General features: G+C 50.0%; 2 protein-coding genes across 2 annotated transcripts; one reads left to right on the forward strand and one right to left on the reverse strand.

Annotated features, from left to right (window-relative positions):
• The first annotated feature begins 9,967 nt into the window (after positions 1-9,967).
• On the forward strand, positions 9,968-20,814 carry TIMM22 (translocase of inner mitochondrial membrane 22). The gene is made up of 4 exons (XM_032238316.1): positions 9,968-10,272; positions 13,296-13,492; positions 19,131-19,203; positions 20,369-20,814. Exons 1-4 carry the CDS (start codon positions 10,026-10,028, stop codon positions 20,443-20,445), a joined length of 594 nt encoding a protein of 197 aa, XP_032094207.1. The 5' UTR covers positions 9,968-10,025; the 3' UTR covers positions 20,446-20,814.
• A 12,136-nt stretch (positions 20,815-32,950) lies between these two features.
• Positions 32,951-54,751, reverse strand: LOC116523230 (active breakpoint cluster region-related protein-like; the record flags this gene model as incomplete). Its single annotated transcript, XM_032238319.1, has 3 exons — positions 32,951-33,651; positions 35,674-35,821; positions 54,646-54,751. Coding segments are annotated over 3 exons (344 nt in total), but the record flags the coding sequence as incomplete, so codon positions are not given.
• Positions 54,752-59,069: the final 4,318 nt, after the last annotated feature.

The following is a 59,069-nucleotide window of genomic DNA, read 5'->3' on the forward strand; positions in this document are numbered from 1 at the left end:
TCTGTAAACCACTTAGAGAGGGCTGAAAGCCCTATGAAGCGGTATATAAGTCTAACTGCTATTGCTATTGCTATATGGAAAAATAACGTGGAAAAGTGATAAATATAAACAAGATTAAACAACTATGCGAATGAGTACCTGTAACTGTACGTGAGAGATTAAAAATTAGAAACTTTTTGACAAAATAAAAGGAAAGGGGATCGGAGGAGGCTGGGCAAGCTGGACATCCCAGTTCCTCTGAGGCTTTAATTGCAGAAAGAAAGAAAGAAAGAAAGAAAGAAAGAAAGAAAGAAGGAAGGAAGGAAGCAACCAACCACGGAACGAAAGAAAGAAAGAAAGAAAGAAAGAAAGAAAGAAAGAAAGAAAGAAAGAAAGCCACAAAGGGAATTTTGGACCGAAGATGGAATCTTAATTATGGTGCATTTTAGAGAAGATGATTCCCTCCTTCCTGTTGTATCTACGGAGCGGCCAAGCCACGTTCCTAGGGCTGAATCCCGGCGTGACCCCTCTCTACACCAAGGCTACACCAAGGCGGGCTTCCCTCGCATGGCATCAAGAGTGGGGTGGAAAGATTTTAGCAACCGGTTCTCTGTTCCGGTTGCTGGGTGGGAGTGGCGTTGGGGGCTTGGCCTAGTCAGCTTCCTGCACCACGGTGAGCAAGGGGGGGCATTTGTGCCCTCCCTGGGCTCCGGAAGCTTTCCTCCAGTCTCCGGGAGGGTGAAAATGGCCTCCCTCCAGATTCCGAGGCCGGAAACGGACCCGTTTCCAGACTTTTGGTACTTCTGGTGGGTGCACTTTTTGCCGTGAGGACCCTGCACTTAACTGGCATCCAAAACGGGCCGCGTGGAGACTCCTGGGATGGGAGGGGCAGGGGTCAGCTGGACTTTGTGACTTCCGGTTTGGGAAAAAAAAAGATTAAAAGTAACATTCGGTTCGCCTGAACCGATCCGAATCAGCTGAATCCCACCCATGCGTGGCATTAGACACATTGCCGTCTCCATCCTACCGTTTTCCCGGTTTTTGATCTTTGGATCTTTCTGATCCCGTGGGAATCCTCCCCCACCCCACCCCCAATGCATTCACCCTTTTTTAAAGCCATTTTTCGCCCTCCCCAGGCTCCAGAGGCTTTATAGGAGCCTGGGGAGGGCGAAAAGAGCCCCCTCGCCCACCGTGGCCCTCTGGAGGTTTCAGTATCTTCGCTGAAGCCTCCGGAGTGCAAAAAACCACCCCTACGGGCAAACCGGAAGTTCAGGAACGGACTTCCTCTTTGTTCAGGGGGCCGTTTTGACTGCTCCGGACGCTTCAGGGAAGCTTCCTGAAGGTCCCTGAAGCCTCCAGAGGGCTTCCGGCGCGACGGGGGGAGGCTGTTTTTGTCCTCCCCACGCTCCTATGAAGCCTCTGGAGCCTGGGGAGGGTGAAAAAAGCATGGAAAAAATGGGAGGGGGGGTGTCGCGCCTATAGTGTGTCTCTGCACCTGACCGGAACTGGAGGGGTGGAACTGCCAGCATGGCAGTGGGAGATGGGACCATGGGATGGGCTTGTGGGCATGGGGGCAAGAAACGCACTGAAACGTAATTTCACTTGTAAATTACAACATAAGAGAAAGCACATGTTATCGGGCCTGCGGCCATCTTTTCTTTTGGATCTCTGGCCTGCCACACTTTCTGTTATTCCACTATGGATTTTCTATGGTGGGAAAATGGGAGGTGGGGATTGTACGGAGTTAGATGATAGGTAGCCATAACAACATTCTTTCTAGAAAGCCAAGGTCATTCATTGTCTCTGAACCTCTGCACCTGACCGGAACTGGATGGGTAGAAGCTGCCAGCATGGCAGTGGCAGATTGGACCACGGGATGGACTTGTGGGTGTGGGGGCAAGATCTTGAACTTTCAACTGGGTGGGAAAATTGGAAAGCCTTCGGATTTGGGTTTTCCCAGATGTGCCAACGTGGCTCTCTTCATCAATTGGGACTTTGAGGAATCCTTTGCCTCGGACTCTGATTTAATTCTGGATGCTATCCGGAATGCTGACACTCTGAAGAGCAAGAATCTTCTAGGCCTCCCATACCGGGAGTCCTTGACTTACGGCCACAATTGAGCTCAAAATTTATGTGGCTAAGCAAGGCAGTTATTAAATGAGTTTTTGCCCCATTTTACGACCTTGCTTGCCACCATTGTTAGTTGGACCCCTGCAGTTGTTAAATTAATGACACCGTCGCTAAGTGAATTTGGCTTCCCTGTTGACTTTGCTTATCAAAAGGTCGCAAAAGGGGATTATGTGACGCCGGGAGACCGCGACCGTCATAATTACGAGTCAGTTGCCAAGCGTTCTGAATTTTGACCCCAGGGATGCTGCAACGGTTGTAAGTGTGGAAAATGGCCCTAAGTCACTCTTTTCAGGGGCGTTGTGACTCTGAAACGGTCACTAAGCGAACTGTTGTAAGTCGAGGAGTACCTGCAATTAAAAGGAGCCTCTGTCTCGTAGAGACTTTGGGAATGTGGGAATTAGCAGTGGAGAGCAAACTGTCCTTTTGGGCTGTTTAAGGTCAGGAGTAAACGCAGCAATGGTGGGTTGCAGGCGGTACGCCCTGGTACGGGCGTACTGGAGCCAGGCCAGAGCACCAGATGCTGTCCCAGTACGGTGCTCTGGAGGGATCACCTGCCCACCGAGCTCCTTACCGTTGTTTTAAGGCTTCTGCACTTCTGCGCATGCGCACGTACAGCACCTGCGCGACGCTCTGCTGAGCAGCTGGAGCGTCATGGAGACTCATGGAGGCGCTAAGGAGACAGTTGGGATCCGGAACCCACCACTGAAACGCACCGAAACGTAATTTCACTTGTAAATTACAACATAAGAGAAAGCACATGTTATTGGGCCTGCGGCCATCTTTTCTTCTGGATCTCTGGCCTGCCACACTTTCTGTTATTCCACTATGCATTTTCTATGGTGGGAAAATGGGAGGTGGGGATTGTACAGAGTTAGATGATTGGTAGCCATAACAACATTCTTTCTAGAAAACCAAGGTCATCCTTTGTCTCTGCACCTCTGCACCTGACCGGAACTGGATGGGTGAAGCTGCCAGCGTGGTAGTGGGAGATGGGACCATGGGATGGGCTGGTGGGTGTGGGGGCAGGATCTTGACCTTTCAACTGGGTGGGGGAAACCGGGAAGCTTTCAGATCCGGGTTTTCCCAGATGTGCCAACTTGGCTCTCTTCATCAATTGGGACTTTGAGGAATCCTTTGCCTCGGACTCTGATTTAATTCTGGATGCTATTTGGAACCCTGAAAGCACGTTTTGGCCTGAGGGCCGAGAGGGCATTTAATTCCACATTTTGCTTTTAAGAGACATGCGACTGGGAAGCGCCTGGTTGCGTTCCTTGGCAGAGCATCGGAAGAGGAGGAGGAAGGCTTCACCTCAAATCACCCACTACCCCTGCGATGTAATTGGAGGGTTGGGAAAGGCAGGGTGTTTTTTTTAAAAAAATAGTTGTCTGAGATGCTGACTGTTTTATGCACGTTGCTGTCGTGCTGAATCAACCCACACTACACTTATAATCTGAGTAAAGGGGGGGGGGAGATATAAGGGGGAGGGGGAGAGGGATAGATGGATTGAAGAGCGGGAGGGAAAAAGAAAGTTGTATTGTTAATCTTGGAAATAAATAAAAATTAATATCGGAGAAGAAAAGGAAAGAAGTAATTTTATTCTTGGAAATTAATAAAATTCATATGAAAGAAAGAGAGAGAGAGAGAGAGAGAGAGAGAGAGAATGAAAGAAAGAAAGAAAGAAAGAAAAAAGAAAACATTGTGTTTTAACCCTGGAAATAAATAAAATTCATATCAGAGAAAGAAAAAGAAAGAAAGAAAAAAAGAAAGAAAAAAGAGACAGAGAGAAAGCAAGAAAGAACATTTTATTTTAATCTTGCAAATAAAACAAAAATTCAGAAAGAAAGAAAGAGAATGAATGAATGAATGAATGAATGAGAGAGGAGAGAGAAAGAAACAGAAAAGGAAAAAAAAAACATTATTTTAATCTTGGAAATAAAATAAAAATCCATAAGAAAGAGAGAGAGAGAGAGAGAGGGAGGGAGGGAGGGAGGGAGGGAGAGAAGAAATAACATTGTGTTTTAACCCTGGATATAAATACATATCAGAGAAAGAGAGAGAGAGGAGAAGAGAAGAGAAAAGAGAAGAGACAGAGAGAAAGCAAGAAATATTTTTTTTTAAATTTTGGAAATAAAAAAAAATTCAGAAAGAAAGAAAGAGAAAGAAAGAAAAATAAAGAAAGCAAGAAGCAAGGAAAGAAGGAAGGAAGGAAAGAAAGAAAAGGAAGGAAGTAAGGAAAAAAGGAAGGAAAGAGAGAGAAAGAAAGAGAGAAAGAGAGAGAAAGAAGGAGAGAAAGAGAAAGAAAGAGAGAGGGAGAGAAAGAAAGAAAGAAAGAAAGCTCTGTTCTGCCAGGACTTGAACTTGTATCACCCAAGAACCTGGGATGCTTCCTAGCGCCTGGTGGCGAAGTGCAGTGCTCTCCCCTCCCTGCAGTATCTGGTCCCGATGGGGATGGCAGGAATAAAGGCGCCTGGGGAGAGACGCCAGCCGACTTCCAGATTGTGGGGGCGATCGCCAAGAGAGGGAGAATCTGCCTTTCGCTTCCTTTAAAAGCATTTGTTCCCTCGCCTCAAATCCTTCTCTGGATCTCCCTGCACCTTCTGGCTTTTCTTTTCTACTCGTAGCTGTTCTGCTTACTGGGCTACCATCCTTCTCAATATTCTAGTCCTCAAGGTCCCCTCCATTAGCTGTCTGTCGTCATCTTTTTAACCACCCTATAATCCCTTGCAAGGGTGGAGTCTGGACAATTGAATGGAGCGGAGTGTTTCCTGGCCGGATGCCGTTCATGTCGCCACTGAGGAGTTTTGTTCGGCAGATATATTCTCATTTTGCCCAGAGAGAGAAATATCTGCCTCTACCTAGGATCGAACTCACAGCCTCCTGATTGTGAGGCGAGAGCGCCACCTCTAGGCCACCGCACCACTCATTAGCTGTCTCTCATCTCTTGCTCCCCCCCCCAAAGACCACCCCGTTAAGACTTCTGCAAGCTTTCCTTGCAAGTTCTCCTGGCAGCATCCCGCTGACTGTGCTTCATCCTGAAAAAAAGCCAGCTGGGTTAGGCTAGGATAGGGAAGTGGATGGGAGACCACTTGGTAATGTAGTAAAGTGGACTACAAATACAATTATTATCATTGTTGTACGGACCCTGGGAGACCTTGCTGCAGAGGGGGGACTGCAGAGCGGAGTCAGGGGGTCAACAGGGCCTGATCTTGAAAAACAAATCAGGGTTGGACCCGATTAGTAATTGGATGGGAGACCAACAGGAAATCCCTGGAGGCAAAATGGAGGGCTGGAAGAAAGCGTTCTCTGCATGCCCAAGTACTGAAGAATTCTGAGGTCCTTGGTGCTGAGCTTAGTAGCTCTCTTGCAGACGTTTCACAACCCAACTAGGTAATGTCATCAGTGCTAGAAGGGAATGGAGATTGTGGAGAGGAGGAGGAGGAGGACTGGGAGGTCCTTGGTGCTCTCTGAAATTGGCTGTATTTTTGCAGACATTTCATGACCCAAGTAGGTAACACCATCAGCGCCATAAGGAAGTAGAGAAAAAAATGTTCCCCCTTCTCTGAGCAACTCTGCTCAGTTTTGTACTGCAAAGCTGTGGTGTGTGTGTGTGTGTGTGTGTGTTTGTGTTGTGTGCCCTCGAACATTTTGCCCCTGCAAAACCTTTTTTCCTTCCTTCCATCCTCTCCATTCCTTCTTTCCTCCCCCCTCCCCCCAATCCTCTCTCCATCCTTCCTTTCTTTCCTTTCTTCCTCCTCTCCATTCTTCTTTCCTTCCTCTCCATTCTTCCTCCCTTCCCCTCTCTCTCCCCCTCTCTCTCCAACCCCTACTTCCTTCCTCCCTCCCCATTCTTCCTTCCTTCTTTCCTTCCTTCCTCCTCTCCATTCTTCCTCCCTTCCTCCCCCCTCACTCTCCAATCCCTACTTCCTTCTTTCCTTCCTTTCTTCATTCCTTCCTCTCCATTCTTCCTCCCTTCCTCCCCCCTCTCGCTCCAATTCCTACTTCCTTCTTTCCTTCCTTTCTTCCTCCCCCCTCACTCTCCAATCCCTACTTCCTTCTTTCCTTCCTTTCTTCATTCCTTCCTCTCCATTCTTCCTCCCCCTCTCTCTCCAATTCCTTCCTTCTTTCCTTCCTTTCTTCCTCCCCCCTCACTCTCCAATCCCTACTTCCTTCTTTCCTTCCTTTCTTCATTCCTTCCTCTCCATTCTTCCTCCCCCCTCTCTCTCCAATTCCTACTTCCTTCTTTCCTTCCTTTCTTCCTCCCCCCTCACTCTCCAATCCCTACTTCCTTCTTTCCTTCCTTTCTTCATTCCTTCCTCTCCATTCTTCCTCCCTTCCTCCCCCCTCTCGCTCCAATTCCTACTTCCTTCTTTCCTTCCTTTCTTCCTCCCCCCTCACTCTCCAATCCCTACTTCCTTCTTTCCTTCCTTTCTTCATTCCTTCCTCTCCATTCTTCCTTCCCCCTCTCTCTCCAATTCCTACTTCCTTCTTTCCTTCCTTTCTTCCTCCCCCCTCTCTCTCCAATCCCTACTTCCTTCTTCCTTGAATGCTCAAACAATGGAAGTATTAAATAAGAGATTGGACAACCATTTGTCTGAAATGGTATAGGGCAGATTTGGTCCCTTGTGCCCAAAAGGTTGGGGGTCGCTGGTATAGGGTTTCCTGCCTGAGCAGGGGCTTGCTCTAGAACAGTGGTCCCCAACCCCCGGTCCGCGGACCGGTGCCGGGCCGTGGAGTACCTGGCACCGGGCCGCGCAGCGACCGGGGGCCATGATCACTTTTCCCTCTAAGATTCTATCTGCCGCGCAGAGTTTTCTGTAAAGCAAACGTGGGGAAGTCCTTTGCAGGCGGCTAGAACTGGCCGCCTGCAAAGGACCTCCCCAGACTTGTTTTGATGAGCCGCCAGTCCTCTTGCTTCTTCTCCGAACGGAGTCAGCTGGGCTCTGGGTTATCCCTGCCGCCGCCTCCACCTCCGCCGCTTTCCTACTAGCTCCTGCAGAGGACTGGCGGCTTTGAAATGCAACCCCCTGGTCCCACCGGCCGCGGATTTGATTCGGCGTAAGTGGGGGCCGAACACATGCTGAGCCGACTTTGCGCAGTGGGGCGGAGTAATTCAACCCCCCCCCCCAGAACGTTTGTGTGTGTGTGTGAGTGAGAGAGAGAGAGAGAGAATTGGATCAAAATTGGTGGCCAAAGGAGTGGAGGGAGGGAGGGAACGGAGGAAGGAAGCCCTGCCCCCTGTGAAAAAAACTGAAGATGGAGCAGTGAATGAATAAAGCATAAAAGCAACAAACAGTTAATGCGTAAGTAAGCTGAGGAGCAAGTTCTCAACTAAGGAAGCAATATAAGAAAGAAATATAAAAAGCTCAATATGCCAAAACACTTATTTTAGTCTTCATTTAATTACTTGTATTGTCGTCTGATGTAACATCTTTTTAAAGTTAACGTTAGTTAGAAAAGATAGGGTACAAAACTTAAATTAAAAAAAAAGTACATTCATTTTGAAAAATAAATGCAATACTTGATTAATTTCATATCTTTATTTAAAATAGCTTTGGCATGGCATATGATTTTATTGACTCAGTTGGAAATGATGTGGATGTTGTATCTGATTCTGAGGTATATATATATATTCTTAAGTAACATAACATATAGCATATTGGCTCCAGGGAAGTTTAATCAAAACAATCTGATATATAAACAATCAATGTGTCGTCGCGAACAACGCCCCCCACCCCTGCGCGCGCTCAGCGGGCCACGGTAAAATTATCAAAGGCTGACTGGTCCGCGGCGATAAAAAGGTTGGGGACCACTGCTCTAGAAAACCCCCAAAGTCCCTTCCAACTCTACTATAGTATATTTTATTCCTCCCTTTCCTTCCTCCCTCCCTCCCTCCCTTCCTTCCTTCTCTTAATTCAACAGAATAGTATATTCTATTCCTTTCTTTCCTTCCTTCCTTCCTTCTCTTAATTCAATTTACACAATGCTGGTGTTCAAATAACACTCTAAAGATGCTTAGCTTGGACAGGAAAACTGGTGGGTATGTGCCCAGGGTCTTCTTGTTAGTTGAGATTTTCGGTGAACTACATCCAGAAAATGAGTAACCAGATGAATGTAGACCCTCTGACCTATTACAGATTAGATAGCAATTTAGGAACAACGTTACAAACTGATATACTTTATTAATATATGGATTAATCCGAATACAATAATTTAAGTTTGCTATTTTGCTTTTTCCGGCTAGGTGGCAGCATCAAGCCAGGCTTGGCTAATTTTGCTGACTTAATTTGGATCAGGTCAGTAGTTGGATGGAGATTATATAGGGAATCCCAGAGCCGAAAGCTAAATTGGGAAACTGAGAAAAAAAACAGCAGCAAGCAATGACTACACACCTCCATATCTGTTGCAAAAAAAAACTACACAAACATTCTCTCTCTAAGCCAGTGGTTCTCAACCTGTGGGTCAGGACCAGAGGTGGGTTCCTACCAGTTCGCACCAGTTCGGTACAACCGGTTCATCGAACTGGTTAGAAGAGGTTCCACCAGTGGACCCGGAAAGCAGGCCACACCTACAGAAGAGGTTCCAAAAATTTTTGAAACCCACCACTGACACAGAGAGAGAGAGAGAGAGAGAGAGAGAGAGGGAGGGAGGGAGGGAGGGAGAGAGAGAGAGAGAGACCCACACAGAGAGAGAAAGAGAAAGAAAGGAAGAAATAAATAAATAAAAAAAGAAAAAAAAAGAAAAAGTAAGAGAAATGAAAGAAAAAAAGGGGAAAAGGACAGAGAGACAAAAGGAAGGAAAGAGAGAGAGAGAGAGAGAGAGAGAGAGAGAGAGAGAGAGAGAAAACACATGGCTGGCAAGCCACTCCCACAAAGGAGGCCACACCCACAGAGTAGGTTCAAAAAAAATTTGAAACCCACCACTGGTCGGGACCCCTTTGGGGGGTCGAACGACCCTTTCACAGGGGTCGCCTAAGACCATCGGAAAAGACATATTTTTGAAAAAATATGGGAAACATAAAATAATTTTATGGTTGGGGGTCACCACAACATGAGGAAGTATATTAAAGGCATTAGGAAGATTGAGACCCACTGCTCTAAGCCAAGGTTGATTTTCCATAACCTGCTTCTGTTAGGCCTCAATGCTCTATTATTCCACCCTATTCTGTCCTCTAAAGAGGTTTTTTATGTTTTTTTTAAAATAAGTCTTTTTTAAAGATTTATGGAAAATCCTTGGGGTTTTTCTTTTTTGCAAAAGGCCATGCATTCAGAAAGTGCGTTGCAAATAGGAAGAAAACATGGAGCCGCGGAGTGATTTTAAGATGTGCAGGCAAATATCATTTCTCAAATAGATTTGCATTAACTACCGTAGACTGAGGCTATAAATAGAAACATTTTTTGCAGAATGCATTATCCACTGCAATTGTTGTCTAAAATTATCATTGAGGCCCTGCCCCAGGGCAAAATCCCCACCCCCACCCCAATCCCACTGCCCCTTTCACCTTCTAGCAGAGACCCCGTCTTACCTGGAGCCTTCTCACCTGTCCTTTTAAAAGATGCTCGGGGCATCTGCAATTCTTCCCTTTGCAACGGGTCCGCTAGGGGGCCACCTCGCGCAGCTCAAAGACTCCCGAGCCCACCAAAACTACACCTCCCATCTTGCCCCTGGAGCGCGAATTTGGCCAGCAACCTTGGAAGGCACGCCGGGAATGGTAGTCCGGCTGAAAGCAAGCAGAGGGATTGGCTAAGAGGCGCGCTTGCGCACTGGAACCCAAACGATTTTTTCCCTCCTCTTTGGTGATTGGACTATATTTCCCATGAAGCTCCACGGTGCTTCCTCCCATTGGGAAAGCCGGGGCGAGCGGCGAACGGCATGATGGGAGCTGTAGGCTTCGCGTTGTGAGGGAGGAGAGAGAAAGAATGGCGGCGGCCTTCCCCAAAGCCCCGAAGAAGCCCGATGAAGCCGGCAAGGCGACGGAGGCGGCCTCGCCGCTGCAGTACAGCCTCCTGCTGGAGTACCTGGTGGGCGAAAAGCGAGGCCCGAGGCCGGATTTCCCGGCGGGCGTCCTCGGGGGCTTCCCGGCGCCCGTCAAGAGCCCCGAACAGAAGATGGTCGAGCGCGCCATGGAGAGCTGCGGCTTCAAGGCGGTGCTGGCCTGTGTCGGCGGTGGGTCTTTCCCGAGGAGGAGCCTTGAAAAGGCCGACTTCACTTCCTCTGCAGTCGCGAGGACTACAACTTCCATCGCCCTCAGCCCTGCGATATTTCGGGCGGCCGCTAAGGGGCGATAGAGAGGCAGTTCTGCGTTCCTCTGCTGCCCCCTGGCGGCCGTGGCGAGAGTTGCAGTTCCAATTGTTCCAGTTCCGCCTCAGGGCTGAGGATGATGGGTGAGGTAACTCCTCCACCCCAGGGAGGAGGCTAGATTAATGCTAGAAAACTGTATTTTGAATTATTTATTATTTACTTTCATTTGTTAATTTATCAAAATTATTTCTATTTCTGTTGAACACATTTATCAAATTTAGCTACAGGCCGCCTTCTGCGTTAAGTCGCCTTTATTGTTATTACGAATAACTCAAGGCGAGGAGAAGACACACAATGCTGCTTCGTCCTCCGGTTTTCCCCACAACAACAACAACAACCCTGTGAGGTGGGCTGGGTTGAAAGAGAGGAATTGGCCCAAAATCACTCAGCCGGCCTTTATGCCTAAGGCGGGGCTAGAACTCACCGTCTCCTGGTGATTGGCTCAAAATATCCAATTAGTTTCCATGCCTAAAGTGGGACTAGAACTCACCGTCTCCTGGTGATTGGCTCAAAATCATCCAATTAGTTTTCATGCCTAAGGCAGGACTAGAACTCACCGTCTCCTAGTGATTGGCTCAAAATCATCCAATTAGTTTCCATGCCTAAAGTGGGACTAGAACTCACCATCTCCTAGTGATTGGCTCAAAATCATTCAATTCGTTTTCATGCCTAATGTGGGACTAGAACTCACCGTCTCCTAGTGATTGGTTCACAATCATCCAATTAGTTTCCATGCCTAAAGTGGGACTAGAACTCACCATCTCCTGGTGATTGGCTGAAAATCATCCAATTAGTTTCCATGCCTAAGGTGGGACTAGAACTCACTGTCTCCTGGTGATTGGCTCAAAATCATCTAATTCGTTTCCATGCCTAAGGTGGGACTAGAACTCACCGTCTCCTGGTGATTGGCTCAAAATCATCCAATTCGTTTCCATGCCTAAGGTGGGACTAGAACTCACCATCTCCTGGTGATTGGCTGAAAATCATCCAATTCGTTTCCATGCCTAAGGTGGGACTAGAACTCACTGTCTCCTGGTGATTGGCTCAAAATCATCTAATTCGTTTCCATGCCTAAGGTGGGACTAGAACTCACTGTCTCCTAGTGATTGGCTCAAAATCATCCAATTCGTTTCCATGCCTAAGGTGGGACTAGAACTCACTGTCTCCTGGTGATTGGCTCAAAATCATCCAATTTGTTTCCATGCCTAAGATGGGACTAGAACTCACTGAATCCTGGTGATTGGCTCAAAATCATCTAATTCGTTTCCATGCCTAAGGTGGGACTAGAACTCACCGTCTCCTGGTGATTGGCTCAAAATCATCCAATTCGTTTCCATGCCTAAGGTGGGACTAGAACTCACTGTCTCCTAGTGATTGGCTCAAAATCATCCAATTCGTTTCCATGCCTAAGGTGGGACTAGAACTCACTGTCTCCTGGTGATTGGCTCAAAATCATCCAATTTGTTTCCATGCCTAAGATGGGACTAGAACTCACCGTCTCCTGGTGATTGGCTCAAAATCATCCAATTCGTTTCCATGCCTAAGGTGGGACTAGAACTCACCGTCTCCTGGTGATTGGCTCAAAATCATCCAATTCGTTTCCATGCCTAAGGTGGGACTAGAACTCACCGTCTCCTAGTGATTGGCTCAAAATCATCCAATTAGTTTCCATGCCTAAGGTGGGACTAGAACTCACCGTCTCCTAGTGATTGGCTCAAAATCATCCAATTCGTTTCCATGCCTAAGGTGGGACTAGAACTCACTGAATCCTGGTGATTGGCTCAAAATCATCTAATTCGTTTCCATGCCTAAGGTGGGACTAGAACTCACCGTCTCCTGGTGATTGGCTCAAAATCATCCAATTCGTTTCCATGCCTAAGGTGGGACTAGAACTCACTGTCTCCTAGTGATTGGCTCAAAATCATCCAATTCGTTTCCATGCCTAAGGTGGGACTAGAACTCACTGTCTCCTGGTGATTGGCTCAAAATCATCCAATTTGTTTCCATGCCTAAGATGGGACTAGAACTCACCGTCTCCTGGTGATTGGCTCAAAATCATCCAATTCGTTTCCATGCCTAAGGTGGGACTAGAACTCACCGTCTCCTAGTGATTGGCTCAAAATCATCCAATTAGTTTCCATGCCTAAGGTGGGACTAGAACTCACCGTCTCCTAGTGATTGGCTCAAAATCATCCAATTCGTTTCCATGCCTAAGGTGGGACTAGAACTCACTGTCTCCTGGTGATTGCTCAAAATCATCCAATTCATTTCCATGCCTAAGGTGGGACTAGAGCTCACCATCTCCTAGTGATTGGCTCAAAATCATCCAATTAGTTTCCATGCCTAAGGTGGGACTAGAACTCACTGTCTCCTGGTGATTGCTCAAAATCATCCAATTTGTTTCCATGCCTAAGGTGGGACTAGAACTCACCATCTCCTAGTGATTGGCTCAAAATCATCCAATTTGTTTCCATGCCTAAGGTGGGACTAGAGCTCACCGTCTGGGTGAGTTCAAAGTCATCCAATTAGTTTTCATGCCTAAAGTGGGACTAGAATTCCCCATCTCCAAGCAAAGTGAATGGGCGAAACCAGATTCACTTAATGACCAAGTTATTCACATTACACCTGCAGTGATTCATTTAACTATGGCAGGAAAGGTCTTAAAAGCGGCAAAACTCACTGAACAACTGTCTTGCTTAGCAACAGAAATGTCGGGCTCGAATTGTGGTCGTAAGTCAAGTGCTACCTGTGTATGGCAACCTTGTACAGCGGGGGGAGATGGCATGAAAATAAGCTGTCTGACACCCCCCCCCCCCATTTTCAGGACTCTCATTTTGATCTTGGGCAAAATGTCCTTGACTGACCTCTTTGCAATCCTGATCTGGCAGGTTTCGTCCTGGGTGGAGCCTTTGGCGTGTTCACCGCTGGCATCGACACCAACGTGGGCTTTGACCCCAAGGATCCCTACCGCACGCCGACAGCCAGAGAGGTCCTGAAAGATATGGGGCAACGGGGAATGTCGTACGCCAAAAACTTTGCCATCGTGGGTGCCATGTTCTCCTGCACTGAATGCCTGGTGGAATCTGTGAGTAACTTCCTTGTTCTGATCTTGATGGAGAAAAGGGTCTGGGGGCTATATATGGCATGATGAGCGGTTGAGGGCGAAGAGAGCTGGGTATGTCTAGGATCCAATCTGAGTCGATCACTGGGACCAGAGGTTTATTCTTCCAAGACTCATACCGGAGCCCCTCCTCCGGGAACTTTTCATTCTCCAAAATGTCTGCGCTGGGCTGTTCTATGCATAGTATTTATGCGGTGTCTGTTTGTGTGTGACTTTTAGTTGTTAATTGGGACCGTGAGGCCGGCTGTTAAGTCATTGTTGTTTCCTTGTGCCGCTGTGCCCTCAACTCCCAAGAAACGTGGTAAGCTGGCGGTGAATCAGCACTCCTTTGACTAACAAGGGGCCCGTTTCCCAGGCTTCAATTGTTCCTCTGGCTATTTTTGTCCCTGCTCAGCCAACAATCGTAGTAGCTGCGAAATGGAATGCATGTTCATTTCAAGAGGCTACTAATGAGTTTGATTTTGAGTTTCCTTGTCTGACTGCTCCCTCATGTTCTTAGAAGAGCATAGAGCAGCCCGGCGCACACTTTCCGGAGAGAGAGAGAAGTTCCCTGAGGATGGGCTCCAGCACGAGTCCATAAACTTAGAAGAATAGACCTCTGGTCCTGGTGACCGGCTCCGATTGAAACCTGCAACATTATCCTGGGGACTATGTATATTTCCCTTCATTTGCTATGTCTAGCCCAGGGGTGTCAAACTCGATTTCATTGAGGGCTGCATCAGGGTTATGTTTAATCTCAGGGGGTGGGGGTGGGCATGGCCAGAGTTGGCGTGGCCAGCCTGACATCAGTCATATCAGGGGCACCTGTGGAGGCCCGAGCCCTCTGCCACCAACAACCGGCTCCGGAGCTCCGTTTTCAGCTGTGATGGCCTCCTAGATCCCACAGATTAGGCCTCCTCCGGATTCCATCAACTAGCCAGTGTCGTTTGTCGACCCCCCGGGGGAGGGCCTTCTTTGTGGCTGCTCCGGCCCTCTGGAACGATCTCCCCGTGGAGATCCGGACCCTCGCCACCCTTCAGGCTTTCCGCAAAGCCCTTAAAACCTGGCTGTTCCGGCAGGCCTGGGGCTGATGAGTTCCCAGCCCCACTCAAATTGTTGCGGCTATTGATGAGTTTTTAATCTGTTTGTATTTGTCTGTCTTTTCGTTTTTTGTATTTCCCCTTTCCCCTATTTATAGAATTGAATTGAATTGAATTTTATTATTTGTATGCCGCCCTTCTCCGGGAGGACTCAGGGCGGCGAACAATTCAAAAGGGGAAAAAGGGGAACATAAAACGAAATACAGATAATTAAAATAAGCAAGAATCACACAACCATACAAGTCGAGAGGGGAGGGAACTCATCACCCCCAGGCCTGCCGGCAAAGCCAGGTTTTGATGGCTTTTTGGAAGGCCTGGAGAGAGGTGAGGGTCCGAATCCCTGAGGGGAGTTCGTTCCAGAGGGCCGGAGCTGCCACAGAGAAGGCCCTCCCCCGGGTAGTAGCCAGATGGCATTTGCTAGTAGATGGCACCCGGAGGAGGCCAACCCTGTGAGATCTAATGGGTCTGTTGGAGGTAATTGGCAGCAGGCGGTCTCTCAAGTACCCAGATCCAATACCATGAAGGGCTTTATAAGTGACGACTAGCACCTTGAAGCTTATCCGGAGACTGATCGGTAACCAGTGCAGCTCGCGGAGGATAGGTGTAACGTGGGTGTACCGAGGTGCACCCACGATCACTCGCGCAGCTGCGTTCTGGACGAGTTGAAGTCTCCGAATACTCTTCAAGGGCTGCCCCATGTAGAGCGCATTTAGTTTGTTAGCCGCCCTGAGTCCCCTCGGGGAATAGGGCGGCATACAAGTTCAATAAAATTAAACTAAACTAAACTCCTGCAAGCTCTGTTTTCTCTGGCAGAGGCACCGCGGGCCAGTCCTTCACTGTTTCCAGGGCATCCCCGCGGGCCAGATCTAAGGACCCCGCAGGCCGCATCCAGTCCCCCGGGCCTTGAGTTTGACACCGCTGGTCTAGCCTATTGAAGAGAAGAATTAGGGTGGGCATGATAGCAGTCTTCCCTGAAACTAAAGCTCAAATACCGTATTAAGAGCCAAGGTGGTGCAGTGGTTAAATGCAGCACTGCAGGCTACTGCTAGATCAGCAGGTCAGCGGTTCAAATCTCACAGGCTCAGGGTTGACTCAGCCTTCCATCCTTCCGAGGTGGGTAAAATGAGGACCCAGATTGTTGGGGGCAATATGCTGACTCTCTGTAAACCGCTTAGAGAGGCCTGAAAGGCCTATGAAGCGGTATATAAGTCTACTGCTATTGCTATTGCTATTTTTTGGAGTATAAGACGCACCTTTTTCCCTCAAAAAAGGGGTTGAAAATCGGGGTGCGTCTTATACACTGAATGCAGCATTTTTGGCCTCCCGAAACCCTGTCTCCACCAAAATGGCCGTTCAGAGCCTTTAGGACAGTGTTTCTCAACCTTGGCAACTTGAAGATGTCTGGACTTCAAGTCCCAGAATTCCCCAGCCAGCGAATGCTGGCTGGGGAATTCTGGGAGTTGAAGTCTAGACATCTTCAAGTTGCCAAGGTTGAGAAACACTGTTCTAAAATTCCCAGCAGTGCCGTCTGATATGTTCAGCTCAACAAGACTCGGTGCGAAACAGCGAGCACAAAACGACAACGACAAGGTTGAGAAACATTGCTTTAGGAGGCTTCCAGAGTGCTCCTGGGGGCTGGGGAGGGCAAAAATGAGTGAAAAATGGGCTGTTTTTTGCTCGTTTTTGTCCCCTTCCCCAGGAGCACTCTATAAGCCTCCTAAAGGCTCTGCATGCCCCCCCCCTTTTTTTGACAAAAAACAGCCCCGTTTTCGTGAAAACCGGGCCGTTTTTGGAAGGTCTGCAGAGTGCAAAGCCTTGTTTTTTTTTAATTTGCCTCTTCAAAACCTTGGTGCGTCTTATACTCCGAAAAATCCGGTACTTGGACCACCAAATGAGAAGAGAGGACTCGCTGGAGGAGACCCTGATGTTGGGAAAGACGGGAGGCAAAAGGGGAAGGGGTACGGCAGAGGACAAGATTAAGACAGTGTCGCCAACACAATGGAGGTGAGTGTGGGCAAATTCTGTGGAAAGACGGTGGGGCTGAACTCCATATAAGGGCATGAGGAGTCAGCCATGAGTTAGTGGCTGAGCAACAGTAGCAAAGATCTTCCAGTGTTTTAAGGGCTGTTGCAGAGAATTATACTCCAGTGTACCCCAGAAAGCAGGACAAGAAGTGACGGATGAACGAACAATCATTAAAGAGAGAATTAAGGAGAAATTTCCAGAGTGTGGGAACTATTAATCGAACAGCTTGCCTCCCAGAGGTGTGGCTGCGCCATTGCTGGAGGTTTTCAACGATAAGACTGGACAACCGTTTGCCCAGGATGGTATAAAGTCTCCTACCTTGAGGAGGGGGGGTTGGACTAGAAGACCTCCAAGGTTCCTTCCAGCCTTACGTTCTATGATCTTGTTTTGCTTCCCTTAAAAAAAACGAGAGGAGGAAGGGTGACAGTCTCCGTCCTTCTGCGTCCTTGTAACCAGAGCTGCCCACATCCTGTTTTTAGAGCTCTTCTCTTAGCACCGTCTGACTTAGAAGATTGGGAGGATCCGTAATGCATTAATGTTCTTTAAAAAAAAAAAACATAAGAAACACTCGTGCGGTTTCTGAGAGGGATTGAAGCAAACGCCGTCATTAAAATATCATATCCTGGGGGGGAGCTGGGGGCTTCAAAGAGCATCTCAGTCGCCAAGCTTTTCAAAGTTCAGGCTCTTGGGTTGCTTCAGCAGAGGCGCGGAGGCAGGCATAGTCGGTGGTGCCCAAGATCCCAGTTCAGTTCATTATTATATTTATATGCCGCCCTTTCCCCCCGAAGGGGACTCAGGGCGGCTCACAACTCAAATCAGGGAAGGGGGGATACAGACAAAAAATAAAAAACGAAACATAACAATGCATAATTTAAAAACACACAACAGTCATACCATTCGAGACGGGGGCAACAGCTCTTTAGCCCCAGGCCTGTCGGAACAGCCAGGTTTTAAGGGCTTTGCGGAAGGCCTGGAGGGTGGTGAGGGTTCGAATCTCCACGGGGAGTTCGTTCCAGAGGGTCGGAGCAGCCACAGAGAAGGCTCTCCTCCGGGTAGTCGCCAGTCGACACTGGCCGGCGGATGGAATTCGGAGGAGGCCTAATCTGTGGGATCTAATCGGTCTGGAGGAGGTAATTGGCAGCAGGCGGTCTCTCAAGTACCCAGGTCCAATACCATCAAGGGCTTTATAAGTGACGACTAGCGCCTTGAAGCGTATCCGGAGACCAATAGGCAGCCAGTGCAGCTCGCGGAGGATAGGTGTTACGTGGGTGAACCGAGGTACACCCACGATCGCTCGCACGGCTGCATTCTGGACAAGCTGAAGTCTCCGAATGCTCATACCTCATTATCATTCCCCCCCCCCCCGATTGTTTTTATATGGTCAGTATAAATTTGTGGTGGACTGCAGTCCGGAGTTGCAGGAGACAGCCAAGCTTGGAAAATAAATAGGAAGAGGGGAAAGGTGGACCCTGGCTAGTTGCCTCAGAGGGCAAGATGCACGCCATATAAATTTAATAAATGAATAAATATAAACTCACAGAGTATATCTAATACTTATGCAGGTATGTCTATGGAGATTCTCTCTCACCCAGGCCACAGTTGTCCCCAAAGGTGCTTTTCTCAAGAGGCAACTGGACTTTCTGGTTTTTTTTTCCTTTTGAAGACGTTTCGCTTCCCATCCAAGAAGCTTCTTCGGCTCCCACTGGATGGTGGGGAATGGAGGGATTACTACTCCTTGCAAACAGCTGGTCATTTGCATCCTTTTAGAGGGTCGTTGAGGCCATTTGGAGGTTTCTCTGTGTCCTCCAGGGTCACCTGAGTGGTGCAAATGGTTCCTGTAGTCTGCAATTCCTTTTAGAGAGATGTTACAATAATAATACAATAGCAGAGTTGGAAGGGACCTTGGAGGTCTTCTAGTCCAACCCCGTCTAGGCAGGAAACCCTATACTGTTCCAGACAAATGGCTATCCAACATCTTCTTAAAGACTTCTAGTGTTGGGGCATCCACAACTTCTGGAGGCAACTTCTGTTCCACTGGTTAATTGTTCTAACTGCCAGGAAGTTTCTGCTCAGTTCTAAGTTGCTTCTCTTGTTGATTAGTTTCCACCCATTGCTTCTTGTTCTGCCCTCAGGTGCCTTGGAGAATAGCTTGACTCCCTCTTCTTTGGGGCAACCTCTCCTAATCAAGGAGAGAAGCAACTTAGAACTGAGGAGGAATTTCCTGACAGTGAGAACAATTAATCAGTGGAACTGCTTGCCTCTAGAAGTTGCAAATTCTCCAACACTGGAAGCTTTAAAGAAGAGATTGGACGACCATTTGCCTGCAATGGCATAGGGTATCCTGCCTGAGCAGGGGGTTGGACTAGAGGACCTCCAGGCTCCCTTCCAACTCTGTTATTCTATTCTATTCTGCAAGTGGAGGAAGAAGCCCAAGGTTTTAGAAAGGATGTTAAACACGGGGGATGACTTCTCGACCGCCTCTTTTCTCGCTTCCCTAGTACCGAGGCAAATCCGATTGGAAGAACAGCGTCACCAGCGGATGCATCACCGGCGGGGCCATCGGCTTCAGAGGTGAGTGCTGCCTTCTAAGCAATTTGGAGAGGCTTCAGGGTGGGATGGGGGCCCAGGCATTCCTGCACGAGGAAGCCGCTGCCCTTGGCACACAGCCGCGGCTGCTGCTGCTGCTGGCAGAAGCCAAGCCATCAGCTTGCCAGAACGTGGGCAGCATGCCACCGTTCCTGGGATACGCAGCTCACGCGTCTCCTGAGGATGCCAAGGTGGAAGAAAGTGTAATATTACGCAGGGTTCAAACGAGGCGAGTGCCTCGTTGGCAGTGGGAGTCTTTAGTTATTTCATTTTTGAAAGGGAGCCGAGCCAGCAGAGAGATTTCCTTTTCCAAATCTCAAGCTCTGATGTGTAGTGAGCAGCATTCAATACACTCTTAAGCTCTTTATGTTGAACCGGATTGATTTCAATTTGTGAGGAGGGGGGATGTCTATGGGGATTCTCAATCCTCTAGGTCAGGGGTCTCCAACCTTGGCAACCTTAAGACCTGGTGGACTTCAACTCCTAGAGTTCCTCAGCCAGGAAGGTCTCCCTTTGGGTCTTTCATGAGGCCTTGAAACTTGGTTTTTTGATCCCTGAGCTTGGGGAACCCAGCTAGTGATAAGAGATCATCTCCGTGCTGTGCGAATGATTGGTTAGATAGTGCTGTGTTTTATTTTCATTTAATATTGCGCGTTTTACTGTGAGTCACGTAAAACTGAAATGGGTGGCTTTATCCAGGTAGTCCTCGAATTAACGACCCTAACTGAGCGCAGAATGACGGTTGTAAGTTCTGCCAGTCATTAAGTAGGTGTGGGTGTAATTGGGTGTGCTCACCACATGAGCCCACCCAATTTTTCTTTTTTGCAAATGCATTAAGTAAATGCTACCATAAAAGAACATGGTGGTGGTGATGTGAACATGGTCACTAAGCGAACCCATTCTTGGTTATACCGCAAACAGCCATAAATGTGGCTGTTGAATTGAATTGAATTAAATTGATTATATTTCTATGTTGCAATGCAATCCCATAGCGCTGGGGAGCGGGAAAGCCACGGGAACTGCTGAACTGGCTGGTCGGTAGCTCTGGGGAGTTCCATCGTAACTTTGAACGGTTGCTAAGCGAGGACTACCTGTGAACCGAACCAATGAATCGTAAATGAATGATCGCGTTCTTCTTATTTCCTTGCAGCTGGCCTCAAAGCCGGGGTGCTTGGCTGCGGAGGTTTTGCCGCTTTCTCCGCAGTGATCGACTACTACTTAAGGTAGCAGCTGGGGCCCACCAGCAAGGACTTTCTGACGGCCGCTGCGAGGGGGACAGCAGGCCCAGTGGGCCTCTCGAGCCCCCTCCGAGGTGGGCTTTCTGAAGGTTAAGCCAGCCGGATGAGAATCCCATCTCTGCCCCAGGTAGGAGAAGAACCACAAAGGAGCCCTTTGTAAGTTCTTGACATCTCCTGCTTGGTTCTGGAAACGGAGGATGTTTGATTGACACTTAACACCCCCAAAAAAAAGAAAATTGGGAGTTTTGCTTTCTACGTGTTTGGACTGGGAAGAACAAAACCACCTGGTTTTTTTTCTCCATTTTCCCCCAAAGTGGGGAATGATCGGCTAATAAAACGGGAAGAGTTTTTCAAAGTCTTCAGAGCTTTCAGGCTTGTAAACTGTTCAGCGGTTCGTGGCTTAAAATCAGACATCAGCTAAGGGACTCTTGACGGGAGCAGCGGATCTGAAAGCCGGCAGCCTCTCCGGGCGGTCCTCCGGCTTACGACCAAATCTTCCATTGCTAAGCAAGGCAGTTGTTCGGGGAGTTTTGTCCCGTCTTAACGGACCTTTCTTGCCACCGTTGTTAAGAGAATCACTGCAGTCGCTAAGCTAGCCACACGGTGTGTTAATGGAATTCAGCTTCCCCTGTGGGCTTGGCTTGTGAGGAGGTTGCGGAGGGGGGAAATCACGTGACCCCGGGAGACACTGCAACCGTCATAAATCTGAGTCAGTCGCCAAGCGGCGGGATGTTGATGGTGTGTCCATGGGGATGCTGCCATGCTCATCAGTGTGAATAACAGTCCTCAGCCACTTTTTTCCAGTGCTGCTGTAACCTCTAACGGCCACTAGATGAGCTCTGGTGAGTCCCGTTTTCAGCTGAATGGAAACAGCAAAAAGCAGATGCTTTAAGACGTCTGTAATAGGAGCTGCTTTTGTGTTTCAATCAGACCATCGGAATAGAGCTGCAAGGGACCTCGGAGGTCTTCAAGTCCAACCCCATGCTCAAGGGGAGACCCTATATTGTTTCGGACAGGTGGCTGTTCAGTTTCTTTACGCAAAGGGTTGGACTAGAAGACCTCCAAGGTCCCTTCCTGTTCCTATTCCTATTCCTTTTTCTATTCTATCTTATTCCTATTCTATTCTATTTTATTCCTATTCCATTCTATTTTATTCCTATTCTATTCTATTTTATTCCTATTTCTTTTTCTATTCCTATTCCATTCTATTTTATTCCTATTCTATTCTATTTTATTCCTATTCCTTTTTCTATTCTATTCTATCTTATTCCTATTCTATTCTATTTTATTCCTATTCTATTCCTATTTCTTTTTCTATTCCTATTCCATTCTATTTTATTCCTATTCTATTCTATTTTATTCCTATTTCTTTTTTTATTCCTATTCCATTCTATTTTATTCCTATTCTATTCTATTTTATTCCTATTCCTTTTTCTATTCTATTCTATCTTATTCCTATTCTATTCTATTTTATTCCTATTTCTTTTTCTATTCCTATTCCTATTCTATTTTATTCCTATTCTATTCTACTTTATTCCTATTCCTTTTTCTATTCCTATTCCATTCTATTTTATTCCTATTCTATTCTATTTTATTCCTATTTCTTTTTTTATTCCTATTCCATTCTATTTTATTCCTATTCTATTCTATTTTATTCCTATTCCTTTTTCTATTCTATTCTATCTTATTCCTATTCTATTCTATTTTATTCCTATTCTATTCCTATTTCTTTTTCTATTCCTATTCCATTCTATTTTATTCCTATTCTATTCTATTTTATTCCTATTTCTTTTTTTATTCCTATTCCATTCTATTTTATTCCTATTCTATTCTATTTTATTCCTATTCCTTTTTCTATTCTATTCTATCTTATTCCTATTCTATTCTATTCTATTTTATTCCTATTTCTTTTTCTATTCCTATTCCTATTCTATTTTATTCCTATTCTGTTATATTCTATTCTATTTTATTCCTATTCCTTTTTCTATTCCTATTCCATTCTATTTTATTCCTATTCTATTCTATTTTATTCCTATTCCTTTTTCTATTCCTATTCCATTCTATTTTATTCCTATTCTATTCTATTTTATTCCTATTCCTTTTTCTATTCCTATTCCATTCTATTTTATTCCTATTCTATTCTATTTTATTCCTATTCCTTTTTCTATTCCTATTCCATTCTATTTTATTCCTATTCTGTTATATTCTATTCTATTTTATTCCTATTCTATTCTATTCTATTCTATTCTATTCTATTCTTATGACCTCCAGTGATGAAGCACCCACAACTTCTGGTGGCAAGTGATTCCACTGGTTAATTGTCCTCACTGTTGGATTAAGTTTCTCCTCAGTTCTAGGTTGCTTCTCTCCTTGGTTAGCTTCCAAGCATTGCCCTCCCTCCCTCCCATAGAACCCTAGAATAACAAGAGTTGGAAGGGATCTTGGAGGTCTTCTAGTCCAACCCCCTGCTCCAACAGGAGGTTCCATTCCAAATAGCCGTCCAGCCTCTTCTTAAAAACCTCCGGTGATGAAGCAGCCGCCACTTCAGCCTTTCTGCTGATTAACTGTCCTCGCCGTGAGGAAGTTTCTCCTTAAGCCCAGATGGTCTCTCTCCTTGAATTTGGGATTCGAAGTCTCTTTTGCTCCCCTCTTGTAGCAGCAACTCCTGCGATCTGCAACGGCTAATGCACTCCTTCAACCTCGGCATCGGAGCAGCCCTGCATGTCGGAATACCTCCTGGAAATGGGGGAGCAATTATTATTTTCCTGCTAAATAAGGCACAACCCAGGGAAGGCGGGGCCGGTTTAAATGAGGGGAATGGCACTCCCGTGAAATCTGTCACACCTCTTATGCAATTGTATTATATAATGCTTTTATATAAGCAACACATGGAGCGCGGGGGGGGGGGGGGGGGAGTTTAGAAATCACAAAACACAACTCTTTCAGGAGAATGGAAAACGGTGCGCCCCTGCCTGCAGAGGGGATGGTGGTGGAGGGGAGTCTTTCTGGCAGTTGCTAGACAGGGGCGCATGGCTTAACACAGAAGCAGAGACAGGGTCACCTTGTTGCTCGTTTCTCCTTCTGTAAGAAGACACGGCCGACCTCGTGATGCGTCCTGTCCCTAAAGGAAGCAGGGAAGGGCATCCAAAGGTGATTTTTTTTCCCAAGAGGCAACTGGACCTCCTTGTTTTTTTCCTTTGGAAGACGTTTCGCTTTTCATCCCAGAAGCTTCTTCGGCTCTGACTGGATGGTGGGGAAGGGAAAGATTTCTACTCCTTGCAGACAGCTGGTCATTTGCATCCTTTTTAGAGGCTCCTTGAAGCATTAGGAGGTTTACCTGGGACCTCAGGGTCACCTGAGTAATGCAAATCGGTGTGGAGCCAATGTCAGGGTCCCAAATAGCATCCAGAATTAAATCAGAGTCCGAGGCAAAGGATTCCTCAAAGTCCCAATTGATGAAGAGAGCCACGTTGGCACATCTGGGGAAACCCGAATCTGAAAGCTTCCCGGTTTCCCCCACCCAGTTGAAAGTTCAAGATCTTGCCCCCCACACCCACAAGTCCATCCCATGGTCCCATCTCCCACTGCCACGTTGGCAGCTTCCACCCCTCCAGTTCCGGTCAGGTGCAGAGAGACAAAGGATGACCTTGGCTTTCTAGAAAGAATGTTGTTATGGCTACATCGCATCTAACTCCATATATTCCCCACCTCCCATTTTCCCACCATAGAAAATGCATGGCAGGATAATAGAAAGTGTGGCAGGCCAAAGACCCACAAAAAAAAGATGGCTGCAGGCCTGACAGCCTTCTTGGAACTACTGAAAGGACTGTGTTGTAGGCTGAAGATGGGTGTCCTACCCCTCCCCACTCTGTTGAGAAAGGGCTAGATGGCCTCTTGGACCCCTCTTTCAAACCAGCGGCCCTCTCGGTCCAGAAATCTTCAAGAGAGCGGCCTCTGTCTTTCAAACGCAGATGGGCTTTTCAATCTTGTCCCGATGGGCTTGTTCTCCTATGTTGCGCCATGCGCTTGTGAAGTGGGTGTTTTGTTTCCCCAATCTGCCGCTTTCCCCTGCATTGGACCGCCCCTACCACGCTGCTCTGTTTTTGTCTGGGGTGTTTTATAGGGTGGACAAGCTTCTGCCTTAGTGTGTCCTTGGGTTTGAAGTGTGCACGTAGGTTGTGTTGGCCGAAGATCCTCCGGAGCTTTTCCAATATTCCCGTAACGTACCCAAGGACAACGTTGCTTCGTTTAAGTCAGGGGTCGGCAAACTTAAACGGTCAAAGAGCCATTTGGACCCGTTTCCCACAGAAAAGAAAACACCGGGAGCCACAAAGGTCCTAACCGGAAGCCTCCCGTTCAATTCTGGAGCTGCTGACCGGAAGTTCAGTTCCCCCACCATAGAGTCTCCTCCTAGCACGGCATCCTTTTTCCTCTACCGGAACTGGAAAACCCTCCCCTTGCCATAGAGTCTCCTCCTGGCGCACTCTGCTTCTCTTCCCCCCTCCCCACCGGAAGCTCCTCTCAAAATTGTGGCGCCAACCGGTGACGGAGTCGCAGCAGAGGGAGGAAAGAGCCACATGCGGCTCCGGAGCCGCAGTTTACTGATCCCTGGTTTAAGTGAAACGTCTTCAAAGAAAAAAGCAGAAACTCCCGTTGCCTCTTGAAAAAAAAAAACCCTTCAGGACAACTACGACCGGGATGACGGAGAATCTCTGTAGGCACAAAGGGCATCCTTGTTTATTGACCCTGGCTGTATGGAGACGGTCACAATGCGGGTAGTCCCTGACTTACAACAGTTCATATCGTGACCATTCAGAGTTAAACGATACTGGGGGGAAAAGGACTGTTTTTTCACACTTGCAACCGTCACAGCGTCCCCAGGAGATCAAAATTCAGACGCTTGGCAACGGGCTCCTAGTTATGACGGTCACGGTGTCCCCGGGGTCATGCGATCCCCTTTTGCGACCTTGACTTAACAACCCAATTCACTTAACAACCATTTGGCTAACTTAATAACGGCAACGATTCCCTTAACCCCTGTGGCAAGGAAGGTGGTAAAATGGGGCAAAATTGACGGACCAACTGTTTGCTCAGCAAGGGGAATTTTTGAGGATCGATTGTGGTCGTAAGTCGAGGACTAGCTGTATCTTGGGTTCAGCCCCTCCTGACACCCAGACAATTTATAGACCCGAAAGCAGCCACGTGGACAGGCTTTTAAAGGGATACCCAACAGCAGGAATAGAATTATAGAATACAACAGAATGGAATGGAATGGAGAATAGAAATAAGAATAGAGTAGAAGAACAGATTTACAATTAGAACTAGGATATTAGAATTGAACAGTAGAATAGAAATAAATATAGAAATAGAAATAATAGGCATAGAAACAGTTGGAAGGGATCTTGGAGGTCATCTAATCCAACCCCCTGCCTAGGCAAGAAACCCTATACTATTTGAGAGAAGTGGATGTCCAATCTCTTCTTTAAAACTTCCAGTGTTGGGGCATTCACAACTTTTGTTCCACTGATTAATTGTTCTCCCTGCCTGGAAGTTTCTCTTCAGTTCTAAGTTGCTTCTCTCCTTGATTAGTTTCCATCCATTGCCCTTCCTTCCTTCCTTCCTTCCTTCCTTCCTTCCTTCCTTCCTTCCTTCCTTCCTTCCTTCCTTCCTTCACTGTTCCACTGGTTAATTGTTCTCACTGTCAGGAAGTTTCTCCTCAGTTCTGAGTTGCTTCTCTCCTTGATTAGTTTCCACCCATTCCTTCCTTCCCTTCCCTTCCCTTCCCTTCCCTTCCATCCTTCCTTCCTTCCCTCCCTCCCTCCTTCCTTCCTTTGCTGTTCCACTGATTAATTGTTCTCACTGTCAGGAAATTTCTCCTTAGTTCTAAGTTGCTTCTCTTCTTGATTAGTTTCCACCCATTGCTTCTTGTTCTGCCCTCAGGTGCCTTGGAGAATAGCTTGACTCCCTCTTCTTTGGGGCAACCCCTGAGATATTGGAAGACTGCTATCATGTCTCCCCTGGTCCTTCTTTCTATTAAACTAAACCTACCCAGTTCCTGAAAATGTTCTTCATATGTTTTAGTCTCCAGTCCCCTAATCTTCTTTGTTCTTCTTCTCTGCACTCTTTCTGGAGTTTCAACATCTTTTCCACATCGTGGTGACCAGAACTGGGTGCAGGATTCCAAGTGTGGCTTTTGCCAAGGCATTACAAAATAATAATAAAATACAATGTAAAATTAATATAAGATTAAAAAAAGGCATGATAAAAGGAGCACCTGGCAGCCTTCCTGCCTTTTCCATGGCAACCGCCCTCGTTGCTTGGGTGAATTAGGACAATTGCCAAGTTGCCTAATGAAGTTCTCAGGGGTTTTTCCTCCCTGAAGACCCTCAGATGGTGGATTGGACCCCTGGGAGGGCAGGAGGGCTGCAGATCCAGCCTCTCAAGGCGCCGATGTGGGAGCAGAATAAAAGAATTGCTCTTGATTTTGCCTGGAGGGTTGAACGCTCAGGGCTGCTCTTGGCATGGTTGAGTAAGCGCAGGTGGTCCTCAACTTACAACCGTTCACTTAATGACCGTTCAAAATTACAACGGCACTGAAAAATGTGATTCATGGCTGTTTTTCACACACCCGACCCTTTCAGCCTCCTCCTGGCCAGGGGAACAAAATTTGGACGCCTGACAACGGACTCACATTTATGACGGTTGCAGTATCCCGGGGTCACGTGATCCCCTTTTGTGACCTCTTTATGAGCCCATGGGGAAGCCAGATTCGCTTAACAACCGTGTGACTCACTTAACACCTGTAGTGATTCACTTAACAACAGGGAAAGAAAGGTGGTAAAATGAGGCAAAACCTCACTTAACAAATGTTTCGCTCGGCAACAGAAATTTTGGGCTCGATTGTGGTCGTAAGTCAGCCACAGCTCCCCGTTGGATTCATGTTAATCTTTCTCTTCCTTAAGAGGACGCAGCAGCTCAGTGGCTAAGACACTGAGCTTGTCGATCAGAAGGCAGGCAGTTCGAATCCCTAGCGCCGCGTAACGGAGGGAGCTCCCATTATTCATCCCAGCTTCTGCCAACCTAGCAGTTCGAAAGCAGGTAAAAAATGCAAGTAGAAAAATAGGAGCCACCTTTGGTGGGAAGGGAACAGCGTTCCGTGCGCCTTCGGGCGTTGAGTCATGCCAGCCACATGGCCACGGAGACGTCTTCAGACAGCGCTGGCTCTTCGGCTTTGAAACGGAGATGAGTACCGCCCCCTAGAGTCGGTAACGACTAGCACAGATGTGCCAGGGGAACCTTTACCTTTTCTCTTCTGTAACGTGGTACGAGCCCATCCCTCTGGTGTATTTGTTGGGGACCGCACACACATACACACACACAACCTGTTTCCGCTGGCAGAGGCCTGTAGGAGACTGTCATAGCCGAAAATGGGGCATGACCCCCCCCCAGCTCCATTTTCTCTGGCAGAGAGCTCTCAAAACAAACTAAAAACAAAAGGAGAAATGTTTCTTCCCCTTTTGCATTTGAGCATCCAAGGAGGGACAGGAAAGGAGAAAGGGAAAGCGGAAAGGCAAAGAAAAAGAATTGAAGGTGGGAAGGGAGCAAGGAAGGAGGAGAAAAGAGAGGAAGGAAGAAGAAAGAATGGAGGGAAGGAAGGGAAATGAAGGAGTGGAGAGAGATGAAGGGAGGGATGGAGGGAGGAAGATGAGAAAGGGAAAAGAAAAGGGAGGGAAGAGTGGGGAGAGAAAGGGAGGAGGAAGATGAGAAAGGGAAAAGAAGGGATTGATGGAGGAAGGATGGAAGGAAAGAAAAGGAAGGAGTGGGGAGATGGAGGGATGAAGGAAAATGAGAAAGGGAAAAGAAAAGGGAGGGAAGAGTGGGGAGAGAAAGGGAGGAGGAAGATGAGAAAGGGGAAAGAAGGGATTGATGGAGGAAGGATGGAAGAAAAGGAAGGAGTGGGGAGAGAAAGGAAGGGAGGGATGAAGGAAAATGAGAAAGGGAAAAAAAGGGAGGGAGGAGTGGGGAGAGAAAGGGAGGAAGGATGGAAGGAAAGAAAAGGGAGTGGGGAGAGAAAGAGAGGGATGGAGGGAGATGAGAAAAGGAAAAAAGGGAGGAAGGAAGATTATAAGGAGAGCGAGTGTCCCAGGGAAGTCCCGCCTTAACCCTTGCCCACCACAGGTGCCCCTTACATGACTTCCGGGTCACATCCCCTTGCCCCCCCCCCCCAGCCCTCCGAGGTCAAACCCAACCCTGATGCGGCCCTGTGTGAAATCGAGTTTGACCCCCCCCCCGCTTTAAACCAGCGTGAACCCCAAGTCCAAACCCAAGTGACGCAACGGAACCCAAGTCGTTGTGGTTGTTAGAATTGGACACAAAAACAGCACTCTGCAAGTCCTGTATGGAAACCTATGTGTGGCCTCTGCATTTATTAACATTTTTTCCTCTTTGAGACACAGTTGTAGGTGGTTTTTTGTTTTTTTTTGAAGTTTGTCATCTACAGGGAGAAAGAAAAAAATAACCCGCAACAGAACAACCACGCACACACAACACGTAATCTTGCAAAAAAGACACACGCACAACCATGTCTGTGTGCTTGTGTGTATATTTTCTGAACTCCAAGATCGCTCCCAAAAAAAGTTTCCCGTCCAGTTGTAGCTCCGGGAGACCCCCCGCCCCCCCACCTTCCTTCTCCCCGCTTTCCCACTTTTTTTCTAGGGGGCCAAAAAATGGGCCAGTTGTGTACAACACAACCAGGGAAGGGAGATGTTTCGTATCCTTTTCGTAGAAGCGGCATTTTGTCTAACCGTGGGGTTTTGTAGTCCAAGGAACGAAATGCTGTGCAATCCTCCGACATATACAGTAAACAATGCTTCATTCAGCGACTGTTCGAAGTTACAACAGCACTGGGGGAAAAGAAGGGACCTGTGAGCAGTCCTCACACTTACGACAGTTGCTTCATCCTGGGGTCATGTGACCCCCCCTCTGTGACCTTTCCAGCCTGCTTCTGACAAGCAGAGCCAATGGGGGCGGAGGGGGGTGGGTGGGTAAGGGGGGGGAACTGGATTCACTTAACGACCACTCGATTCACTTAACAGCAGCAGTGATTGGCTTAACCACCGTGGCAAAGAAAAAAAGGGTCAAATTTTGCAGGACTTGCTTAACAACCCAAAATTCCACTCCCAATTGCCGTCGTACAATGGCTACCCCCCCCTGCAATAGCTATCCAGCCACCAGCAAGTTAAAGATATATTTGGTCCCTGAATTGTGACACGTCACCTTCCCCCTTGAGGGCAAAATAAAATAGAATAACAAGAGTTGGGAGGGACTTTGGAGGTCTTCTAGTCCAACCCCCTGCTCAGGCAGGAAACCCTGCACCACTTCAGACGAACGGTTGTCCAACATCTTCTTTAAAACTTCCAGTGTTGGAGCATTCACAACCTCTGGAGGCAAGTTGTTCCACTGGTTAATTGTCCTCACTGTTAAAAAAAATTCTCCTTAATTCCAGCTTGCTTCTCTCCTTGATTACTTTCCATCCATTGAATCAGAATAGAGTTGGAAGGGACCTTGAAGGTCTTCTAGTCCAACCCCCTGCTCAGGCAGGAAACCCTACACCACTTTAGACAAATGGCCATCCAGCATCTTCTTAAAGACTTCCAGTGTTGGGGCATTCACAACTTCTGGAGGCAATTTCTGTTCCACTGATTAATTGTTCTGACTGTCAGGAAATTCCTCCTCAGTTCTAAGTTGCTTCTCTCCTTGATTAGTTTCCACTCATTGCTTCTTGTCCTGCCCTCAGGTGCCTTGGAGAATAGCTTGACTCCCTCTTCTTTGGGGCAACCCCTGAGATATTGGAAGACTGCTATCATGTCTCCCCTGGTTCTTCTTTTCTTCAAACTAGACATTCCCAGTTCCTGCAACCGTTCTTCATAGGTTTTAGCCTCCAGTCCCCTAATCCTCTTTGTTGCTCTTCTCTGCACTCTTTCTAGAGTCTCCGCATCTTTTCTACATCGTGGCGACCAAAACCGAATGCCGTATTCCAAGTGTGGCCTTACCAAGGCCTTATAAAGTGGTATTAGCCCTTCACGTGATCTTGATTCTCTCCCTCTGTTGATGCAGCCTAGAACTGTGTTGGCTTTTTTGGCAGCTGCTGCCCACGGCTGGCTCCTATTTAAATGCTTGTCCACTAGGACTCCAAGATCCCTCTCACAGTTACTGCTATTGAGTACCCTATAATGTGCAGGACGGATGAGGGAACGAATAACATCTTTGGCTGGGGAGGGGGCCCGGAGGGTGAGTTACTAGGATGGACCCTGGCTAGAAAATTTGGTCCTGGGGGGGGTCTGCAGGGCACCCCAAGGATACGGGACATCCTTTTGAGCAAGGATGTGAATCAAAAAGCAGCTCTCTTTCTTCTGTCTAAAAGAAAATTTAAAAGCCCAGCAAACTCTCACACGGCGCAGGGCACAGTTCTTATTCGCAGCTAGTCCTCGACTTACAACACTTCATTTAGCGACCGTTCAAACTTTCCACGGCACCAAAACAACCGTTTTTCACACTTAACGACCATTGGCAGCATCCCCCACGGTCACAAGATCAACATTCAAATGCTTGGCGATGGACTCATGACGACTCCAGCATTCCCGGGGTCACACAATCCCCTTTTGTGATCTCCCGACGAGCCAAGCTGCAGCGAGGAAGCCAGATTTCGCTCAACAACCAACTGCGAAGGGGGTTCACTTAACAACCACCGCAAGAAAGGTGGTTCAACGGGAGGGAAAACTCACTTAACGTCTCGCTTAGCAGCAGAAACGTTGGCCTCGCTCGGTTGAGTCCGTAAGCCGAGGACTAGCTGTATTTGCCTACTAATAAAATTTATATGGACGCCCGGTTCGCACACAGGTGATTCCACACAGCTTAACAAAATTAATAAAAATAAGAAGACAGAAAGGCGTTGCCCAAATTCTTATCCCTTTCTTTCCTTTGAACCGAACAATTGGATGTGCAGTTCAACACATCACCCTCAATGGACCCCCCAAATTCCAGTTCCTTCGCTGATCCGTTGTTTCTGATCCTGTTTTAATCGGGGTGGCAAATTGTTGGGGGCTTTTGGGGGGGGCATGTATTTTGTTTTGCTGCATTTTAGGGGAAAGCTGTTGTTGTTTTTTTTAGTTGTCTCTTTTCACGGCCCGAAGAGAAAGAGAGGGAAGGCAAACTCTTAAAAGGGTGAAAAAGTTCTCCCCCCCACCCCGTAGCCTCCCCCATTCAGCTGTGCTAGATAAGATGATGTCCGTTTTTTTGCACCGCAGCAAGATTTAATCGCTGATATTGGGGGGCTTCGGCTGGAAGAACCATAGGGGCCAGAAACCATCATTTTGATGGCAGCTGAGTTGAGGTTCAGCAAAAGCCCCCCCACCCTTTTCTCTCCATCCTCCTAAGTCAGCTGAATATTCCGTTTCTCCCCATAAATCCTGCTTTGTATCATTGGGATGAAAGCCAAGTTAGCCCCCCCCAAAAAAACCACTAAAGAATTATCGGACCTGGAGAGGTTTCCTTTCTTGCACACAAACACACACGTTCGTGACACACACACACACACCACATCCAGCATGTCTAAGGCTAGCAAGGAAAGCCACCACCTCTTCATTCTGCTGCCATTAAGAGTACCTTCCAGGATGAGCTCGGGGGGGTGGTGGTGGTAAAGACGGGTGCTCAGCTGCGCCGTGCGCAGCCGCAAAGCCGATGGATAAGAACGGCAGGGCGAAGCACACATTCGCGCGCCCCCCCTCAAAAAAAATTTAAAAAATGACCCAGGATAGAAACCAGGGTTGGTCTGGGCCTCCTTGAGATCATCATTTGACACTTTGCAATTTGTCTTGAGGGAGGAAGAGAGCGCTGAGGTCAGGCTGTGGAGCCACCAGCCAAGACAACTGAGCGAAAGGGGCAGGAGAAAAGAGGAGAGAAGAAGGGAAGAGAAGAAGGGAAAGGAAGGAAGGAGAAGAAAGAAGAAGGAAAAGGGACAAAGGAGAATAGATCTGAGAGAAGGAGAAGGGTAGAGAGAGAAGAAGGAAAGAAGAGGGAAAAGGGAAGAAGGAGACAGAACAGGGAAAAGGAGAAGAGAAGGAAGAAGAAATAAGAGAAGGAAAAGAAGAGAAGGAGAAGGGTAAAGAAGGAAAAGAGAAGGGGAGAAGAAGGAAACAAGAAGAGAAGAGGGAGAAAGGAACAGAACAGGGAAAAGGAGAAGAGAAGGAAGAAGTTGAAAGAAGAGAAGAAGAAAAAGGAGAAGAGAAGGAGAAGGGTAGAGAAGGAAAAGAAGAGGGGGAAGGGAAGGAGAACAGAATAGGGAAAAGGAGAAAAGAAGGAAGAAGATGAAAGAAGAGAGGAAGGAGAAGGGAAGAGGGAGAAGGAGAAAGAAGCAGAAGAAGGAAAAGAGGGAGACGAATAAAGGGGAAGGGGAAGAAGAGAAGAAAAAAGGGAAGGAGATAAGAGGGAGAAGGAAAAAGGAGAACGGAAGAGGGAGAAGGAAAAGGAGAAAAGAAGGGAAGAGAAGAAAGGAAAGAAGGAAGAAGCAAAATCAAAGCTGAAGTACCATTCATGCAACAGCCAAGGACAGAACAAACAGAAGAAGCTGCCTTGATAAAGACCACAAGGGAGGAAACACGAGATGCTTGGCTGTTCGAGCACTCTGTGCAACCCAGAAGATGACAACTTTCTGGGGAAAGGCCCGGGAGATCCACTCAAGGCCGGGCCCCGATCTCTTGTCCGTGGCTCGCTTCCTTTCTGCGGCCCAAAGGGACGGGCGTCCGAAACAGCTCCGGCCAATGTCAAGGGGGCCCTTGTGCAGACAAAAAGAGCCGGACTCCTCGGAGGGAGGGAGGGAGGGAGGAGCTGGGAAAAGACTTGTACAAAACAATTCGGGGAGGGGGAGGTGTTGTGGGGGGTGGGGGTGGGCTGCAGCAGGCAGGATGCCCCCCCCCCCGAAGAGCCCAAAGCCCTCCTTGGGTAAGGGTGTGTGTGGTCAGTGTCCAGAAGCTGCCTCTGCCCGGGGGGGACCCTTCCGCTTCGAGAAACGGAGACGGCGATATAACGGCTGCGGAACTGCCTGCCACTACACATCCGTGGATAAGAAGAGCGCGTTATGTTTCAGCTCGGCGAAGGAGACGGGCGGGTGTTGCAAATAGTACAGCAGCACTTGGACCTGCAAAGGGGGGGGGGGAGAGAGAGAAAAAAAATAGACAAAGCCAGAAGGTGAGACGAAAAGGGAGGATTCGCACGTGTGACGATTGCCCCCGTTTCCCCGGAGGCTTCCCCAGTTATCCCTCCAGATGTCAGCTCCGAGGAAGATGAACCAGTCCTAGATGCCTGTTCTGACGTCGGCTTCCCCAAATCCCAAAGCCTTGTCCGGACAAAACCCCTTTTTATTAAGCTCCTGTGAATTCCTCTCATTCACCTCCACCAAAGTCCCTGCAAACCGTCTTTCCAAGGTGGATTTACAACCACAGACCTTATCAGGCATGGAGAGCTGCCAGGCCGAGATCTTCTAAACACCATGCTATAGCAGCAATTACTTGGCAAGAAGTCAGGAAGAGATCTTCACCCTAATGAATTGAACTCATTGTCTCCTGCAAACTCCACTCCCCCTTTTGCTTCTCTTTTATTCCCTCTGGGAGGGGCCATTCACCGTCCACCTGTGGCCTTACTCCCAAGTCGAACTAATTGCCTCCTGCAAACTCCACTCCCCTTTCGCTCCTCTTTTATTCCCTCTGGGAGGGGCCATTCACCGTCTACCTGTGGCCTTACTCCCAAGTGGAACTAAGTGTCTCCTGCAAACTCCCCTCCCCTTTCGCTCCTCTTTTATTCCCTCTGGGAGGGGCCATTCACTGTCCACCTGTGGCCTTACTCCCAAGTGGAACTAATTGCCTCCTGCAAACTCCCCTCCCCTTTCACTCCTCTTTTATTCCCTCTGGGAGGGGCCATTCACTGTCCACCTGTGGCCTTACTCCCAAGTCGAACTAATTGCCTCCTGCAAACTCCCCTCCCCTTTCACTCCTCTTTTATTCCCTCTGGGAGGGGCCATTCACTGTCCACCTGTGGCCTTCCTCCCAAGTGGAACTAATTGCCTCCTGCAAACTCCACTCCCCTGGCACTCCCTCTTTTATTCCTTCTGGGAGGGGCCATTCACCGTCCCCCTGTGGTCTTTCTCTCAAGTCGACCCCTGTTCTTTAGCTGCTCCCTTCCTCTGGCAACTCTGTGCATGTGCACACTGGGAACAGGCTCCAGCTGTTCTGCCCCACTGATGTCTGACTCTGAAAGCAGCTGATAACTGTCAGACGGCCCTGGCCCCCACTCTGCCTCCAACACAGAGCCCTCATCCGAGCCTTCCCCAGGCTCCAGGACTGGCCCATCTTCCTCCCCAACCCTCCTCACTGTCCGAATCTGCCGCCAGCTCCACTGGCCGCTGGAGGGTCACAAGAATTGGCTGTTTTCCTGCAGATCCCTTCCCAAGAAAGACCACCTCCACCTCAAGCAAAGAGGTCTTCTCCAGCCGACCCCAGCCCAACATGCGTGACCCGTCAAAACCACGCTCGACTAAGCTGCGCCCGATTAAACCGCGTCGCTGACGTCATCAACAGGGCGACAACAGCCAGCGCGGAGAAAGAAGGGCGCTTTAAATAGCGCTTTGAAAGCAAGCCGATTCAACTTAAGGTAAGGGTTAGGTTTAGGGTTGGGTTAGTGTTAGGGTTAGGTTAAGGGTTAGGGTTAGGGTTAGGGTTAGGTTAAGGGTTAGGTTTAGGGTTAGGTTAAGGGTTAGGGTTAGGGTTAGGTTAAGGGTTAGGGTTAGGTTAAGGGTTAGGGTTAGGGTTAGGGTTAGGTTAAGGGTTAGGGTTAGGTTAAGGGTTAGGGTTAGGTTTAGGGTTAGGTTAAGGGTTAGGGTTAGGGTTAGGTTAAGGGTTAGGGTTAGGGTTAGGTTAAGGGTTAGGGTTAGGGTTAGGTTAAGGGTTAGGGTTAGGTTAAGGGTTAGGGTTAGGTTAAGGGTTAGGGTTAGGTTAAGGGTTAGGGTTAGGGTTAATTTTAGGGTTAGGGTTTACAGCGTGCTTCTGTCTCCGCGCTGTTGTCGCCCTGTTGATGACGTCAGCGACGCGGTTTAGTCGGGCGCGGTTTTGTGGTGGAACCCCCAACATGCTGCCCAGTTCCGCAACCCTCCCGTCCCTGTGTTTACCTGCGCCATCACATCGTGGGACCAGATGTCTGAGGCCAAAGTGACGTGACTCTTGCTCTCCACTTCTGAGGGTCTCAACAATGTCGGGCCGAAGACGGTGGCCAGGTTGTGTAGGGACATTTTGTTGACGGGCTCCTTCTCGGCAACCCTGCAGCAATGAGACGGGGTGAGAAGACCGCGAGAATCTGGCGGCAACTTGGCCGATCTCGGCTTTCCTCCCAGCCGAGCCCAGGTGGAAAGGAACCTTCCCCCCCAACCTCTCACCTTTTCCCAACTGCCGTCCTTTTCCCCGCTCCTGCTATTCCTACGCCCCCCCCCCCCAAAATTACACAACTTCAATTCCGACCCTTGTAAGGGTAACCCTCGAGTTACAACCACAATCCAAACTTTCCGTTGCTTAGCTGGGAAGGGAGTTTTGCCCCCATTTTACGACCGTGCTTGGGGGCAGAGTTGTTAAGTAAAATCACTGCAGTTTTTAAAGCATGCTGGCTGGGGGATTCTGGGAATGGAAGCCCTCCCCTCTTAAAGCATGCTGGCTGGGGGATTCTGGGAGTGGAAGTCCTCCCCTCTTAAAGCAGGGTGGCTGGGGGATTATGGGAGTGGAAGCCCTCCCCTCTTAAAGCCTGCTGGTTGGGGGATTCTGGGAGTGGAAGCCCTCCCCTCTTAAAGCCTGCTGGTTGGGGGATTCTGGGAGTGGAAGCCCTCCCCTCTTAAAGCCTGCTGGTTGGGGGATTCTGGGAGTGGAAGTCCTCCCCTCTTAAAGCCTGCTGGTTGGGGGATTCTGGGAGTGGAAGCCCTCCCCTCTTAAAGCCTGCTGGTTGGGGGATTCTGGGAGTGGAAGCCCTCCCCTCTTAAAGCCTGCTGGTTGGGGGATTCTGGGAGTGGAAGTCTTCCCCTCTTAAAGCATGCTGGCTGGGGGATTCTGGGAGTGGAAGTCCTCCCCTCTTAAAGCATGCTGGCTGGGGGATTCTGGGAGTGGAAGTCCTCCCCTCTTAAAGCATGCTGGCTGGGGGATTCTGGGAGTGGAAGTCCTCCCCTCTTAAAGCATTCTGGTTGGGGGATTCTGGGAGTGGAAGTCCTCCCCTCTTAAAGCATGCTGGCTGGGGGATTCTGGGAGTGGAAGCCCTCCCCTCTTAAAGCATGCTGGATGGGGGATTCTGGGAGTGGAAGCCCTCCCCTCTTAAAGCCTGCTGGTTGGGGGATTCTGGGAGTGGAAGCCCTCCCCTCTTAAAGCATGCTGGATGGGGGATTCTGGGAGTGGAAGCCCTCCCCTCTTAAAGCATGCTGGATGGGGGATTCTGGGAGTGGAAGCCCTCCCCTCTTAAAGCATGCTGGATGGGGGATTCTGGGAGTGGAAGCCCTCCCCTCTTAAAGCATGCTGGATGGGGGATTCTGGGAGTGGAAGCCCTCCCCTCTTAAAGCCTGCTGGTTGGGGGATTCTGGGAGTGGAAGCCCTCCCCTCTAAAAGCATGCTGGCTGGGGGATTCTGGGAGTGGAAGCCCTCCCCTCTTAAAGCATGCTGGATGGGGGATTCTGGGAGTGGAAGCCCTCCCCTCTTAAAGCATGCTGGCTGGGGGATTCTGGGAGTGGAAGTCCTCCCCTCTTAAAGCATTCTGGTTGGGGGATTCTGGGAGTGGAAGTCCTCCCCTCTTAAAGCATGCTGGCTGGGGGATTCTGGGAGTGGAAGCCCTCCCCTCTTAAAGCCTGCTGGTTGGGGGATTCTGGGAGTGGAAGTCTTCCCCTCTTAAAGCAGGGTGGCTGGGGGATTCTGGGAGTGGAAGTCCTCCCCTCTTAAAGCATGCTGGCTGGGGGATTCTGGGAGTGGAAGTCCTCCCCCCTTAAAGCATGCTGGCTGGGGGATTCTGGGAGTGGAAGTCCTCCCCTCTTAAAGCATGCTGGATGGGGGATTCTGGGAGTGGAAGTCCTCCCCTCTTAAAGCATTCTGGTTGGGGGATTCTGGGAGTGGAAGTCTTCCCCTCTTAAAGCAGGGTGGCTGGGGGATTCTGGGAGTGGAAGTCCTCCCCTCTTAAAGCATGCTGGATGGGGGATTCTGGGAGTGGAAGCCCTCCCCTCTTAAAGCCTGCTGGTTGGGGGATTCTGGGAGTGGAAGTCTTCCCCTCTTAAAGCAGGGTGGCTGGGGGATTCTGGGAGTGGAAGTCCTCCCCTCTTAAAGCATGCTGGCTGGGGGATTCTGGGAGTGGAAGTCCTCCCCTCTTAAAGCATGCTGGATGGGGGATTCTGGGAGTGGAAGTCCTCCCCTCTTAAAGCATTCTGGTTGGGGGATTCTGGGAGTGGAAGTCTTCCCCTCTTAAAGCAGGGTGGCTGGGGGATTCTGGGAGTGGAAGTCCTCCCCTCTTAAAGCATGCTGGCTGGGGGATTCTGGGAGTGGAAGTCCTCCCCTCTAAAAGCATGCTGGCTGGGGGATTCTGGGAGTAGAAGTCCTCCCCTCTTAAAGCATGCTGGCTGGGGGATTCTGGGAGTAGAAGTCCTCCCCTCTTAAAGCATGCTGGCTGGGGGATTCTGGGAGTGGAAGTCTTCCCCTCTTAAAGCAGGGTGGCTGGGGGATTCTGGGAGTGGAAGTCCTCCCCTCTTAAAGCCTGCTGGCTGGGGGATTCTGGGAATGGAAGCCCTCCCCTCTTAAAGCCTGCTGGCTGGGGGATTCTGGGAGTGGAAGCCCTCCCCTCTTAAAGCATTCTGGTTGGGGGATTCTGGGAGTGGAAGTCCCTCCCCTCTTAAAGCATGCTGGTTGGGGATTCTGGGAGTGGAAGTCTTCCCCTCTTAAAGCATGCTGGCTGGGGGATTCTGGGAGTGGAAGTCCTCCCCTCTTAAAGCATGCTGGCTGGGGGATTCTGGGAGTGGAAGTCCTCCCCTCTTAAAGCATGCTGGATGGGGGATTCTGGGAGTGGAAGTCCTCCCCTCTTAAAGCATTCTGGATGGGGGATTCTGGGAGTGGAAGCCCTTCCCTCTTAAAGCAGGCTGGCTGGGGGATTCTGGGAGTGGAAGTCCTCCCCTCTTAAAGCATGCTGGCTGGGGGATTCTGGGAGCGGAAGTCCTCCCCTCTAAAGCATGCTGGCTGGGGGATTCTGGGAGTGGAAGTCCCTCCCCTCTTAAAGCATGCTGGCTGGGGGATTCTGGGAGTGAAAGCCCACCCTCTTAAAGCCTGCTGGCTGGGGGATTCTGGGAGTAGAAGTCCTCCCCTCTTAAAGCATGCTGGCTGGGGGATTCTGGGAGTAGAAGTCCTCCCCTCTTAAAGCATGCTGGCTGGGGGATTCTGGGAGTGGAAGTCCTCCCCTCTTAAAGCAGGCTGGCTGGGGGATTCTGGGAGTGGAAGTCCTCCCCTCTTAAAGCCTGCTGGCTGGGGGATTCTGGGAGTGGAAGCCCTCCCCTCTTAAAGCATGCTGGATGGGGGATTCTGGGAGTGGAAGTCCTCCCCTCTTAAAGCATTCTGGTTGGGGGATTCTGGGAGTGGAAGTCTTCCCCTCTTAAAGCAGGGTGGCTGGGGGATTCTGGGAGTGGAAGTCCTCCCCTCTTAAAGCATGCTGGCTGGGGGATTCTGGGAGTGGAAGCCCTCCCCTCTTAAAGCATGCTGGATGGGGGATTCTGGGAGTGGAAGTCCTCCCCTCTTAACGCATTCTGGTTGGGGGATTCTGGGAGTGGAAGCCCTCCCCCCTTAAAGCATGCTGGCTGGGGGATTCTGGGAGTGGAAGCCCTCCCCTCTTAAAGCATGCTGGATGGGGGATTCTGGGAGTGGAAGTCCTCCCCTCTTAAAGCATGCTGGATGGGGGATTCTGGGAATGGAAGCCCTCCCCTCTTAAAGCATGCTGGCTGGGGGATTCTGGGAGTGAAAGCCCACCCCTCTTAAAGCCTGCTGGCTGGGGGATTCTGGGAGTAGAAGTCCTCCCCTCTTAAAGCATGGTGGCTGGGGGATTCTGGGAGTAGAAGTCCTCCCCTCTTAAAGCATGCTGGCTGGGGGATTCTGGGAGTGGAAGCCCTCCCCTCTTAAAGCATGCTGGCTGGGGGATTCTGGGAGTGGAAGCCCTCCCCTCTTAAAGCATGCTGGCTGGGGGATTCTGGGAGTGGAAGTCCTCCCCTCTTAAAGCCTGCTGGCTGGGGGATTCTGGGAATGGAAGCCCTCCCCTCTTAAAGCATGGTGGCTGGGGGATTCTGGGAGTAGAAGTCCTCCCCTCTTAAAGCATTCTGGTTGGGGGATTCTGGGAGTGGAAGTCTTCCCCTCTTAAAGCAGGGTGGCTGGGGGATTCTGGGAGTGGAAGTCCTCCCCTCTTAAAGCCTGCTGGCTGGGGGATTCTGGGAGTAGAAGCCCTCCCCTCTTAAAGCATGCTGGCTGGGGGATTCTGGGAGTGGAAGCCCTCCCCTCTTAAAGCATGCTGGATGGGGGATTCTGGGAGTGGAAGTCCTCCCCTCTTAAAGCCTGCTGGCTGGGGGATTCTGGGAGTGGAAGCCCTCCCCTCTTAAAGCACTGCTGGCTGGGGATTCTGGGAGTGGAAGCCCTCCCCTCTTAAAGCATGCTGGATGGGGGATTCTGGGAGTGGAAGTCCTCCCCTCTTAAAGCATTCTGGTTGTGGGATTCTGGGAGTGGAAGTCTTCCCCTCTTAAAGCAGGGTGGCTGGGGGATTCTGGGAGTGGAAGTCCTCCCCTCTTAAAGCATGCTGGCTGGGGGATTCTGGGAGTGGAAGCCCTCCCCTCTTAAAGCATGCTGGCTGGGGGATACTGGGAGTGAAAGCCCACCCCTCTAAAAGCCTGCTGGCTGGGGGATTCTGGGAGTAGAAGTCCTCCCCTCTTAAAGCATGCTGGCTGGGGGATTCTGGGAGTGGAAGCCCTCCCCTCTTAAAGCATGCTGGCTGGGGGATTCTGGGAGTGGAAGACCTCCCCTCTTAAAGCATGCTGGCTGGGGGATTCTGGGAGTGGAAGACCTCCCCTCTTAAAGCCTGCTGGCTGGGGGATTCTGGGAATGGAAGCCCTCCCCTCTTAAAGCATGCTGGCTGGGGGATTCTGGGAGTGGAAGCCCTCCCTCTTAAAGCCTGCTGGCTGGGGGATTCTGGGAATGGAAGCCCTCCCCTCTTAAAGCATGCTGGCTGGGGGATTCTGGGAGTGGAAGCCCTCCCCTCTTAAAGCATGCTGGATGGGGGATTCTGGGAGTGGAAGCCCTCCCCTCTTAAAGCATTCTGGTTGGGGGATTCTGGGAGTGGAAGTCTTCCCCTCTTAAAGCAGGATGGCTGGGGGATTCTGGGAGTGAAAGCCCACCCCTCTTAAAGCCTGCTGGCTGGGGGATTCTGGGAGTAGAAGTCCTCCCCTCTTAAAGCATGCTGGCTGGGGGATTCTGGGAGTAGAAGTCCTCCCCTCTTAAAGCATGCTGGCTGGGGGATTCTGGGAGTGGAAGTCTTCCCCTCTTAAAGCAGGGTGGCTGGGGGATTCTGGGAGTGGAAGTCCTCCCCTCTTAAAGCCTGCTGGCTGGGGGATTCTGGGAGTGGAAGCCCTCCCCTCTTAAAGCATGCTGGATGGGGGATTCTGGGAGTGGAAGTCCTCCCCTCTTAAAGCATGCTGGATGGGGGATTCTGGGAGTGGAAGCCCTCCCCTCTTAAAGCCTGCTGGTTGGGGGATTCTGGGAGTGGAAGTCTTCCCCTCTTAAAGCAGGGTGGCTGGGGGATTCTGGGAGTGGAAGTCCTCCCCTCTTAAAGCATGCTGGCTGGGGGATTCTGGGAGTGGAAGTCCTCCCCTCTTAAAGCATGCTGGCTGGGGGATTCTGGGAGTGGAAGTCCTCCCCTCTTAAAGCATGCTGGATGGGGGATTCTGGGAGTGGAAGTCCTCCCCTCTTAAAGCATTCTGGTTGGGGGATTCTGGGAGTGGAAGTCTTCCCCTCTTAAAGCAGGGTGGCTGGGGGATTCTGGGAGTGGAAGTCCTCCCCTCTTAAAGCATGCTGGATGGGGGATTCTGGGAGTGGAAGCCCTCCCCTCTTAAAGCCTGCTGGTTGGGGGATTCTGGGAGTGGAAGTCTTCCCCTCTTAAAGCAGGGTGGCTGGGGGATTCTGGGAGTGGAAGTCCTCCCCTCTTAAAGCATGCTGGCTGGGGGATTCTGGGAGTGGAAGTCCTCCCCTCTTAAAGCATGCTGGATGGGGGATTCTGGGAGTGGAAGTCCTCCCCTCTTAAAGCATTCTGGATGGGGGATTCTGGGAGTGGAAGTCTTCCCTCTTAAAGCAGGGTGGCTGGGGGATTCTGGGAGTGGAAGTCCTCCCCTCTTAAAGCATGCTGGCTGGGGGATTCTGGGAGTGGAAGTCCTCCCCTCTAAAAGCATGCTGGCTGGGGGATTCTGGGAGTAGAAGTCCTCCCCTCTTAAAGCATGCTGGCTGGGGGATTCTGGGAGTAGAAGTCCTCCCCTCTTAAAGCATGCTGGCTGGGGGATTCTGGGAGTGGAAGTCTTCCCCTCTTAAAGCAGGGTGGCTGGGGGATTCTGGGAGTGGAAGTCCTCCCCTCTTAAAGCCTGCTGGCTGGGGGATTCTGGGAATGGAAGCCCTCCCCTCTTAAAGCCTGCTGGCTGGGGGATTCTGGGAGTGGAAGCCCTCCCCTCTTAAAGCATTCTGGTTGGGGGATTCTGGGAGTGGAAGCCCTCCCCTCTTAAAGCCTGCTGGTTGGGGGATTCTGGGAGTGGAAGTCTTCCCCTCTTAAAGCAGGGTGGCTGGGGGATTCTGGGAGTGGAAGTCCTCCCCTCTTAAAGCATGCTGGCTGGGGGATTCTGGGAGTGGAAGTCCTCCCCTCTTAAAGCATGCTGGATGGGGGATTCTGGGAGTGGAAGTCCTCCCCTCTTAAAGCATTCTGGTTGGGGGATTCTGGGAGTGGAAGTCTTCCCCTCTTAAAGCAGGGTGGCTGGGGGATTCTGGGAGTGGAAGTCCTCCCCTCTTAAAGCATGCTGGCTGGGGGATTCTGGGAGCGGAAGTCCTCCCCTCTAAAAGCATGCTGGCTGGGGGATTCTGGGAGTGGAAGCCCTCCCCTCTTAAAGCATGCTGGCTGGGGGATTCTGGGAGTGAAAGCCCACCCCTCTTAAAGCCTGCTGGCTGGGGGATTCTGGGAGTAGAAGTCCTCCCCTCTTAAAGCATGCTGGCTGGGGGATTCTGGGAGTAGAAGTCCTCCCCTCTTAAAGCATGCTGGCTGGGGGATTCTGGGAGTGGAAGTCTTCCCCTCTTAAAGCAGGGTGGCTGGGGGATTCTGGGAGTGGAAGTCCTCCCCTCTTAAAGCCTGCTGGCTGGGGGATTCTGGGAGTGGAAGCCCTCCCCTCTTAAAGCATGCTGGATGGGGGATTCTGGGAGTGGAAGTCCTCCCCTCTTAAAGGATTCTGGTTGGGGGATTCTGGGAGTGGAAGTCTTCCCCTCTTAAAGCAGGGTGGCTGGGGGATTCTGGGAGTGGAAGTCCTCCCCTCTTAAAGCATGCTGGCTGGGGGATTCTGGGAGTGGAAGCCCTCCCCTCTTAAAGCATGCTGGATGGGGGATTCTGGGAGTGGAAGTCCTCCCCTCTTAACGCATTCTGGTTGGGGGATTCTGGGAGTGGAAGCCCTCCCCCCTTAAAGCATGCTGGCTGGGGGATTCTGGGAGTGGAAGCCCTCCCCTCTTAAAGCATGCTGGATGGGGGATTCTGGGAGTGGAAGTCCTCCCCTCTTAAAGCATGCTGGATGGGGGATTCTGGGAATGGAAGCCCTCCCCTCTTAAAGCATGCTGGCTGGGGGATTCTGGGAGTGAAAGCCCACCCCTCTTAAAGCCTGCTGGCTGGGGGATTCTGGGAGTAGAAGTCCTCCCCTCTTAAAGCATGGTGGCTGGGGGATTCTGGGAGTAGAAGTCCTCCCCTCTTAAAGCATGCTGGCTGGGGGATTCTGGGAGTGGAAGCCCTCCCCTCTTAAAGCATGCTGGCTGGGGGATTCTGGGAGTGGAAGCCCTCCCCTCTTAAAGCATGCTGGCTGGGGGATTCTGGGAGTGGAAGTCCACCCCTCTTAAAGCCTGCTGGCTGGGGGATTCTGGGAATGGAAGCCCTCCCCTCTTAAAGCATGGTGGCTGGGGGATTCTGGGAGTAGAAGTCCTCCCCTCTTAAAGCATTCTGGTTGGGGGATTCTGGGAGTGGAAGTCTTCCCCTCTTAAAGCAGGGTGGCTGGGGGATTCTGGGAGTGGAAGTCCTCCCCTCTTAAAGCCTGCTGGATGGGGGATTCTGGGAATGGAAGCCCTCCCCTCTTAAAGCATGCTGGCTGGGGGATTCTGGGAGTGGAAGCCCTCCCCTCTTAAAGCATGCTGGATGGGGGATTCTGGGAGTGGAAGTCCTCCCCTCTTAAAGCCTGCTGGCTGGGGGATTCTGGGAATGGAAGCCCTCCCCTCTTAAAGCATGCTGGCTGGGGGATTCTGGGAGTGGAAGCCCTCCCCTCTTAAAGCATGCTGGATGGGGGATTCTGGGAGTGGAAGTCCTCCCCTCTTAAAGCATTCTGGTTGGGGGATTCTGGGAGTGGAAGTCTTCCCCTCTTAAAGCAGGGTGGCTGGGGGATTCTGGGAGTGGAAGTCCTCCCCTCTTAAAGCATGCTGGCTGGGGGATTCTGGGAGTGGAAGCCCTCCCCTCTTAAAGCATGCTGGCTGGGGGATTCTGGGAGTGAAAGCCCACCCCTCTAAAAGCCTGCTGGCTGGGGGATTCTGGGAGTAGAAGTCCTCCCCTCTTAAAGCATGCTGGCTGGGGGATTCTGGGAGTGGAAGCCCTCCCCTCTTAAAGCATGCTGACTGGGGGATTCTGGGAGTGGAAGACCTCCCCTCTTAAAGCATGCTGGCTGGGGGATTCTGGGAGTGGAAGACCTCCCCTCTTAAAGCCTGCTGGCTGGGGGATTCTGGGAATGGAAGCCCTCCCCTCTTAAAGCATGCTGGCTGGGGGATTCTGGGAGTGGAAGCCCTCCCCTCTTAAAGCCTGCTGGCTGGGGGATTCTGGGAATGGAAGCCCTCCCCTCTTAAAGCATGCTGGCTGGGGGATTCTGGGAGTGGAAGCCCTCCCCTCTTAAAGCATGCTGGATGGGGGATTCTGGGAGTGGAAGCCCTCCCCTCTTAAAGCATTCTGGTTGGGGGATTCTGGGAGTGGAAGTCTTCCCCTCTTAAAGCAGGGTGGCTGGGGGATTCTGGGAGTGGAAGTCCTCCCCTCTTAAAGCATGCTGGCTGGGGGATTCTGGGAGTGGAAGTCCTCCCCTCTTAAAGCATGCTGGCTGGGGGATTCTGGGAGTGGAAGCCCTCCCCTCTTAAAGCATGCTGGCTGGGGGATTCTGGGAGTGAAAGCCCACCCCTCTTAAAGCCTGCTGGCTGGGGGATTCTGGGAGTAGAAGTCCTCCCCTCTTAAAGCATGCTGGCTGGGGGATTCTGGGAGTGGAAGCCCTCCCCTCTTAAAGCATGCTGGCTGGGGGATTCTGGGAGTGGAAGTCCTCCCCTCTTAAAGCCTGCTGGCTGGTGGATTCTGGGAATGGAAGCCCTCCCCTCTTAAAGCATGCTGGCTGGGGGATTCTGGGAGTGGAAGCCCTCCCCTCTTAAAGCATTCTGGTTGGGGGATTCTGGGAGTGGAAGTCTTCCCCTCTTAAAGCAGGGTGGCTGGGGGATTCTGGGAGTGGAAGTCCTCCCCTCTTAAAGCCTGCTGGCTGGGGGATTCTGGGAATGGAAGCCCTCCCCTCTTAAAGCATGCTGGCTGGGGGATTCTGGGAGTGGAAGCCCTCCCCTCTTAAAGCATGCTGGATGGGGGATTCTGGGAGTGGAAGTCCTCCCCTCTTAAAGCATTCTGGTTGGGGGATTCTGGGAGTGGAAGTCTTCCCCTCTTAAAGCATGCTGGCTGGGGGATTCTGGGAGTAGAAGTCTTCCCCTCTTAAAGCAGGGTGGCTGGGGGATTCTGGGAGTAGAAGTCTTCCCCTCTTAAAGCATGCTGGCTGGGGGATTCTGGGAGTGGAAGCCCTCCCCTCTTAAAGCATGCTGGCTGGGGGATTCTGGGAGTGGAAGCCCTCCCCTCTTAAAGCATGCTGGCTGGGGGATTCTGGGAGTGAAAGCCCACCCCTCTTAAAGCCTGCTGGCTGGGGGATTCTGGGAGTAGAAGCCCTCCCCTCTTAAAGCATGCTGGCTGGGGGATTCTGGGAGTGGAAGTCCTCCCCTCTTAAAGCATGCTGGCTGGGGGATTCTGGGAGTGGAAGTCCTCCCCTCTTAAAGCCTGCTGGCTGGGGGATTCTGGGAATGATTTTTTGATTTTTTTTTTGATTTTATTAAGGATTTATATGCCGCCCTTTTCCCTGAGGGGACTCAGGGCGGCTTACAACAATGAGGGGAAGGGGGTGCAAGACAAGACTTAAAAGAAAAAAAAAATCGTGAATAAAAGAAAATAATCCATAAAAACACAACATTCACTCAACATTCGGGCGGGGTGAGAGTAATCCTATCCCCAGGCCTGACGGGATAGCCAGGTCTTGAGGGCTGTGCGGAAGGCCTGGACTGTGGTGAGGGTACGGATCTCCACGGGGAGGTTGTTCCATAATGTCGGAGCTGCAACTGAGAAGGCTCTCCTCCGCGTAGTCGCCAGTCGGCACTGACTGGCGGATGGAATTCGGAGGAGGCCTACTCTGTGCGATCTGATGGGACGCAGGGAGCTAATTGGCAGGAGGCGGTCTCTCAAATAGTCAGATCCACTACCATGGAGCGCTTTATAGGTGGTAAGTAGGACCTTGAAGTGCACCCGACGATCAACAGGTAGCCAGCGCAGCTCACGGAGGATTGATGTTATATGGGCGAACCGTGGTGCGCCCATGATCACTCGCGCGGCCGCGTTCTGAACTAGCTGAAGTCGCCGGATGCTCTTCAAGGGCAGCCCCATGTAGAGCACATTGCAGTATTCCAGCCTAGAGATCACAAGGGCTCGAGTGACCGTTGTGAGAGCCTCCCGGTTCAGGTAGGGCCGCAACTGGCGCACCAGGCGAATCTGGGCAAATGCCCCCCTGGTCACAGCCGACAAGTGGTGGTCAAAACTCAGCTGTGGATCCAGGAGGACTCCCAAGTTGCGGACCCTGTCTGAGGGGTATAAATTTTGCCCCCCCAGCCTGATTGGTGGAACGTTAGCCAAATTTTTGGGAGGAAAACACAACAGCCACTCGGTCTTTTCCGGGTTGAGTACCAGTTTGTTAGCTCTCATCCAGTCTTTAACAGCCTCAAGGCCCCGGTTCATCACGTCCACCGCTTCATTGAGTTGGCACGGGGCGGACAGATACAACTGCGTATCGTCCGCATATTGATGGTACTTAATCCCGTGCCTCCGAATAATCTCGCCCAGCGGTTTCATGTATATGTTAAATAGCAGGGGGGACAGAACCGAGCCCTGCGGCACCCCATAGGTTAGGGGCCTCGGGGACGATCTCTCCCTCCCCACCAACACCGACTGCGACCTGTCCGAGAGGTAGGAGGAGAACCACTGTAAAACAGTGCCGCCCACCCCCACCTCCCGCAGTCGTCGCAGAAGGATACCATGGTCGATGGTATCGAAAGCCGCTGAGAGGTCGAGGAGAACCAGGATGGACGCGTGGCCTCCATCTCTGGCTCTCCAGAGATCATCGGTCAATGCGACCAAAGCGGTTTCAGTGCTGTAACCGGGCCTGAAGCCAGACTGGAAGGGGTCAAGATAGTTAGCTTCCTCCAAGGTACGCTGAAGCTGTAAGGCCACCACCTTCTCAACAACCTTTGGAACGAGCTCCCCGTGGAGATTCGTACCCTCTCCACCGTCCAGGCCTTCCGCATAGCCTTGAAGAACTGGCTCGCCCGTCAGGCCTGGGGATAAGAATTGCTACCCCGCCCGAAGGATGAATGAATGTTGCTTACTATTTTTATTATATGTTGTTGTCTTAATGTTGTATTCCCCCTCTCCCTGGTTTTCTGTGAGCCGCCCTGAGTCCCCTCAGGGAAAAGGGCGGCCTACAAATGCTAATAAACCACTAAACCACTAACCACCTTCCCCAGAAAGGGGAGGTTGGAGACTGGACGATAGTTGTTAAGAACTGCTGGATCCAAAGACGGTTTCTTCAGGAGGGGCCTCACCACCGCCGCCTTAAGCGCGGTGGGGAGGTGTCCCTCCCGAAGAGAGGCGGTAACAACCGCCTGGATCCAGCCTCGTGTCACCTCTCTGCTGTTGGTAGTCAGCCAAGAGGGACACGGGTCCAGTATGCAGGTGGAGGAACTCACAGCTCGCATAGCCTTGTCCACATCCCCAGAGGCAACATCCTGAAACTCAACCCAGAGATGGTCTACCAAGTTATTCCCCTGTGTCCCGGCTGGATCTGCGGGGGTGGAGTCCAGTTCCGATCGAAACCGAGCAACTTTGTCCGCCAAGAACTGACTATATTCCTCAGCCTTACCCTGCAGGGGATTCCCCGTCTCCCTCCTATTTAGGAGGGAGCGGGTTATCCTAAACAGGGCGGCTGGGCGAGACTCGGCGGACGCCACCAAGGAGGCAATATGTGATCTTTTGGCGGTTCTCAATGCCCAAATATACTCCTTGGTGCAAGCTGTCAACAGTGCTCGGTTCGATACAGACCTGTCGGACCTCCACTGGTGCTCTAGGCGTCTCCTCCGGCGCTTTATCTCGCGGAGCTCCTCGGTGAACCAAGGGGGTCTCCGCGAGCCGCTGACCCGGAGGGGCCGTAGTGGCGCAATTCGGTCCAGAGACTCCGATGCCGCCGAGTGCCAGGCCGCAGCAATAGTCTCCGCCGAACTGTGGGCGAGAGCGTCTGGAATGACCCCAAGCTCCGTCTGGAACCTAACAGGGTCCATCAGTCGCCTGGGGCGGAACCACCTGGTCGGTTCCTCCTCCCCACGGTGGGGGTTTGGCCTCCGGAAGTCTAGCCTCAGTAGGTAGTGGTCTGACCACGACAGGGGAATGGTCTCATTTCCCCTCAGACCAAGATCATAACTCCACTGCTCCGAGAGGAATACGAGGTCGAGTGTATGTCCCGCCAAGTGGGTAGGGCCTCGAATTACCTGGGTCAGGCCCATGGCTGTCATGGAGGCCATGAACTCCTGCGCTCCGTCAGAGTGTTCACCGAGCGAAGGCAAATTGAAGTCCCCCAGAACCATTAATCTAGGGAACTCAATTGCTAGCTCGGCTATTGACTCGAGGAGCGCAGGGAGGGCCGCTGCAACGCAGTTGGGAGGCAGGTACGTTAGCAGCAAACCCGCTTGACCCTTGAGGTCCAACTTCACTAGTAGGGACTCACACCCGGCAAGCTCCGGAGCAGGGATCCTACGAGGAACTAAAGACTCCCGGACTACAATAGCCACACCGCCACCCCTTCCCTGGGCTCTCGGCTGATGAAGCACCTGAAACCCGTCTGGGCACAGCTCTACGAGGGGGACTCCTCCCTCCGTGCCCAGCCATGTCTCAGTAATACATGCCAGGTCTGCCCCCTCGTCTACAATCAAGTCCCGGACGAGGGGAGCCTTATGAATAACAGACCTGGCATTTAGCGACAGCAGCCTGAGACCAGGGTCCTGATCGCTCACGCCATCTGACCTTGGAGTGGGACTCATAGGGCCAGAAGGAGGGATCTCTGCGATATAGCGAACCCTCCTTCCCCGGTAATGGCCAGCCCTAAAGTCCCCGCCATATCTGCCTCTCCCTGTTATGATCGCAATGCTCCGACTCTCTCCCGTGGGCATAATTCCCCCAACCACCCCAATGGCCCCCGCTTGCCCCGCCAGGTCCTCCGAATCAGGCATACTCAGACACTCACACAAACAGTCCCCACAATATAATTAAAACACAAAAAGAATACAACAATAATAGTACTAAAAGTGGGTCTTTCATACTAACTCATTCAGTTCCACGCACTCAACATACCCGTTTAAAATTGCGCAACACAGAATTTAAAATTATGAGTTCCAGAAGAGCCAGCCTCCCTTCCTCCAGTTCCAGAGAAATCCGAGGCCAAAGTCCAAGGTCCGTATTCTATAAATAGTTGTAGATGGAGGGGGGGCAAAGCACAGGCCCCAGGTGTCAGCCAGGACCAGCTTTGCAGTCTCACACCCTCCAAATCCAGATAAAGCATGGAATAATAAACAATAACGGTCCATAGGAGATAAAGCGGTAGTATGCAGGGGGGTATCTTATCTTCCCCCTCTCCTGAAGTCCTGGAACGGCCAGAGTCTAAATGTTCAAAGTCTACAAATGACTGGAACCAGTTAGAAGGGGGAAAGGGGGGGTGCCAGCTTAGTGTCCAGTTTTTAAAACGCCAAGTTCCTGTCCCTGAAACTGCCATCCTCTATCACTTCTTTCCCCAAACCAAATGCACCATAAGTATATATACCATGGGATATCAAAATGGTTAAACAGATGGTCGATTGCTCACATTAGATGTTTCAAAGTAGCAGTGGTAGCAAGTGGTGGAGAAGAGCAGTTGTTCCGGGCCAATGCCGATGGTCGCAGGCCAGGCAGTAAAGCTCGTATTAAATAAGAACAAATAGGCAGGCAAACATGGCTCCGCAGTAGCAGGGGCAGACAGGGAAAGGAATTGTCCAAGCCACAGAAGGAATAAAAAGGAGAGGCTCCACGGTGAGAGAGGTAGGCACTAAAATACAGGATAGAGGAGGGGCGGGCGTTCAGGCAAGCTATGATGGTAGTGGCTAAATCGCCGTTTAATTCGCTCGCCCAAGCCACAATAATTTCCTCCTCTTTACCACGATGGTGATGGTAATAGTAGAGATGATAATAGCCAGTTTCAAATCCCCCAAGCTCACCGTCCCTTTTTTTTTTTCGTTGTAGATGAAAATCCAGAGTTCCTCTCCAAGCCCCACGCTGTTTAGATCTAAGAAGAACAGCGGGGGGGGGGGGGCAATCGTAAGAGCGAAAAGCTCAGGCAGCCATCTTCCGACCAATTCCCACTGCCACCATTTCGCTGCTCTAGGGCACCTTCCAGGACCAGGGCTCACCCGATAGGGCAGGCGACCACCAGGGGCTTCTAGGACACCCAGGTATCCAGGATGTTAAAAGACGCCAACCGTCCGCGTCTCGCCGCCGCCGCCGCCCTCGCTCGGTGAATCAGCTGTTAGACTGCTCAGCTGTTAGGCGCAATGGAGGCTGAATTAAGCCTTCGGGAGCGATGTTTTGAAATTTCGTCCGGTCCTGGAGAGTTCTGAAGATCTTAATCTCACCCAGGCTCTTTCTGGAGACTTTGCGGCTCGTTTGGAAGGCTAACCAGCGCCTCTGGAATGGAATGGAAGCCCTCCCCTCTTAAAGCATGCTGGCTGGGGGATTCTGGGAGTGGAAGCCCTCCCCTCTTAAAGCATGCTGGATGGGGGATTCTGGGAGTGGAAGTCCTCCCCTCTTAAAGCATTCTGGTTGGGGGATTCTGGGAGTGGAAGTCCTCCCCTCTAAAAGCATGCTGGCTGGGGGATTCTGGGAGTGGAAGTCCTCCCCTCTTAAAGCATGCTGGCTGGGGGATTCTGGGAGTGGAAGCCCTCCCCTCTTAAAGCATTCTGGTTGGGGGATTCTGGGAGTGGAAGCCCTCCCCTCTTAAAGCATTCTGGTTGGGGGATTCTGAGAGTGGAAGTCTTCCCCTCTTAAAGCAGGGTGGCTGGGGGATTCTGGGAGTGGAAGTCCTCCCCTCTTAAAGCCTGCTGGCTGGGGGATTCTGGGAATGGAAGCCCTCCCCTCTTAAAGCATGCTGGCTGGGGGATTCTGGGAGTGGAAGCCCTCCCCTCTTAAAGCATGCTGGATGGGGGATTCTGGGAGTGGAAGTCCTCCCCTCTTAAAGCATTCTGGTTGGGGGATTCTGGGAGTGGAAGTCTTCCCCTCTTAAAGCAGGGTGGCTGGGGGATTCTGGGAGTGGAAATCCTCCCCTCTTAAAGCATGCTGGCTGGGGGATTCTGGGAGTGGAAGCCCTCCCCTCTTAAAGCATGCTGGCTGGGGGATTCTGGGAGTGAAAGCCCACCCCTCTTAAAGCCTGCTGGCTGGGGGATTCTGGGAGTAGAAGTCCTCCCCTCTTAAAGCATGCTGGCTGGGGGATTCTGGGAGTGGAAGTCCTCCCCTCTTAAAGCATGCTGGCTGGGGGATTCTGGGAGTGAAAGCCCACCCCTCTTAAAGCCTGCTGGCTGGGGGATTCTGGGAGTAGAAGTCCTCCCCTCTTAAAGCATGCTGGCTGGGGGATTCTGGGAGTGGAAGCCCTCCCCTCTTAAAGCATGCTGGCTGGGGGATTCTGGGAGTGGAAGCCCTCCCCTCTTAAAGCATGCTGGCTGGGGGGATTCTGGGAGTGGAAGTCCTCCCCTCTTAAAGCCTGCTGGCTGGGGGATTCTGGGAATGGAAGCCCTCCCCTCTTAAAGCATGCTGGCTGGGGGATTCTGGGAGTGGAAGCCCTCCCCTCTTAAAGCATGCTGGCTGGGGGGATTCTGGGAGTGGAAGCCCTCCCCTCTTAAAGCATGCTGGCTGGGGGATTCTGGGAGTGGAAGTCCTCCCCTCTTAAAGCCTGCTGGCTGGGGGATTCTGGGAATGGAAGCCCTCCCCTCTTAAAGCATGCTGGCTGGGGGATTCTGGGAGTGAAAGCCCACCCCTCTTAAAGCCTGCTGGCTGGGGATTCTGGGAGTAGAAGTCCTCCCCTCTTAAAGCATGCTGGCTGGGGGATTCTGGGAGTGGAAGCCCTCCCCTCTTAAAGCATGCTGGCTGGGGGATTCTGGGAGTGGAAGCCCTCCCCTCTTAAAGCATGCTGGCTGGGGGGATTCTGGGAGTGGAAGTCCTCCCCTCTTAAAGCCTGCTGGCTGGGGGATTCTGGGAATGGAAGCCCTCCCCTCTTAAAGCATGCTGGCTGGGGGATTCTGGGAGTGGAAGCCCTCCCCTCTTAAAGCATGCTGGCTGGGGGGATTCTGGGAGTGGAAGCCCTCCCCTCTTAAAGCATGCTGGCTGGGGGATTCTGGGAGTGGAAGTCCTCCCCTCTTAAAGCCTGCTGGCTGGGGGATTCTGGGAATGGAAGCCCTCCCCTCTTAAAGCATGCTGGCTGGGGGATTCTGGGAGTGGAAGCCCTCCCCTCTTAAAGCATGCTGGCTGGGGGATTCTGGGAGTGGAAGTCCTCCCCTCTTAAAGCCTGCTGGCTGGGGGATTCTGGGAATGGAAGCCCTCCCCTCTTAAAGCCTGCTGGCTGGGGGATTCTGGGAGTGGAAGCCCACCCCTCTTAAAGCATTCTGGCTGGGGGATTCTGGGAGTGGAAGTCCACAAATCTTAAAGTTCCCCAGGTTGGACACCTCTGTTCTATGCAGTTTCAAACTCATCTTTTGCAGTTGCCGTCTTCTTTCCCTCCTGCCCAAATTCAGGGCTCCGTAGATCTCCCATACACCCCCTTCCTTGACTGGGACACACAAACACACACTTCACAGCCAGCCCGTCCTGCAAACAGCTACAGCGAGAAGACAGCTGTGTGCAATAGCTGTCCCCTTTCAGCACCAAAGTGAACACCCTTCAATCCTGCCTTGCCACACAGATTTGGAACGGCGCATGTCCCCGGTCCTGAGTGAGGAACCCCGGTGGATTTCCCTTGCAAGCGACATTAATTCTCCAAAAAAAAAAACCCTCTCGTTTTCAGTCGCTTGCAGTTCCTCATTTCACACTGGGTTAAACCCACCAGAGGGAGGGCAACGCGTAAAGCTTCCAGTCCTCAATTCCAAAATTCCCCACGGTATGTTTCTCGGGCCAGCTGGGCCACGCACCAAACCGCAGCTTCTAAAGCTGTGTCCTCGGCAGGAGGCTCCGGGTTCAAGCGAGGACAGGGAAAATTCTGCAGAGCCCCTCCCCACCCCCAAATTGGGGGTGGGGGGTTGGATCTCTCCACCCTAGTGCCCCCTCCCCCGAACCCCCTTCTTATCTCTCCTGGCCAGCAGTTATGCAGGATGCCACGATGGGGCAGAATTATTATTATTATTATTTTTAAAAGAAGCATCGGATGGAATCTGAAGCCCCCCCCCCCCTCCCCAAAAGGCAGGTTCCTTTCTTGCAAAGACAAAAGGAAATGATTTTGATCAAAACGCCCTGAAATTATTGAAGGGGGGGAAAGGTCTGCAGCAATTTAGGACTTGCCCCTTTTAATGCAAAATAAAATAAAAGTTCTGCATTCCTGTAAATGCAAAATAACGAGGCTAAAAAGGAATTTCTTCCCCCCTTCCTTCCTCGGCCTTTGCAAACATTCTTTTGCCATTTTTTTTATTTCCCCAAAAAGCGTTCTTGCTTTTAATTTTGTTTACGGCTGTTTTTTGTCAGGCCCGTCAAAGCGTGTTAGATTTTATCCTGGCCGTTTCTGGATATGCTTTTTCTCGGCCCGTTTTTTTCCCAATGAAATTAGTCCTCCGACTTACGACCGTTCATTTAGTGACGAGGGCACTGAGAAAAGTGACTTTTGACCACGTTTCACACTTTTGCAGCATCCCTGGGGGTCGCGTGATCCAAAGTTGGCTGCTTGGCAACTGACTCATACTTATGACAGTTGCAGCCTTCCAGGGTCACAAGTCAATGGGGAAGCCAGATTCACTTAACAACCATATTAAGAAAGGTCAGTGTTTCTCAACCTTGGCATCGCTGGCTGGGGAATTCTGGGAGTTGAAGTCCGGACATCTTCAAGTTGCCAAGGTTGAGAAACAACTGTCCTAAAATGATCCACTTTTGTGACCTTTGGAAAAGCAAAGTCGATGGGGAAGCCAGATTCACTCAACAAACCGTGTGACTCACTTCGCAACTGCAGAGATTCACTTAACAACGGGAAGGCCAGGAAGGTCGCAAGACGGGGCAAAAACCCCTGTCTCGCTTTGCAATCGGGCTCCATGGGGGTGGTCCGTTACTCCCTGTAACTCGCTGGCAATCCTGGGAAGCTTCGAAGCGGGAGCGAGGGACGGAAAACGGGAACGTGCCAGAGAAATCAATGAAGAAATAAAAACCCCGAAAGAAAGGGGGGGGGGAAACTCACCTTTTTAAGTGTTCTAGGAGGAAGAGGAAGGTGATGAGGTTCGGGTCGGGCAGGGAGCGTAGAAGGTGCAGCATACAATTTTCCTTGGCCGACGGGTCCGAGAGCGCTTGGGAAGAGAGAAGAATTAATTAATTAATTAGACTTACATACCGCTTCATAGGGCTTTCAGCCCTCTCTAAGCGGTTTACAAATTTTTTAGCAAATTGAGTCAGCAACTTGCCCCCACAGTCCTCATTTCACCCACCTCGGAAGGATGGAAGGCTGAGTCGACCTTGAGCCTGGTGAGATTTGAACCGCTGAACTGAAGATAACAGTCAGCTAAAGTGGCCTGCAGTACTGCACCCTAAGCACTGTGCCACCTCGGCTCATAGATGGATAGATGGATGGATAGATGGATAGATGGATGGATGGATGGATGGATGGATGGATGGATAGATAGATGATAGATAGATTAGATAGATAGATTAGATAGATAGATAGATTAGATAGATAGATAGATTAGATTAATAGATAGATTAGATTAGATAGATAGATAGATAGATAGATAGATAGATAGATGATAGATAGATAGATTAGATAGATAGATTAGAAAGATAGATAGATAGATAGATAGATAGATAGATAGATAGATAGATAGATAGATAGATAGATGATAGATAGATTAGATAGATTAGATAGATTAGATAGATAGATAGATGATAGATAGATAGATGATAGATAGATGATAGATAGATAGATAGATTAGATAGATAGATTAGATAGATAGATAGATAGATAGATAGATAGATAGATAGATAGATAGATAGATAGATAGATTAGATAGATTAGATAGATAGATAGATAGATGATAGGTAGATAGATAGATAGATAGATAGATGATAGATAGATGATAGATAGATTAGATAGATAGATTAGATAGATAGATAGATAGATAGATGATAGGTAGATGATAGATAGATAGATGATAGATAGATAGATAGATAGATAGATAGCAATAGCAGTTAGACTTATATACCGCTTCATAGGACTTTCAGCCCTCTCTAAGCGGTTTACAGAGTCAGCATATCGCCCCCACAGTCTGGGTCCTCATTTCACCCACCTTGGAAGGATGGACGGCTGAGTCAACCTTGAGCCGGTGAGATTAGAACCGCTGAACTGCAGATCACAGTCAGCTGAAGTGGCCTGCAGTACTGCACCCTAACCACTGCGCCACCTCGGCTCTAGGTGGACGTGAGAAAGGAAGTGGGTCGGTGGTCCCAATGTTCTGGGCCACGATGCGGATTTAATTGTAAAGGGAAATGGAAGTCACAGAAGGCGGAAATCAGTTCCCTGGTCTTTATGTAGGTGGTTTTCAACTTACGACCGTTCCTTTAGTGACCGTTGACACTTATAACAACTCTGGAAAAAAAATGTGATTTCTGATCGTTTTTCACACGACGGTTGCAACAGGGCAGCGGTCATGTGATCAAAATTCAGACACTTTGGAAACTCAACCCATCGTTCAGAAATAGAGCTGGAGGGGAGATTCAAGGTCTTCTAGTCCAACCCCAAGCTTAAGCAGGAAAACCACCTGTACTAACTATACCATTTCGGACAAGAGCCTGTCCTGTCTCTTAACAACCTCCAGCGATGAAGCACCCACAACGTCTGGTGGCAAGCTGTTCCACTGGTTAATTGTTCTCACTGTTAGGAAGATATCTGTTCTGTTCTGTTCTATACTCTTATTGCTATTCTATTATATTCTATTCTAATTCTATTCTAATTCTATTCAAAATTCTATTCAAAATTCTATTTCTACTCTATTCTTACTTCTATTTTTTATTCTATTCCCTATTCTATTCTATTCTATTTTACTCTATTTTTTCTTATTGCTATTCTATATTCTATTCTATTCTATTCTACTCTTCTTATTGCTATTCTATATTCTATTCAAGTTCTAATTCTATTCTAATTCTCTATTCTCTATTCTAATTATATTCTAAAATTCTATTCTAAAATTCTATTTCTACCCTATTCTTACTTCTATTTTTTATTCTATTCCTATTCTATTTTACTCTATTCTTCTTATTGCTATTCTATATTCTATTCTATTCAAATTCAAATTCTATTCTAATTCTATTCTAATTCTCTATTCTTCTCTATTCTAATTATATTCTAAAATTCTATTCTAAAATTCTATTTCTATCCTATTCTTACTTCTATTTTTTATTCTATTCCTGTTTCATTTCTATTTTACTCTATTCTTTCTTATTGCTAGTCTATATTCTAGTCTACTCAAATTAAAATTCTATTCTATTCTCTATCTTCTCTTCTAAATTCTACTTCTAAAATTCTATTCTAAATTCTATTTCTACCTATTCTTACTTCTATTTTATTCTATTCCCTATTCTATTCTATTCTAGTTTACTCTATTCTTTCTTATTGTTATCCTATATTTAGTCTAGTCTAGTCTATTCTACTCTATTCTTTCTTATTGCTATTCTAATTCTATTCTAATTCTATTCTAATTCTCTATTCTTCTCTATTCTATTCTATTCTAAAATTCTATTTCTATTCTATCCTGTGTTCTTATTCTATTCCTTATTCCCTACTCTATTCTTATCATATTTCTATTCTATTTTTCGCTATTCTAATTCCATTCTAAAATTCTATTTCTATTCTATTCCTATTTCTTATTCTATTCCTTATTCTACTCTACTCTATTCTTGTTTGTTTTGTGTGAGTGTCTTAGTTTCTCCTTCCCTGCTGGATCAAACCCACCAATTTTAAGGGGGAAGATTCGCTAAATTTCCCACCAGATGCTGGACGGGAGGGAGGAGGGAGCAGAGGACCACCCAGCCAGATCAGGAAGCGGGATGGGAAACCAGATGTCCACACTGCCGACAGATGTTGTTGATTTTAAAGCAAGCCAGCCCGTTTTGGAGTAAACAAGTGTAGCAGCAGGAAGAATCCCTTATTTAACAGCTAGTCTTCGATGTACGGTCCATCCTGGAGCCCCAAACTTCGGTGGCTAAGTGAAACATTGGTTAAGCCAGTTTTGGCCCCCATTTGATGACATTTCTTGCCACGGTTGTTAAGTGAATCACTGCAGTTGTTAAGTTAGTCAAACGGTTGTTAAGTGAACCCGGCTTCCTCACTGGCTTTTGCTTGTCGGAAGGTCGCTAACGGGGACCCGCGTGACCCTGGGACACTGAGACCGTCATAAATACCGTGTTTCCCCGAAAATACGACATGTCCTCAAAATACAGCCATGCCACATTTTTCTGGTGGGCAAAAATATAAGTCCCCCCAACATATAAGCCCCTGGACAACCCCCCCACCTCCGGCCAGGCAGAGAGCCGCTCACCCAACCCAGCGGTATCCCGAAGGTGCCAAGCTGTGGGAACCTGGGGGAGGCAAAGGTGACCGCGTTGCTTGGCGCCTTCGGGATACCGCTAGGTTGGTGAGCAGCGCTGTGCCCAGCTGAAGAGGGGGGTTGCCGGGCGGCTGCTCTCTTGTGAGCGGGCTCCCAAAGAGCCGGGCACAGCCTCAGGGGCAAATGGCTGTGTTGCACTGTGGCAGCAGCACAACGCAACAGCCATGAAGCGACCACGCTCACGAGCAGCCACCCGGCAAACCCCCTTTCCAGCCGGGCACAGCACCATTCACTGACCTAGGGATATCGCCAAGCCGCGTGAGTGCCTGTTCGCCACCGCCTGGCTCCCGTGGCTTGGCATCTTCCAAATGCCAGTGAATGGCGCTCTGCATGGCTGGAGAGGGGGTTTGCGCGAGTGTCTGTTTCGCTCTCGCTCGCGCGCCTCCCAGCCTCACAATGCCCTGGCCCAGCTCTCATTACGGAGCCAGGGCACCACCACCACCAGAGGTGGGTTCCTACCAGTTGGCACCTATTCGATAGAACCGGTTCATCAAATCTACCGAACCGGTTAGAAGAGGTTCCACCAGTGGACCCGGAAAGCAGGACACACCTACAGAAGAGGTTCCAAACTTTTTTGAAACCCACCACTGGTCCTTGGATATGATTATTCTACACTATCATGCTCCTATTTATAAAACTCAGTGCCTCGGTGAAAGGTAAGGATGACTACGGCGTTTGTGGTGCAATCAGAACATTGCGTGTGTTGAAGTTGTTTTAACGCAAACCAAAGATGCCTTTTAAAAAACAAGTTTACATCATATCTTATGCACGCCAGTGCTGTGTGGGAGGTCATTTAGATGGTTCTGATAAGTGTCGTCGCATCTTCATATCCGGTCACATGGGCGGCAAGCCACTCCCATCTGGTCACATGAGGTGGCAAGCCACTCCCACAAAGGAGGCCACACCCACAGAGTAAGTTCGAACAATTTTTGAACCCACCACTGGCCACCACCATCCAGCCTGGCTTTTTCCTGTGGCTTCCACCCCGAGTCTTTCGACAGTGGCCGCT

The sequence above is a fragment of the Thamnophis elegans genome, unplaced genomic scaffold (genome assembly GCF_009769535.1).
Source record: "Thamnophis elegans isolate rThaEle1 unplaced genomic scaffold, rThaEle1.pri scaffold_113_arrow_ctg1, whole genome shotgun sequence".
NCBI lineage: Eukaryota > Metazoa > Chordata > Lepidosauria > Squamata > Colubridae > Thamnophis > Thamnophis elegans.

What these genes read in the sequence shown, in the direction of transcription:
- TIMM22 (XM_032238316.1), top strand. Translation starts at nt 10,026, where the DNA reads ATGGCGGCGGCCTTCCCCAAAGCCCCGAAGAAGCCCGATGAAGCCGGC. An exon ending in GGTGCTGGCCTGTGTCGGCG is followed by an intron (nt 10,273 to 13,295) that starts GTGGGTCTTTCC and finishes CTGATCTGGCAG; the next exon opens with GTTTCGTCCTGGGTGGAGCC. An exon ending in CTGAATGCCTGGTGGAATCT is followed by an intron (nt 13,493 to 19,130) that starts GTGAGTAACTTC and finishes TCGCTTCCCTAG; the next exon opens with TACCGAGGCAAATCCGATTG.